Raw genomic sequence first — 72,089 nt, 5'->3', positions numbered from 1 at the left:
AAAAAGAAATTGGACAGAACTTTGAGGCAGATAGCAAATGTTAGATTTTCAGTTCTAGTGTTAAGCAGTTTCACAGCCTTGGAAGACACTTTGCTCTTTTGAGTTTCAGTGTGTTTATATCTAAAAAAGAGATTAAAAATAACCTCCAAGTTGTCAGAAGCATTATATGAGAAACATGAACAGTGCCTGGCACATCATAAATTCTCAATGAACATTACACAACTAAAATTTCAGAAATATATTGTTGAAACATTTTCTGAAAATTCCCTTCAAATGCAGAAATGAATTTAAAAATACTAGTTAGCATGATAAATTTTATCAATTAGTCATTGTTTCCTGGGACCTCCAGTTTCTTCTCAGCATCAGTAATGAACAGGAGAGAGGACTTAAAGAAGAAACAGTTTGGATTGATGAATTGGACACATTTTGTTAAAAGTTAACATTTATCTAGTGATACTGTATCATTATTTCAAGTAATGTTTTTTGTTTTTTTTTTTTTGCGGTACATGGGCCTCTCACTGTTGTGGCCTCTCCCATTGCAGAGCACAGGCTCCGGACGCGCAGGTTCAGCGGCCATGGCTCACGGGCCCAGCCGCTCCGCGGCATGTGGGATCTTCCCAGACCGGGGCACGAACCCGTGTCCCCTGCATCGGCAGGCGGACTCTCAACCACTGCGCCACCAGGGAAGCCCTCAAGTAATGTTTTAAAAAAGTTGCTGGAGTGGGCAAGGAGAAAAGGGGGAACTTCCTACACTGTTGGTAGGAATGTAGATTGGTGCAGCCACTATGGAGAACAGTATGGAGGTTCCTCAAAAAACTAAACATAGAGCTACCATATGATCCAGCAAACCCACTCCTGGGCATATATCCAGACAAAACTATAATTTGAAAAGATATATGCACCCCTATGTTCATAGCAGCACTAGTCACAATAGCAAAGATATGGAAACAACCTAAATGTCCCTTGACAGATGAATGGATAAAGAAGTGGTATATATAATATATGCAATGGAATATTACTCATCCATAACAAAGAATGAAATAACGCCATTTGCAGCAGCATGGCTGAACCTAGAGATCACCATACTAAATGACGTAAGTCAGATAGGAGAAAAACAAATATTATATATCACTTATATACGGAATCTAAAATACAAAGCAAATGAATATACCTATGAAACAGAAACAGACTCACAGACATACAGAACATACTGGTCATTGCCAAGGGGGAGGGGGACTGGGGGAGAGATAGATTAGGAGTTTGGGATCAGCAGATGCAAACTATTATATATAGAATGGGTAAACAACAAGGTCCTACTATATAGCACAGGGAACTATATTCAATATCCTGTGATAAACCATAGTGGAAAAGAATATGAAAAAGGATGTATATATATGTATAACTGAGTCACTTTGCAACGTGGCAGAAATTAAACACAGCATTGTAAGTCAAGTATACTTCCATAAAAGTAAAAAAATGAATTTCCAAAAAAACCTCTATTTATTGCTTCATTTAATTTTTATATCAATTCCAAAAGACTGTGTGATTACTCCTTCTTTATAAACGAAGAAACAGAAGCTCCAAGACAACTTAGTTTTCAGAAAAATTTTGTTTCCCTTCAAGATCTTGTATGCTTCTTGTTTATTTATGATAATGAAAAAAATTGAACTGACTGGAAGTTTTTTTTTCCTCTTAGGATTATCTTAAGAATTATACAGAGTGAGCACCTAAAGATGTACAAGACCTGGCTGACTGGATTCAGGTGGAAACTGACACTATGGATAGATGCCCTTCAAACCTGTACCTATCTTTTGCTGTGGACTGAAGACGTAATCAACTCCCTATGATGATTCTGGGCAGATAGTAAGGCTGGACATTCACGTCTAGAGATTTTATCTTTGCAGCAATAAGTTGCAGAAGAGTTTCATGTCTTTTTGACAACCTAATTATATAAGGTTAAATATTTACCCAAAGGTGTATATCACATTTAAAAAAATATTATTCTCTGTGAGATAAGCTGTTTTTTAATATATAGATAAGCTTCAAATTCCTATCTGAATAATGACAAATGTGTAAGTCAATTCCCTCAATCCACTGAAAGCAGAACTGGATTGAGGCATGCCAAGTAAAACTTGTCCAAATGGTCCCTTATCTCTCACCATCTCTAGAGTTGTGTTAGTGAATTTAAATCCGGGAAATCTCCAGTTCTCTGTTTTGTTATCACTCTACATGGAGAGTTCCTCTTTCCAGGTTGGAGGAGTCATTAAATCCTCCCTGATCACTTCATGCTGCTGTCTCTTTCTTCTCAAAGGAGAAGGATGGCCAGCTCTTCGATTGTGAGAGGCCACCAAGAAGGCTGGTCACAGGTGAAGTAGGACCCCATCTGCTGTCTTGTGCAGGAAAAGGCAATTGCTTCTAAAGATTCCTGTATGTAATGCAGAGGAAGAGAGGGAGGAAAGGAAGTAGGTTGATTTTTAAATTAACATTAATAGATATAAACCTGAACAGCTGCTGTGACACTGCTACACTTAAGCCCTGGCTCCAAGGAAAGGAGTGGAAAGGGGCAACATCTAATGTTCCCCGGGAAGACATTTAAAAACAGGTTATACAGGGGGCTTCCCTGGTGGCGCAATGGTTGAGAGTCCGCCTGCCGATGCGGGGGACACGGGTTCGTGCCCCGGTCCGGGAGGATCCCACATGCCGTGGAGCGGCTGGGCCCGTGAGCCATGGCCACTGAGTCTGCACGTCCGGAGCCTGTGCTCCGCAATGGGAGAGGCCACAGCAGTGAGAGGCCCGTGTACCGCAAACAAACAAACAAACAACAAAAAAAAAACCAAGTTATACATAGAGAACAGACTTGTGGTTGCCAAGGGGGAGGGGGTGGAGGAAGGATGGAGTGCGAGTTTGGGGTGCAGATGCAAACTATTATATATAGAATGTATAAACAACAAGGTCCTTCTGTATAGCACAGGGAACTATATTCAATACCCTGTGATAAACCATAATGGAAAAGAACCTGAAAAAATGAATGTATATATATGTATAACTGAATCACTTTGCTGTATGGCAGAAATTAACACAACATTGTAAACCAACTATACTTCAATAAAATAAATTAGAAAACAAACAAACAAATTCTATGGTCCTTAAAGGGGTGCTATCTCATCTGATTTGAAAAAAGAATGGATTGACATAATACCTCTTTGTCCAGTGCTTTTTGCTGGACTGTGGTTTCTTAATTATAATAATTGACACTTAAGCACATTTACATAATTGTGAGGTACAACATTTTAAAAAGGGACAGAAAGATGTTCTATGGAATACCAACAGAGAAAAAAGATAATAATAATGATCAAACCAGATAAAGAACAGTTGCAGCATTGCAGAACGGGGGAAGATCCCAGGAAACTAGGCTTGATTCCAACCTTGCCACTGCCTAACTGTGAGCACTTGAGCAAATCATTTAAGTTGTTTAACCTTCTAGACCAGTGCTGGCCAATCAATTAAAAGTCAGGCAACAAATACAAACCACATATGTATTCTTGAATGTTCTAGTAGCCACATTATACATTTTTTAAAAAGAATATGTGAAGTTAATTTTAAACTTACTTTACTTAACCAAATATACAAAATTTATCATGTAGACATGCAATTTCCAGATTATTAATGAGATATTTTACATTTCTTTTTCATTCTAAATCTGCAAATTTCAGTACGTATTTTACACTTCCAGCACGTTTCCATTCAGATCAACCTGATTTCAAGTGCTCACTAGCTACATGTGTCTCATAGCTGCTGGACAATGCAGTTTTAGACTCTCAGGGTCCTCATCTGTAAAATAAAGGAGGTGAATAGGTCATCTTATCCATGCCTAAGAACATTTAATTCTGTGGTGCTGCCTTTTGCATTAAATGACCTTATATACAATAACTTTGAGCATGGACTAGATGCTTCTTTCTTTCTAAAATCAAACACATTACTCAAAATGCTGAGAATAAGTTTTCCCATGAAAAATGGGAAAATTTAATACCTCCCTCCAAACTTTTCTGTAGGACTTAAATAAATTGTGTATATCAAAGGACCTAACATGATAAATGCTCTCTCTATATATATATATTTACATTTAGAATTAAAATATACTAAGTATGAAAGCCAAGAGAATGGAGAAGTCTTTGTCATGGAGCAAATCTGCAACCATGGAACATGGTATGTATTACACTTGCCAGTTCATGAAAATTGATATCTATTATTGGTTGTCCCACCCTCTTTTTCTGGAGTTTTCTTTCAGGACAGTTAATGATCCAACTCTCAGTCTAGGTACAGTACCTGACTTTCCCTGAACAGGGAATGCTATGGGATACAAACCAGCCCAATCTGACCACCTACACCTTGAGTTTGAATTTGGGGAAAAAATCTCCAGGAGGGAACATGGTGGAGGAGTGTCATCCCAATGGGACAGTCCAGAAGGGACTGTCCATTTTCTCCTCCTGCCCATTTCTCTGGACCATCACTGGATGCTTTCCTTCTTAGGTCTGGTTACTCAGCTTTCCTTTGATTCTATAAGATTCCCTATAGCTTTCATATAAATTCCCCCTCTTTGATGAATACAGATATTTTCCGCCAAACACCCTGATTAAGCTAGGTCAAAAAATTATACTTTTTAGCTCCACAACCCCTTCTCATTTGGACACACCTCCAGTCCTAATATCAATTTCAACCCTTTGGACAGCTTCTTTCAATCTAACTGTGAGATAAACAGTCACTCACACTTGCTAAATTTCTGCTGGCAAGTTTTCTGGTCTTCCAGGCTACAGCGTCCAAGATGGTAGCCACTCACTAGCCACGTGTGGTTATTTAAATTTAAATTAATTAAAATTAAACTTCAGGTTCTCATTTGTACCAGCCAAACTTCGAATGCTCAATAGCTACATATGACTAGTGGCTACTATATTGGGCAGCACAGAAATAGAAAGTTTCGCTCATCTCAGACAGTTCTACTGGACAGCATGGGTCTAAGGACTTCCAGAACATTTGTTCAAAAAAATTCATTAACTGTTGAGATACTTCCAACTGAAAGCTATTAAAGAAAAACAAAATGAAGTGTATAGTAGGAAAAAAGAATCATTAAAAAAAATGGAGACTAAATGCATCTTGCACAAGAATAAAACAGAGTTCAACAAATGTGGAGCTGCATAGCACAGGGAGATCAGCTCGGAGCTTTGTGACCACCTACAGGGGTGGGAAACGGAGGTGGGAGGGAGACACAAGAGGGAGAGGATATGGGGATATATGTATACATATGCTGATTCACTTTGTTATACAGCAGAAACTAACACAACATTGTAAAGCAATTGTACTCCAATAAAGATGTTAAAAACACAAACAAAAAAAGTGTGGAGGAATAGTTTTAAGGCTTTGAGAAAGAGTGCCCATGGAGATGAACAGACAATCCATATCTTAATTTTTCTTTTGGGGATTAGGAGATCCTTTTCAAAGACCTGCTCTTTTTAGGACATTGAATTATTAAATTATAGAGAGTTCATTTCCCATGTATCATTAGTGACTCACAAGTCATTCTTACTCATTTTCGAGCTAAGAGAGTTGTCCAGAAAGCATATGTCTCTTTCTGGGTCACACAGCTCAGTTACCTGCAGAAACAATGCACGTCCCCTCAAGTCCCAATCTAAACAGCTGTTATCTGTTGGGCAAGGTATATTCAGGACAACTAACTAAGAATCATTTCTGGAGCATTATTTTAACTAAAGATGGTCAAATCAGAGCCTTCCTGAACTCGGACTTCTTGGCCTCCTATGAAGCAGGAGGTTGTGCCATGGCCATATTACAGGTCAACATTATAGCCAGATGTATCTGGGTTTCTCTAAGGACCAGGAAAAAGGAAGTCAGCTCTCTGGAGTCATATAACCAAACCTGACCCTGAACTGCCTAAATTTTATCCCCTGAAATTTGCAAGTCTCCATCTACTTTCTCAAGCAACTTGGGAAATTAAGTCATCGTTTGCAGGGGCATTTTGTTTAAATAAGGGTCTTCATAGCTAAAATAATGTGTTGAATAAGAAGGAAAAAAGGGTTTGTAGAATTTTTGGTGAAGTATACTGCAAGCCAGAACCAGAGAGAGCATTTCCTATTATTAAATGAAAGGTTTTATGTGAGGAAGAGAAAACTGTCAAGCATATAAACCTGCATTAAATTAGGTCAGTTTCCAAAGAGACATATTCATGCATATGTAAGTAAAAAATATACTTTTGTCCTTGGGGCCTAAATCTACCAGCTCTTGAGTTCCGGGACTTATTCTGGACGTTCTGAAGTTTTACATTTCCTTAAGTGGTTTAGTGTTGGCTTGGCCAAAGTCTCCCTTCCTGCCTGCCAAGTCTTCCTGTCTGTTACACATCTGATGGCTTCCTTCTGGGGCTGCTAACTGTTGCTGTCTGACAAATGAATTAACAAATAGGACATCATCAGAGTGGTTCCTAGATAATTAATGTACATTTGACATTTCAGTGATTTCATGCATTGAAAGACATTTGCTTTTAATGGATACTCTTATTCTCAACTTTGGATTTTTTTCAGCTACTCTTTACAAGCTTTTTGCAATAATAACCATGTTTCCTCTCCCAGGCTAAATCAAATTCCATGTATTTCGCTTAACTTCTTTCATGACTTTCTGTCTCCTTTCCTGATGTTCTCATTGATTCTAAACTGGGTCATCACTTTAAGGTCCACTGGCCCATTCAATTTAATACATCTTTTTACTTTCCCCTGAGTAGATTAAGCTGGCACTCTGCACTGGGACTGGTCAGTAATGCCACACAGAGGGGGTCACCCCTTCGAGGAGGCTGGAGATCTGAACTCTAAGAGAAAAATCATATTAGAGGAATAATTTACTTTCTGAGGAATGGTAGAACCAAACTTAAAACTATTTTTTATTGAGGTCTTCTGATTCTGTTCACCACCTCTTTGGAGCAAAAGCCGAGTAAAAAGACCCTTAAAGTCAACCTAACACAAACAAAACCAAAAACTTATGTATTTCCATACCCATCCCCTTTAACTCACCGATAAACATGTTCTGTTAGTTTCAGGTGCACAGCAAAGGGATTCAGTTATACATATACATGTATTCATTCTTTTTCAGATTCTTGTCTCATATAGGTTATCAGAGAATATTGAGTAGAGTTCCCTGTGCTATACAGGAGGTCCTTATTGGTTATCTGTCTTATATATAGTAGTGTGTGTATGTTAAACCCAAGCTCCTGATTTATCTCTCCCCCATACAGATGAACTTATTTACAAAACAGAAATAGGTTGCTTGGATTCTAATCCCAGCTGTTACTAACCTCTCTACTTTAGTTTCCTTACCTGTAAAATAGGAATAATAATAGCACATACCTTATAGGATGTTATTAGGATTGAAAAAGAAAATATAAAGAAAGAGCTTAGAAACATTAATTAAATATTTTATCATTATGAAACTTATTACAGCCGTAGTTTATTATGGTATGTGGGAAATCTATCCCTGGTAGCCTCGTCCTGTAGCCTAAAGTAATTGATGCAAGTTTTTTGTTTTATCTTCCAAGGCTCAAAGAGGCTAGAAGGAAGCAGATTCCTGCTAGTATTGGGTCTGGGAAGCCTAGCGAACTGGAATTGCATTTGCAACTAATATTTCCCTGCTTAAAGACAAGAAGGTGAATCAGGTGTTACTACAAGTTCAAATTCATGAGTGCATGCAAACCTATTTTTATGCCTTAGGACACTAGCTAAGCAGCCAAATCAAAGGCCCAGATAAAAGCGGTTTAAGAAGGTAAATTCCTTTCTCTCTCTTGTAACATTCTGATCATAAGCCATCCAGATCTGACATGGTCATGCTATTCAGCTTTCATTATCACAAGCACGTTCTAGCTGCAAGAAGAAGAGAAAAGGACAAAGGAAGACATAGCCATTTTCCTTGAGGGCATAAACTGAAAGTCAAACACATTATTTCTATTTATAAACTTTTAGTCAGAACTTACATGGCCCCACCTATCTGCAAAGGGGGTTGGGAAATGTCTTTAGGTGAGAGGTGATGCTATACCCACAACCCATTTAAGTTGAGGGTTCTGTGACTAAAGGTAGAAGAATGAGAGAATGGAAAGAATAGATATTGATGGAGGACTAGTACCATCTTCCACAGCCCATCCTTCTATGCACTGAAGCTTCTTCAGGAATAGAATCCCCTTATCCTCCCCAAAGGAGTCAAAGGCCCATCGAGCTATTCCTTTCAACACAAGGTTTAAGATCTTGGGTTGTATGAAGTACTTTTTTTCAATTCTTAGTGTGTCCTTTCACTGCCCTGCAACCTAAAAACTAAACTGTAAGTATTTTACTTCGATCTTAATCCTTACTATGCCCAATTTAGAAGGATGGAGAATATCTATAATAAAAACTCTTCTTTGTAGAAGGTGTGGAGTGGGGAACACATCACAGTTGCTCTTCAGAAAAATTATATCTTGCTGGGCAGTGACTGTGAACATTCTCAGTCCTGCCCATAGATTAAGTTCCTGGTCTAGCACATTTAGTAGTTGTTTCTTTGGAGACAATTTTCTTCTACAGTTTGGGGTTTTTCCTCTGGGGAGTTTTTCTTGTATCTTGAACTCCACAGCCACCTCTGAAATAGGCATTGGAGAGAGCCCATTTGAAGCCCTAAGGTTTCTTTCGATGTCAAACAGCCACAGGCTTTGAAGGTCAGGATTGTAGTTTCTTAAATAGCAAAATACCTTCAATAACCTAGTAGGCTTCTAGTCTACTTGCCTTTGGTCAATCCTATGTGCCAGAAACATGGCCAAAGACATAATGTAAGTATATGTATTTGTTAAACTTGATAATTTTGCTCCTTTATTCCCTAGCCTCAATGGTCTGACCATCTCCAACATTTTCAACTTAATAAGGGATCAGTGAATTGCTACTGAAATAATGGATGACAGTTTTCATTGGATTCCCAAGAAGTAGAGCCTCAGACAAGTGTTCATGTGACAGTGATTGATTAGTAAGTGTGATCCAGGAGAACCAATAAAGGAGTAGGAAGGTGGACCAGGATGTGAAGGATGGCAGGCAATGCCAGTGGAGGGTGACATTACCTCAACTACCCAGATAAGCTCTGGAGATGTTACAGTGGTAGAAATCACACCTTTAAAGTTGTTCAAATCGGGTAACAAGGGAGCTGGAGTATTTATTCTTCTGCACCCATTGGTCATGATTTTGGGGCTGCCCCAGGTTAAATAAAGGAACTCCTGGCTCTCACAGTTTGAGCCAAAGTAGTTCCAGCAGCACAAGGGCAGCCTGCCAAAAAAGAGATGCTGGTTCCAGGGAGAGGAAGCAGTCTTGGAGCTGGTGTGTACCCAGATGGTACACCGTTATCACTGTGAACACTGGCAGAGTTCCAGCATGGTCTGCTTGGAATAGGAGGCAACTTCCTTAATCTGATAATTAATTCAATGGGAAATAATGGGTAGATGCACAGTCTCACATGCTACCTGCACTACCTCTGTGGAGGCACCTCTTATAAGTAGTATGCTGCGGATGGGATCCTGGAAAACTGGCAGAAGCCAGCAAAGAGTGAGAATTCTTACCAAAGTCAGCTCTCCTGGACTAGAGGGGCAGAGGGAAGATGTGTAGAGATAACCCTGAAAAGATGCTTACCGAAGTATTGTGTATAATAGCATCATATTGGTAATAACCGTGGGCTTCATTTCATTAGATAAATCTATCACCATATTATGCAAACATTCAGTTTTTTCAGAGAGTTATTTTTAATTTACATAATAAATATTCATATTTATATAGTCCCTCAGGCATAAAAATATAATACAGTTAAAAGTCTCCCACTTACCCTCATCGTCTATTAGCCCAAATCCCAAGTGCCCAACCCACAAAACACCACCGATATACTTGTTTATCTTCCAGCGTTTTTAAAATGCTCATTCAATCATAAAAGCAGAGATTTCTATTTTTCTTCTTTTCGTACACAATATGCGGTAGGCCATTTTCATGATCTTACACTGTGCTTTCATCACTTAATGATATGTCTTTAAGTTCTTTCCAGGTAAATCCATAGAAGGATTCCTCTTTCATTTTTTATTAATTTACAGGTCATAATTCTATTGTGTATTTAACCAGACTCCAGTTAATAAAACTTTGGGTTATTTTTATCTTTTGCTGTTACATAAAGTGCTGCATAAATCAACTTGTGTATACATTACATACGTAGTTTTGCACCTGGGTAAATATATCTGTAGAATAATTCTCTAGGAATGTGATTGTTGCGTTGAGGGGAAGAAGCTTTTGAAGTGTCAGTAGATGTTGCCAAATTGCCTTCTACAAGGGATTGGATCAATTTAATTTCCCGCCGACCGTGTATGAGGCTTTACTTTTCCCCATAGCTTACTACCAAAGTAAATTGTGAAACTTTTGTATTTCTCCCAATTCCATAAGTGAAAATGGTATCTCGGTGTATGAATTATCTATTTCTATGTGACAAGTGCCCCTCCCCACCAAAAAAAATCTGACTTAAAATAACCATGATAGATTATGGCACATGATTCTGTGGGTTGGCTGGGCTGTTCTGCTGGGTTTTCCTAAGTTTCTTCATTTGACTACATTCAGTTGGAGGTCTCCTGGGACTGGGCTTGCTGAGACAGCTCTGAAAGCTGGTCGTGTCTCTCCATGTGGTCTTTCATTCCCAAGAAGGCCATGCTGGGCATTTTCACAGGGTGAAAGCAACATTCCAGGAGGTAATCCCAAACAGGCATCACATTTTCTGATGTCCTCCTGGCAAGGCCATTCACATGACCCAGGCCAGGGTCCCTGTGGAGGGAACTTCACAAGAGCATTAGCATCTGGAGGCATGATTCATTGAGGGGGCAGCTGTGGTAAGTCTACCACATTTAATGTGGTTTAAATTTGCATTTCTCTTATTGTAAATGAATTTGAGGAATTTGAACATCTTTTCACATGTTTAGCAGCATTTTTTTTTTCCTTTTCTATTAAACGTCTAATATATCTTTAGCCAATCTCACTTCTCCATAGTTTTGTTGGTCTTTTTCTTCTGGACTTTCAGGAATTTCCTATAGAGTAGGGAGATTGGTCACTTTTCTATGGCGTGAACTAGAGATATTTTACCTTTTTCAAAAACACAATGGCTTAAAAAAAATGGCCTATGGTGACACTGTACTGGATCGTCTTCATTTTATGTAGGCATTACAATTTTTTTTACATTTTTGAGGAATTTTGTGTGATGCTACATCAGTACCTTTTATATCACCGATTATTGCATTAATTGGAATTTTCCAAACTAATTTTTTTAGACTTTCCTGTGGTATTTGGTTTTGATTTTTAATTGATCCATTATGATGTTTCTCTGGTTAATAGTCTTTATGTTAACATGGTTGTCTTTTCTACACTTTTATAAAGCATCTTTCTGCTATGCCAATTCTCTTTTAATTGCTAGTTGTTCAATTAAGTTGATTTTCGTGTAGTTAGCTCTTCGTTGGCATCTTCTGGAGTGTGGGGGAGATGGCAGGGAGGCTGACAGAACAGCCATCCTGACAATATCACTGATTCAGACTGTTTCCCGCATATATGGCTTTTCTATGTGATTCATTGAATCCTTTCGGCAAATAAAAAAATACGTCATGTGTATTTCAAAACAATCTTTCTCCAAAAGGAAATGTACTTTTTGGTACTTTCTGAGATATTGTTGCTTGGTCCTTTTACCACTACTTGGCTTTGTCTCTTCACCTATTCCTGTGTAACTGGCTGTTTTCTCAGCTGCCTTTTTTAGGCTTCACACACAGCATCTATGCTCCAAGTTCCACCACTGAAATGAAGTTTATGGGGATTTTTCTTTCATTTCCCCTTTTACATGTATTAAGTTTTGGTATGATGTTTATTGCCATAAGGAAATTTATAATAGAAGTTTTAGTCTTATGGAAAATAATTTTGGAAAAACTCTTATTATATAAGTAAGCGACAACTACATTTCTACAAGATGAAACAGGGAAGACTCCTGAAGATAGTTCTGAAAGGGCATGAACTGAGAAACTTCTGGAAAGAAAAGTGTTTTGGAATTCAACAGGCTTGGGTTCATATGGACCCTCATCTAATTACTAGCTGATTTTTATCAGAGGCAAATTACTAGAAAATTCCAAGCTTCAGTTTCCTCCTTTGTAACATGATACTAATAATGTTTCTTCAGCATGTTCTTAGGAGGATTGAACGCGATATATTTTTAAGTGATATAGCCATAGATTATTCTTAACAGGTGTTAGTTCTCTTTTCTATCACATATTAAAAATAATTACTTGATATAGGCAGAGTAATAGAACAAAGGCTGGGAATAAGCAGCTTTAAAATCACCAAATATGTAGAAAAATTTGACATATTGTAGCCAGTTCTCAAAAGTTGCAGAGTAGACAACTTTTATCTAAATATTTGGAAAATGCTCATTATTGCTGAAAAACGTTGAACCTTACCCCCCACTTAAAAGCAAAATATGTTATGTGTTGATTGTTTATTTTATGTGTCAACTTGGCTAGGCTAGGTGAATAGTTAATTGGTCCCACACCTGTCTAGATGTTCCTATGAAGGTATGTTTAGGTGTGATCAACATTTTGTTTTCTTCCCCCTCCCAAGTTTAATTGATAAATAATTGACATGTATCACTGTGAATTTAAGGTGTGCAGTATGATGGTTTGATTTAATATATTGTGAAACGATGATCACAATAGGTTTCGTTAACATTTATCATCTCATATAGACAAAATAAAGAAAAGAAAAAAAAATTCTCCTTGTGAGACACTTAGGATCTACTCACTTATCAACTTTCCAGTGTACCACACAGCAGTGTTAACTATCGTCACTGTGCTGTACATGACATCCCTGGTACTTTTTTATCTTATAACTGGAAGTTTGTAGCTTTTGACCAACTTTCTCCAATTTTCCCGCCTCTTCTCCCCTGTCTCTGGGGACCACAAATCTGATCTCTTTTTCAATAAGTTTCGTGTTCTTTGTTTTTGTTTTTTTAAGTCCATAAAAGTAAGATCATACAGTATTTGTCTTTATCTCTCTGACTTTTTTCACTTAGCATAATGTCCTCAAAGTCCATCCATGTTGTCACAAATGGTATAACTTCCTCATTTTTTACGGCTGAACAGTATTCCATTGTGTGTGTGTGTGTGTGTGTGTGTATGTATGTATGTGTATATATATCTCAAAACTTATTTATTCGTTCATCCATCCATAGACCCTTCGGTGACTTTCCTGTCTTGGCTATATAAATAATGCTGCTATGAACACGAGGGTGCAGATATCTTTTCAAGTTAGTGTTTTCATTTCCCTTGGATATATTCCCAGAAGTGGAATTGCTGGATCTTAAGATAGTTCTATTTTTAAGTTTTTGAGGAGCCTTCATATTGTTTTCCATAGTGGATACACCAATTTACATTCCCATGTGCTCTGCAAATGGAGAAAGCTGTGGACTGTGCTCTCTTTTCAATTGTCACTCTAAGCAGAGCTGTTGGATGGGCTAGCAGCTTTCCACGTGCTTTGGTTGGGTCCCCTATTTGAGTAGGTTGAAGGCGGCATTCATCACTGAGCAGGAATGTAAATTAATTTTCCTTTCCAGGCACAGCAGGACAAGCAGCTCGTAAGCCAGTAAAGCCCTTTGTTGTCTGAACTTAAGCTTCCTGTACCCTAAGTTCCCTGCCCAAATAGGGCTACTGGCTTTGCTCTGTAGACTCTCAGCCTTGGCTTGAGCACTGTCATCTTATACAGCTTCCTGGTCAGATGCTGCCAGGAGACACTCTCCACAGCCTGTGGGGCTATTTCTCGGTTCCCTCACCTGGATGGGATGAGGAAAGTCCACTCTAGGCCTCACGCAATATTAAAAATAGGCCTTTCAGTGGGAGGGGTCAGGAGCTACCCCCTTCCTCAGCTATGAATTTATACCCCTGCCTGAGTGTAGCAGTGGAACCCTCCATGCCTGGTACTGAGTTTGCTCTGGGGGCGATCAACACTGCCCACCTGGTTCTAGCCTTGCCAGAGAAACAGAACAGAATATATGTGTATATATATATTATATATATTATGTATATATAATATATATATTATATTATATATTATGTATATAATATATATTATGTATATATAATATATATCATATTATATTATATATATTATGTATATATTATATATATTATGTATATATAATATACATATTATATTATATATATTATGTACATAATATAATATATGTTTTATATATATATATATATATATATATGGAGAGAGAGAGATTTTAAGGACTTGGCTCTTGGCTCATGTTACTGTTGGTAAATCTGAAACTCTCAGTACATTAGGCAGGCTGGAAATTTTGGCAAGAGTCAATATTGAAAGGGTGCAGAATATATCACTTCAAAATACACTTCTCTGGCACAATAATTATTTTGAGCTGGTTATTTTTAAGAAACAGGCACAGGAAAAGCTCTGAAAACCAAGCAGAAGTTACCCTTCTGTAAGAGACATTAACGTTTATAAGGGAAATCTTTTTAAGGGTATCTCTCTCTCTGTACCACGAAGAAGAGGATGACCAAATTTCTAGAAACTCTTATCAACCAAAAGGCAGGGACTTGAATCTGCATGAACCACAGCCTTATTTACTGTGATTTGCCTGATAAATTCTTATAACTGGCCTTCTCCCCACCCCAACACTTTCTTTGTCTTTAGCTGAAGGTGATGTTTAAGGTGATGGAATGGGTCATTTGGGGGAGTTACTCAGTTTCCTAGATACCTTCCATGTATAAAGGATGCACACATGTGATTAAACTTTTGTTTGTTTTTCTCCGGTGAATCTATCTGCCTCTTATTACGGGGAGGATCTCAGCTAAGAAACTAGAATGATAGAAGGAAAATTACTTTTCCTCCCCTACAATTTGGCAACCCATTAGGGGACTTGCTAAGACACCATATTCACTCACAGCCTGCAGGGGGGGATCCTGGGAAACTGGCAGAAGCTGGCATAAGATAAGAGTTCTTACCAAAGTCAGCTCTCCTGGATCTCCCTCTGTAGTGCTCAGTTGAGAGAGAAAGGTAAAAATTTAATCTTGTCTTTTCCTTTCCAAATGCAGATTGGAAGGAGAAAATATTTGTGTCAACTAGTTCTGTGGGCATAGCTATTCTGGTAAGGATTTGTCATGACTATTCTTGATTTCTATTGATCTTTTTTCCTCCCAAAGATGGTCATTTTTTTTTTCTCTCTGTCTTTTGTGCTGTTCATTGTAAGGAGGAGAACTGCAGGCCAGATGAGGTTTTTCTTTTCTCTTATTGCATACCTTGAGAGCTTGGCTTTGTGACCAGTGAGAATATTCTCTCTGGTCTCTGCCAGCCAGAAGATGCATGTGTCGGCGTGCATCTGGTAGACAGCCAAGGAGACTGCGGATTTGGGAAGCAGCATTCTCTTTGCCCCACCGTGCCAGCTCTCAGGACAGTTTGTTGTAAGGGGTTTCAATCCATAGGGGGTTTTATTGTCTTATTAGTGCTGGAAAAGTTCCATTCCAGTAGCACCTGCCTGGTGCCACAGATTAGTGGTACTGTAACTGGAGGTGCCTCATGTTCTTGTGGGAAGCCAGAAACACTGTTTTCTCATGTTCTCATGGGAAACTGGGGGCACTATTTCCACGACACCATTCTTGTTGCCTGTGACAATGAAGGTCTTTGCTCTTACAGGCTAACTTTGTGAGTGAACTTTCTGGATCTTGTGTAAGCTGCATCTTTTGGGATACCTCTTGCATCCATGGTTAAGCCATAAAAAGGCTGTGTTTTGAATCAATACTGAGATTAATATAAGATCCTACTCATCAATGGCCAGATGTTGGAACCTTTGAATTGGAAATACATCTATATTTGAAAAAAAATTTAGAGAATTCTCATCCTAAACAACTGTCTTACTTGTACCTATGGAAAAATTAAATTGAAAAGAAGACACTAAGGAGTATGGTAGCTAACCTTAGAGATTCCCTTAACAAGATGAAATTAGAAAGCCCTTTTTGTCTCCACTATAGTCTCTAAATGTAGAGAAGAGCTCCTAAATCAATGGCCATTCACAACTCACAGGGATCCCCACTTACAGGGATATTTACTGCCTCTAAGGAATGTTCTTTCTGCCCATGTTTGTACTATAGTTATCAGACAAGCCAGACAGCCCCCTGGGGACCTCCCTTAAAGAGGAAACAGATGACTATAATTTCTCCCAGGCCTTCCTACAAATGATCAGAAAATGGATCACCTGAAAAAACAATGTTCAGGACTGACTGAAGGAATAGTAGAGACTTTTCCCCTAAGGTGAATTGGTCTGAGGTTGAATTGTACAGTCAGAAAGAGGAGAGCATTCAAAGGTCTCTGCTGCATGCTTTATACAGATGTTTTAAAGCCATACCTCATTAAACCCTGAAGCTCTAGAACATAGAAATCTTTTGATTTCCACTTTAGTTGAAAGCCTTCTCCTTGACATAAAGAAGCAAGTTGAAGATAATGTAGTTGGATGGGCAAGTCAGTCCCTTGATATCATTCAGGCTGCAATCCAATTACTTGAGGAATTAAAAGCATCTGTATTTTCTTACAAATCTTTACAAAATCATAAATGTAGCTGTAGAAGTAAAGCCCACCTATCCTTTTACCAATCCCAAACCCTTTCCTGTTCCTTTCAATGCTCGTAAAGTATCAGGACGTTGTAAACAGAATTGCCTTGCACTTAAGAAAGGGAAGGAAACATTTGAATAGTAATTACTCTAGACCTCTGATTATTTGCAAATATACCCTAAAAACTCCTAGGAGAAAACTTGGATACTATTTTTGTGCCTTTTTGATATAGATTTTCTATCCCATTTTCTCTGGGACCTAAGAGTCACTTCTTTCAAATGTAAACTTTAGGGAAATGATTCTCATGAGAAAAATAAAAGAGCTTTTTGGGAATTGGGCTAATGAAAAATCTTGTGTCTTCTCAACAATCATTAAGAAAAAAGTTTTGGCCATCTGTGTGGGTAAAATGCCAGAAACACAATTTGGACCCAACTGTTAACATATATAAACTAGTGAGTTTTGTATTATTGTACCTGATTCATGACTAAAATTTTGGAATGATACTTATAAGGTCTCTATTTGCATCTATCTGAATGACTGTCTGTGTCTATATTTGTATGTTATGTACATATGATATTTTTCTACTTTTGGATGGTATTGCCAACATTAACTTGCAAAAACCTCTATGTAATTGTCTTAAAAACAAGCACTTATTAAATTATTTCTAAGCTCAGAAATATAGAAGCTAACCCAAATATTTTTCAAGTTAATGTCATCTGAGATGATCTTTGATAAATAAAGCTTAAGTTTGTTGGTTTAATTTAAATAGGCATTTCATAGCTACTAGCACTAAATATAATGCAGATACACAACTTTTATTCTATCTGGGTTTACTAGTCAGATAAATTCATGTTATTGAAGCTGAATCCAGTCTCTGTACCTCAACACTGAATTAATTCTCAGAGACAGAGTTTTGGGTGAAGTGGAAAAGAATAGCTTTATTGCTTTGCCAGGCAAAAGGGGCCACAGGGGGCTAGTGCCCTCCAAACTTTGTGTCCCGACCTGGAGGAGGTAGTGAGGAGTTTCATAGTAATGGGTCATAGTGGGCGTGATAAGCTCATGGACATTCTTCTGATTGGTTAGTGGCGAGGTCACTGGGAGTCAGCATCATCAACCTGGTTCCAACTGGTCTGGGGTCTACATGCTTGTGGGCAGCAGACAGTTAACTTCTCTCACCTGGTGGGGGTTTCAGTGTCTGCAAAACAGCTCAAAGATATTGTTACGTGTACCCCTTGAGGGGGAACCAGGACCCTGCCCCAAGGCTGCACTATTGTGTCTGGCTGCTCCTCCTTTGTCTCTGCATCCCCTCCCTTCCCTGATTAACAACTGTTTGAACCTGCCCTTTAGAACTCAGGGAAGGTCGTGGAGGCTGAATGAAGGCTATTTCCTGTAATCAAGAAAGGGGGGACAGAGCTTCCCTGGTGGCACAGTGGTTGAGAGTCCGCCTGCCAATGCGGGGGACACGGGTTCATGCCCTCGTCTGGGAGGATCCCACATGCCACGGAGCGGCTGGGCCCGTGAGCCATGGCCGCTGAGCCTGTGCGTCCGGAGCCTGTGCTCTGCAATGGGAGAGGCCACAACAATGAGAGGCCCGCGTACTGCAAAAAAAAAAGAAAGAAAAATGAAATGGGGGACACAGAAATGCTTTTGTGCTTGGGAGCCCGCAGGATCCTGCTTGGTATCATTATCTCTGTTACAAAATTTGTCAGAGAGAAAGATAGCTTGGGATGATGGTTGACCTTGTCTAGTATCTGATAAAGTTTTCATGAGTATTCTAAGCATAATTTTTGGAAGCAAGTGATTTAGACAGATGTAAGTGGAATAAGGTTTTGTATGTAAACTTTTCAAAAAATGATTATGTTTTATGGTATATCTACTTAAAAAGTTTTCCAAATCTCTTTGATAACTTGAAACTTTAGAGTTTTGCTAAGTTAAGTTAAATTAAATGATGGAGAGTCATTGGATATCTAGGTCATTTCCAAATAAGATAAAATAATGAAACATTACTGAACATAGGTTTATCTACTTTTGGCTTTTTATTATAGAGGAACTAAGGATATGTGGGTTTGTTAGTAAACATGTCCTGGGCCACACTGAAAGGTTGTACTATGAAGAAACATAGGTTTCTAGAAATTATGAAATATATCTACAAATTTCAAATATAAAGAATGTTGGTGTAACAGTTCACAACTGCTTCTTAATTTCCACTAGAAATTAAAGGTTTTAGGGATTAATAATTCTTTTTTATATTATTCAGGTATAGTTACTTACAATATTATATTACTATAGGTGTACAACGTAGTGGTTTGATATTTTTATAGATTACATACCATAAAAATTATTGTATTATTATTGACTATATTCCCTTTGCTGTACATTACATGCCTGTTATTTATTTTATAACTGGTAGTTTGTACCTCTTAATTCCCTTCATCTATTTTGCTTAAGGGTTAGTAATTCTAATTAGTATATGTAATTAAAACTACTAGAAGTAATAAGTGAAGCAACTCTGCCTGCCAGGAAAGCAGAATATGTTTGGGGGTAAGAAAAGGTATGAGATTTGGAAATGTATTTTTGTTAAGTGAAATGAAAGTAATTTTGTCCTACAGTAAAACTAGTTATTTCAGAATGGAAAAGAGGACAATAAAAGACAAACTAAATATGCTGGGGTGGGGGGAGAGAGAAAGAAAGAGAGAGAGAGAGGGAGAGAGAATCTTTCCTGTGTGATCAAGTTGACAAAAAATGAATGAATTTATTATAAGTTTTTAAAAATAAGCTTTAATATCAATAGTGTACTTCTGTAAAACTAAAACTTGATTTTTAAAATATGCTACAATAACAAAGTTTTATTGGACTATTGCTCTGCTCTTGAAAAAGGATGATAAAAGGTTTTTCTTTACCTTTGAAGTAATCTGTCTAAAAAGCAAAACATTTTTGTTTTATCAAAGTAATTTCCTGTGCTTTGTGTTGTATTTATTATCAGATCTTTGACTATTTAAGAAAACTGAGTCAATATTAAGAGCTAAATTCCTCTCACAACTATGTAACCTTCTGTATTTTCCTTTGAAAACTTATTGTCATTAAATATTGTTTTATAATGATGTGTGATCATTTTTGGTGAAGTGCCCAAAACTGTTGATATTTTTGACAAACTTCCAAAATCAAATTTTAAATAAATTCTTGTTGATACAGAATTAACTTTGGGATTTTCCATAGGGCCCCTAGGACATCTCAAAAGATTTGTTCTCTCTTCTTATTAAAAAAGAGAGAGAGAGAGAGAGAGATTAACTAATTAGGTTTATTTGCTTTATTAAATTATATGGAAATCATTGTCAAGAAGTAATACTAAGCTTTCTTTACATTGTATTTTTATTGGTATATATTATGTGTTCCAGAAATTGGATGGAATACCTAAAATTCATATACATTCTGGAATAATGTTATCAGTCATAATTCTATTTATTATCTTGAAATGTATGTCACAGAAATAAGCAAATTTCTTTGTCAAATGCATTGTAATAAACTCTAATCATATTTTAACCATGGGCATTTTAAAGTGTTTTTGTTATTTACAGATGTTTTGTTTTAGTCAGATGTTTTTGCAAAAGTGATTCATGTTCAGAGAGATTCATAGAAAGGACCCTAGAATACAGGTTTCTGAAAATTTTAAGATCATAAAACTGGACTGGGTAAGAAACTTATAGCACTCTAAGGGAAAAACAAAGTCACTTTGTTGTACACCTGAAACTAATACAACGTTGTAAATCAATTATACCCCAATAAAATTTTTTTAAAAAGAGCCTATATGGTTGATAGCTATTCTTGCCGTGCTTATGTAAATAACCAGGTCAAGTTTATTGAAACTAGACATAATTTGCAAACAAATTTGGTAGAAATGGGGGTCATTGTAGAGAGAAAAATTGTGTTTGCCCATTTGTAGATATTAGATTCTTGTGCTGTCTTTGAAGTTTTGTTTTCTACCTGTAAACTGGACTGGATACTGAATTCTAGTTTCCTTGAACATCTGGCTATGAATCTCCAAACTAACATTTCCTATTTTCTCCCATCCTTTTGTCTTGGAATCACTAAGAACAAAAACTGCCCTTTTCCCTGAAGCCTTGCAAATTGAATGGGAGTGGCTTGATATAAACTTCAGAGATATCATCACATTAGCTCATTTTTGGACAATCCTCATGCCTGTTGCTATGTGGGCCACTCAGAAAGTTTACCTGAACACATGATAACATCATCAGAGACATCAAAAGATGGTCTGATCCTAACATCTAGAAATCTTCTGGACTGGCTGTCATCAGGACTCAGATTAGGTGTATATCCTGTCCCAACAATTAACTTTTCTCTTTCTTTTGTTTCCATGGAAATGCCTCTTATTCCTCATTGCTCACATCATAGAGGCCTAAACTGGAAAGATCACCTGCAAGACTACTTCCTGAAATGAGAGACACACTGCTTAACTGGAATGACCTACTCTCAGGACTGAGAGACTGGTTCAATGAGATATGGAGCATCTATCAACTTGGTTCTGGATTGTGAGTCTTTGAAAATTTCAAAGGTGGGAACTGAATAGGAGCTGAATATACCACCCTAGAATATGCTTTTTTGGCATAAGGCTTATTTTGAGCTGGTTACTTTTAAGAAACAGCAAGCATAGGAAATCTCTGAAAATTGAGAAGTTACTCTTCTGTAAGAGACATTTACATATATAATGAGAATCTCCCTTTTTAAGGGTGTCTCCTCTTCCAGTTCAGGAAGAGGAGGATGACCAAATCGCTAGAATTTTATCAATAGAGAAGGTACTGTGTTAAGTTTGCATAAAAACCATACCCTCATTTGCTGTGCTTTGCTGGATATCCTCCCATAAGTGGCTGCCCCCTCCCCAACATCTTTTGTCTTTAGCTGAAGATGGTATTTAAGGTGGTGGCTTGGGCCATTTTAGAGAGTTTTTCGGTTTTCTTAGGTACCTCTCATGTATGCAAGAGGAATACATGTTATTAAACTTCTGTTTGTTTTTCTCCTGTTAATCTGTCTTTTATTACTAGGGGCTCTCAGCCAAGAACCTAGAATGGTACAGGGAAAATTATTTTTCCTTCCCTACAATATTGCAGTTTTGAGTCTGAAAGCTGGAAAATTAGGCAGAATTTCTAGGTTACAGCCCGGAGGCATAATACCTTCCTTTTGGGGATCTAAGGCTTTGTTCTTAGGGCCTGATTGGATGAAGTCTGTGAACATCATGGAGGATAATCTGCTTTGCACAAAGTCTACAGATTTAAATGTTATTAGGAGGATGAAGTCACCAAGACAGCAACATAGATTGCTCATGATTCACTTCCCTTCACAAGAAGAACAACTAACAACTATTCCTGAACTGCTGAGAGAATCCTAGAACACAGAGGTGAGGATGAAGCAAACCCTTGCACCACAGAGACAAAACAAATTGCATTAAAAGAGTAAGAGAAGTGACTACACACTGACCGCATTGCCCCTCTCCAGGCCATGCAATACATGCTGAGCGGTCCCCCAGGAGGCTCTGGTTCTTCCAGTGGGTAAAGAGAGCCCAGGGGGACCACCAGCACCCCCAGCATTGTGTCACTCCATGGGAGCCCCTACTCTGGTCTTGCTTAACAGTAATGACAGGGGAATCTCTGGGCTCATCTACTGGAATCAGACTCTGATGCAGATGGGGAAAGGACTTGTAACAACCAGCACACAAATCTTGCCAGACCAAATTCATACCTGCAGTGCTCAAGTAGTGATAACAACCAGCGACTTCGTTCATCTAGAGAATCAAGTCGGTGGCACACTCTAACCAGGGAACTCACTGAGGTGCAGATCTGCCTGACACTGGTCCTCAAACAGGTTTGCTGGCCCTAGAGCCTGGCTTCCCCATGCCATAGCCCCACTCACTGTGGAGAGAGTATCTACTTCCCCGTGTGGATAGAGGGTCTGGCCAGAGCACCAGGAAGCTGTATAGCCCAGCAACACTCAACCTGAGAGCCTGGCAGGTGAAGCTGATCAACTCAGAAAGCAAAGCCAGTATTGGGTGTGGAGGGTTCCACTACTGCACTCAGGCAGGGGGAATAATTCATAGCCAAGGCAAAGGTTAGCTCCCAGCCCCTTCCAATGAGAAAACCTGATTGAAGACAATTGACCTCTCCCTATCTTGCCCAAGCACATGAACTGAAACATAACTCAACCCACTTTGATCAGGGGGACCCCATTGGACCAAAGGGCTGGTAAGATTGTCTGGAAGCTGTGTAACCAGCAATACTCCAACTGAGAGGTGGGTAGGCAGAGTTTGTCACCTCCAGAGCAAAACCAGTACTGGGTGTAGAGGGTTCCCTTGCTATGTCCAGGCAGGGGGACTGAGTCATAGCTCAAGCTGAGGGTAGCTGCAGCTCCTCCAACCAGAAGCCTGTTTGGGAAAAATCGGGAGAGACCTGGAGTGGCCCTTCCCCATCCAGCCAAGGTAAGGGAACTAAGATGCAGCCCAACCTGTTGTGGGGAGTGTCTCTGAGCCCCACCTGACAAGAATTCCTTGTCAGAAAGACAAGGAAAGAACAAGGAAAGACAAGGAAAGAACACTGGAAGCTGTATTAATCATCAACGCTCAAGGGAAGAGGGGAGAAGGTAGGGTTGATGGTCTGAAGAGCAAAGCCAGTGGTCCTACTCAGCCAAGAAACATGGGGTGCAAGGCGGCTTGAGTTATGACAACATCAAAAAGACTTTTATTAGCTTAGAGTTGCTTCCATCACTGCACACACACAGGGAAACCAATTTGTACCCCTGCTCATTGCTGAATGCAGCCTTCAGCCTGCTTGACCAGGATACTTAAGCAAACCATGTAGGAAGTGGTGCAGCCCATCCAACAGCCCTGCTTACAGTGACCCTTGAAAAGAGAGCACAGCCCATGGCTTTCCCCATTTGCAGAGTAAAACCAGTGACTTTGCCTGACCAGGAAATTCAGTGCACACCCTTGCCTGATATAGTTGGTCAAACACAAGCCATACAGGCCCAAGATCCCATTCTTCTGCCCTTCCAGGGCAGGGAAAATAATTCATAGTCCAATCTACTACTGAATAGGGTACACAGCCCCAACTGTCTAAAACAGTGACCAGAGAGTCAAGGTAATCACAGAGCCCATCCTACAGCATCACTTGTGTAGGAAACCAAGCCAGCAGTCTCATGCAGCTGTTCTCAGCCAGCACACACCCTCCATCCCAGACCTCAGAGCTCAAATATTTGCCTCACCCCAAAAGATACCATAATAGGAGTCTCTACCTGCCTAGAACCCAAACTGAACTGAACCTGAAAGTCTGGGAGAAGAGACCACTTACTCAGCTGTGCAGATACCATCATAAGGAATCAGGATCACAAAAAATCAGATAAATATGACACTACCAAAGAAAACTAATAAAGGGCCAATAACTGACTCTAAAGTTAAAAAGATCTATGACCTGTCAGACAAAGAATTCAGGATAATCCTTTTAAGAAAGTATAGCAAATTGCAAGAACACAGATATAGACAACTAAATGAAATTAGGAAAATAATGCATGAACAAAAATAAGTTCAACAAAGAAATGAACACCATCAAAATAACCCAAAGAGCAATTCTAAAGTTAAAAAACATAATAACTGAAATGAAGAATTCATTACACATTTTCAAAAGTAGGCTCGACCATGTAGAAGGAACAGTGACCTGGAGGATAGGACATTGTAAATTATGCAGTCAGAGGAGCAAAAATAAATTTAAAAGTGAAGAAGGCCTATAGGACTTACAGGACACAATGAAAAGAAACAATATTAGTATTATGGGAATTCCAAAAGAAGAGAAACAGAAAGAGACAGAAAGTATGTTTAAAGCAATAATGGCTGAAAACTTCCTGAACCTGGGGAGAGAAATGAACATCCAGATCCATGAGGCCCAAAGGACAGCACATAGGTTGAATCTGAATAGGTCTACACTAAGACACAACATAATCAAATTGTCAAAAGTCTAGAACAAAGTAAGAAATGTCTTTTTCCATCCCTTCACTCTCAGTCTATGTGTGCCTTTAAGCTTAAAGTGAGTCTCTTTTAGCATATCATTGAATCTTATTTGTTTTATCCATTCAGTCATCTGTGTCTTTTGATTGGAAAATTTTGTCCACTTATGTTTAAAGTAATTATTTATAGGTAAGAACTTACTATTGTCATTCACCTATATGTGGAATCTGAAAAAGAAACAAACAAAAACCCCACATCAAATTCACAACAAAAGAGATCAGATTTGAGGCAAGCTTTGGGGGAAGAGGGATTTGAAGCAAACTGGTTAAAAGGTACAAACTTTCAGTTATAAGATCAATAAGTACTAGGGTTATAATGTACAACATTGTATACAGTTAACGCTGCTGTATGATATATAGGAAAAACGTTAATATTGTATCTATATGAGATGATGAATGTTACCTAAACCTATTGTGGTAATCATTTTACAATATATGTAAATCGAATGTTTATATCTTATACCTTAAACTATACAATAATGTAAGGCAATTATTTCTTAATAACACTGCAAAAAATATGTTAAAAACATTAACCAAATGACATTTCCACCTGTGTATGCAACAGTCTGCCAACTGCAGTGTTTCTGGTGGAAGATGTTCCCTTCTAACTATGATCTAGGATGGGGTTCTGCTGTTTGTTGGCAAAGGGAGGACCATTCATCTAGGTCTAGCAGTTTTACTAAGAGTATTTGTTGTAACCAATGGTTCTTTCAAGAGGTGTGTGGCTGGATTACTGGCACTCTCAAGAAAATAAGAGAGGACTAACTTTCTCATTTGCTCTAGAATCTGCCAGGTATGCATACAGCAACAGAAAAGCATTTCCTTTTCCATGGCTCTACCCTTGAGTAGGTGACCCCTCCAGTTAAAGTCTCATCATCTCAGATTGTCAATGCAAAACTTGGATGATCATTAGAAATATGTGGGCAATATTTTTGAAACTGTAGGTTATTGATAACCTCCCTGAGAAATTCTTATTTACAAAATCTACAGTGGAGGTTGACAACACACACACATTTTAGGAAAAGTATTCCCCCAATGAATCTGATCATCAGACAGATTTTAATAGCAATAATGTAGGAGCTGCAAGAAGCAAGTGATAGGACAAATAATAACAGATACTTAAATTCGTAAGGCTCTCAGCCTTGAAAACAGTCCTCTCTACCCAAAAGCCCCTCTGTTGGCAGATCTCTCCTTGCGCTGCCACTGAATTTCCAGATTGTCAAAACTTGACAGGGAGAGATTCATGCCTAATTAGTCCTTGATTGTCTTCCAAAGTAGAAGATCACTACAACCCCAGCTCTAAACAGCAGACTATTTGTTCATTTCATTCATCCAGTATGTGACTAAGACGTAAGCGTTTCCATGGGGGCCCGGTGGGGAAGAAAAAAACTTGGCTGCAAACTATAAAGTTAATTCTCTTTGAGCCATGCAGCTCCCTGTCTGGGATATTTCACCCTTTGTCAGCCAGCTGAAATGATTTTGATATTCCCTTTTTGGCAATGATAATCCAGAAGGAAAGGAAGTTTTTTCTTTCCCTTTTTCATGATACTCTCCTTTGCGTGATTTTGTTCTCCCAGACAAGGGTAGACTGTCTTGAGCATGCACAGAAACTCCCAACATCCTGCCAGCTGCTTGTAATTTTAGGACCTCTTAATCTCTAAAAATGTAATGTTTACAAATTCTATTGGCAGAGACAGTACTCTGGAATGTTCAGGATGTATGTGTGCACCGTCTGCAGCTGGGTGTGAACCAGATGTAAAAAAGAATGTATTATCTCCTTTTGGTACAGTATGCAGACTCGGCCTGAGGTCAAACATGCAACTAGGAATAAATTTCTTTAGGTGTCACTTCTCTACTGCCCAAATACCCTGGGTTGATCTTGTAAGACCATATCCACCAATCCTGTAATCCCTTCCTGGCTAATCTCATTTTGGCAGGAGACCTTTATCAACTATTCATAAATCACACCTACAGACTTCAAGTCCTATTCTCTGAAGCCAATGCTCAACTGTGCACCTCTGTGATGGATGCGGTCCGGGGGAAAAACTAGGTGTTCAGCATTGTTAGTTGCCTGTAGGTTTGTGCTTTAGCCCCTCTGGCATAGTGCAAGGTTCAGAGAAACAGTCAATAAATGTTCACTGAATGGAGGAACATGTTTGCATTCAGACCAAAGTCCTCTGGAAACAGTGTTTTAATCATGGAGAATAACTGGTTATTCTTGAGGTTTTCATCTGGCTCTAATTCTTTTTTTTTAATGTTTTTTATTTTATTTATTTATTCTTTTGGCTGCGTCGGGTCTTCATTGCTGCGTGCAGGCTTTCTCTAGTTGCGGCAAGCGGGCGCTACTCTTCGTTGCATTGCGGTGGCTTATCTTGTTGCGGAGCACAAGCTCTAGTTACACGGGCTTCAGTAGTTGCAGCCCGTGGGCTCAGTAGTTGTGGCACATGGGTCCTAGAGTGCATGGGCTTCAGTAGTTGTGACACACAGGCTCAGTAGTTGTGGCTCATGGGCTCTAGAGCACAGGCTCAGTAGTTGTGGCACATGGGCTTAGCTGCTCCATGGCATGTGGGATCTTCCTGAACCAGGGATTGAACCCGTGTCCCCTGCATTGGCAGGTGAATTCTTAACCACTGCACCACCAAAGAAGTCCCCATCTGGCTCTAATTCAAATATGACTTCTCATCCTGCTTATGCTTTAGGTATCCTCAAGAACTGGAGCTCGAATAGAAACAGTGAATTTTCAGTAAAGTGGCAGAAGAGAGCCAAATTTTATCTGCATGGGCTACAGACTCCTTGAGAGGAAACCACCTCTGGAATGAAAGTAGGGGTTGAAAAAGGAGAGCAGAATAAGTCCAAGAAGATCAGAATTTGGGCAACTTTTCAATACAACTTTGGAGAACTCTCCACACATTTCAACCTCAAGAAGGCACTGAGAGTACCCAAGAGAAAAATATGTTCTAACGGGTTAAAAACAATTTCAAAGAAACTCTAGAGTTATTCTTCTCAAAATAATAGTGTTTGAGCCTCCGTTACGTAAGAACTCATTTTTGTCTCCCTGTGAACAGGCCCACATTACGTACCCAACTCTATCTGCACGACTGCCAACAAAGCAATATTCTCTGCCCTACTAGGCCCGTTTATTTGGCAAAACTCGCCTTCATCACTGAATCTCTCCCTCCCTTTCTTCACTTATTGAGACTTCATTCATTCTTCAAGATCTCAGCCCTAGTCTGGTTTTAAATCGAGTCCTTCTAACAGCTCTGGCCTTTTCTTTACTATTTTTTTCACCTCCTGACTTTGTGTACTTTCTGTTTTCACCACTTATGGCTATTTCCTATTGTTTTGTAACTAGTTCAAATGCATTTTAAATTATCAGGTAACTTGAGAAATGTTTGAGGGCAAGATTCCTGTCTTAAATATTATCATAGATAGCAGAGGAACATAATCAGTGCTTAATAAAGACTTCTTGAATTGGACAGTATCAAATGGATCATTTCAACTCCTAAATCTCATAGCCAATCAAAATCATTACAAAACTCATGGATTAACATCATTTAGGGAGCAGGGCAGAGGACCATCTTTGTTTTACCTGTCTCTGACTCTGGGCCTGGGCGAGCAGGTCTTTTTCTGAGATTCCACAGGCCCCAGGGGACAATCATGCACCCCAAAAAAAAAAAAAAAAGGAGAAAAGGTTTCCAGTTACAAGTCTGTGTAGTTTACAGCTAAGGTGACTGCTAAGCCAAAGCTGATTTATTCAGGTTTTGATTAGTGAGGGGAGATTTATATATTTTGACATTCAGAAATCCCCTGAGAGGTCTTGTATGAGCAAGTAAAAGTGTGTCTAATTATTCAATCAATGTCGCCAAATATTACATACTGGCCTCTTTTTCCTAGAAGATGTGATCTCTTTTTGAGAGAGAGATCGCACATCAACACACATCATTTTTACTATTATCTTCTATAATTACCCATTCTAATGTTGGCTAATAAAACCTATCTGATCTATAAACGATTTCTTTTTATCAGAAAATGAGGAGTGTTTGAGGTCTATCTCACACAAAGGTACTAACGTCTCTGCCAAGGATAAGCCCCACTACTTGTCCTTAGTGGGATTTACCTAAGTTTACTGTTTTCTGGAAATAGTGGTGACCATTGATGACCTCCAAATCTTTTCTGAAAAAGGGAGAGTGCTTTGAATCTTCTTCCAATCCATCATAATTAGAGTGGGGGAACTAAAAACATGGATTTGAGCTCCGTGTGGTTGCAGGCGTGGAAATGCTCAGGGCAGCTGCCTTGCTGCGTTAGCCCTATCAGCTGCCCTTCATTAGGGGAAGAATTCACCTTCTAGGGGAGTTCAGGCTGCCTGGCTCTGCCATGGAAGCCTGGCTTCCTGCACAGCATCCTTTAACCCTCCCCTGGAACTGAGATGTCCCTCCCCGGTGCCGGCATCGTCACTCAGAAAGCTGGTTGAATGGAGGGGCCTCAAAGGAAGTTTTCCGCTTGATCTTTGCCTTTGGCACCAGTGTGCAGTGTGCAGCAACACCAGGGTGGGCAGGGAATAAGGTGGGTGTTTTTTTGCAATTGTTTTGAATGGCAGTAAATGGAGATGCTAATAAGCGCATTTGATCTTGACTTCACTGCATATTTGTGGCTGCCTGACTGACAGGGGAGGGTTAAAGGATGAACAGTTTTAGCAGGGGAACATCCTGAGAGTCCACTACAGATATCACATGCTAGTCCTTACAGAAAAAATGGATAGAAATAAAAATAGCTGGAATACACATAACCACTTCATTGGGTATTGCTTTGTACTTACACCTCCCTCAAATTTACTATCCTAGGTTACTTTTTCACATTGTTTCAAGGTTCCCATGAATTCTGCTTCCCCCACCCACCCACCCACTTTGTTTCCCTTCAGCAGGCATTCAAGGAAAAGGCTAAATGGAATTATCTTGAAATGTGTCACTATATTTAGGGGTTCTAAGGATAAGGAGACAAAGTAGCTCTAGCAGTTTGTTTTACACACTAGTTTTAGTTTACCCTTTTCACTTCAATCTCACAGCTAAAACTTATGTTCATCATCTACCTGGTGTATGCCAATATATCTTGGCAGAAATTTAGGTTAAAGTCTGTCTTTGTCTGAATAATTACATTTGTTGAAAGGAGACCCAAATGCTACAATGCTTAGTTACTTCCAAATACAGGGTAAGTTATCAGTGTAGGGTAGTTATTGCTCTTATTTTATTCATGGAAACTTAAGTTGGAGTCCCAGTAGAGTCACAAGAACTGTGTTGCTTTGGGAAAGTTACCTGGCTTTTCTGGGCACCAATTTGCTTATCTATAAGTATAAAGTCATGAAGTTGGAGGGTGGATTGAACAAGAGAATTCTCAAGGCCCCTTCTCAATTTCACATTTTATACTTTCATGGGAAGAGAGACTTCTTAAGAAATGCCTATTGTGTCATAATTTTTTAAATCAAGTTTTAAAAAATGGAAGAAATATTAGAAATAGAACTCTTATAGAAAGGATATTTTCCTTGTTAATTTAATTGTTTGGTTTAAGCCTCCAAGATGCAAGAAGCAAATAGTTTGCAGTGTTCATCAACGTTTGCAAAGAGTCATTGGTTTTTCAGGGCAATTGCATAAGCCCAGCATTCTTGCTCTTTCACAGAGCAATTGCAACAACTTCCAAACCCAATGACCTGCTTTCTCAGGTTGAAATTGATCTTTCCTTTAAGAAAGTGATTCTTGCGTGAAATTTACAGTATTATTTCTTAGAGCACAAATTTTCATTCATTAGGCGTTAGCTTATTTTATTCACCAAACAGCTGTGGGACACCAACTAAGTCCCCAGGTGCTGGGAGAACTGCAAAAGTAAATAAAATCTCCTTCTAATCATCTTTAACATTAAGCCAAGAGCCACACATTGGGAGACATAATCATCCAGAAAGTTATAAATCCCCCATTGGCCTTTTATACTCTCTATTGTTTACTCAGAAGAAGAATACTGAGAATAACTTGAACTGAACATGCCTTTTTACAATTCATGTGTTATACCCAAGAAGATAGGATGGATAGAAATAAAATTCATGTGTTATACCCAAGAAGATAGGATGGACTAAAATATAATGAGCAATCTGTGTTGAAGCAATGTATAAAAGTGAAAAGAGCAAAGACATTAAAGGACGTTAGGGAAGTCATCCATGTCTCTAGCCACATGTCTCCATTCAATGGTTTATCCATTTATTTATTCAAAAATATTTATTGAACACGTATTATGTGTCAAATATTGTGCTAAGGAAGAAGCTGACAAGAGCTTACATTTTAGAGTAGGGTAATGAGAGCAGGTACTAAGCTAGAGAATGCTTTCTCTTATGATAGCCTGAGATGTGTGGGTACCAGGAGTCAAGGATGTCATCTTGGATGAAGGACCATATCTTCTGAGATCTGGAGTATGAGTAGAAGTATTCAGGTAAGGATCAGAGTGAGTAGTGAAGCAAAGGAGAGGAGGAGTGTGCCACTCGAAAGAAACAGCAAGCACCAAGGTCAAGAGAAAAGAGAAAGCAGGAAATGGAATTAATTTGGTTTTATCAAAGTGGTGACCTCCAAAGAGGGAAGGAAATGTTAGGAAATGGGGCTGTAACTGTAAGCAGAGAAAAGCTTACAGGGTCCATAGGGGTAGCAGGAAGAAGAAATGATGTGATTGGATCTGCATATTAAGGCAATCACTCAAGCTATAGCATAGAAGAGATATGGAACCCAATGAGACCAACTAGCACACTGATGCTAGAACCCAAACAAGAGATGATAAAAACTTGCACTAGGAAAACATCCTTACTCTAGGGATGGTTAAAGTTTGCTGGAGTTACTACCTATACTAACATGCCTCCTGTTCTTGGTCCCTTAGCCCTTCAGACACTCAAACTCCTAAACATAGCCTACAAGCCTCTGCATCATTTCTCTGAATATTTTTCTAGCTTCACCTTGTGCCATTCTAGTCCCCCTTTTAAAATTAATACTCCAAGCAGATTTGAGGTTATTTTAATTCTTCCATTTTTGCAATGGTTATCTTGTATTAAATCCCCTCCATTTGAAACACCTGGCATGGTTCTTGTGTTTCTGGTTGGACCTTTGATTCAGAGCTACTTCTGAAGGAAGGGGACTGGTATTGTATGTGGCAACAAGGAATTTGTTGGGGACTTCGGCAAGAATCATTTCAGTGTAAAAGTGGGGCAAAAGTCAGACTGCTAGGGTTGAAGATATTGAACAGTGATTAAGTCCAGAATGCAAGGATAGTTATTTTCTAGAAGTTTGGCCAAGGAAGAGAGGGGAGAGAGGGCAGGTGGAACAAGGAGTTCTAGCTTTGTGTTGTCAAATACAGTAGCCAATAGTCATGTGTAGTTATTGGCCACTTGAATTGTAGTTAGTTTGAATTGAGATGTGCTGTAAGTACGAAACAAACTTAATAGATTTCAGATACTTAGTATTAACAAAGGAAATATCTCATTAATATATTTGTGTTGGTTGTATGTTGAAAGAGAAGTATAATAGGTTCAATAAAAGCATTATTAAAATTAATTTAATCTATTTCTTTTAAATTTTGTTTAATGTAGTTACTAGGACATTTAAAATGACATATGTGGCTTGGACAGTGCTATACTAGACTAAGATTGAAATAGCCAATAGCATCATAAGCCCTCTTTATGTGTTACAGCTTACATGGTACCTGGTTTAAAGAGTTAGACAAGACTTAAAAAATGCAATATGTACATGAAGCAATCTTGCATCAAAAGGAGCATGGGTTAGTCGGAAAAATGCTGATTATTCTGGTACTCATAAGAAAAGTATATAATACTCTATGCTCAGAAGACTCTTAAGAACAAAAGGGATTTGTAGGAGATACGATCAGGTTTGCACTAATAAAATAACGATTGTGGCAGCATTCAAGGTAAAACTGAGAATGAAAGCAAGATCAATTCAAGGACTTTAGCAAGTCCTGGAGAGAGGTGATGGAGGTCTGAATTGGGGCAGTGCTCATGGGATTGAGAGGGTAGGAGGCTGTAATGGACATTATGAAAATAGAGTTGTCAGGATTTGAATGATGGTTAAATGTAGAGGTTTAGGGAGAAGTCATACCACCTATCAGATGGGAAGTACAGTGTGGAGTTAGATTGAGCACTCAGGTTTTGAAGAGGTAACGTTACCTCCTTTCAAAAAATGTTTGCTTATATTGCTGGTTTGCCAAGGACCAGAGACAACCCTGAGTGCTCTGATGGGGTAGCCGTATCTCCTTATACCAGACATTCTCCTGAAATCCACAAATGCCAGTTCCAGTGGTGATCAAGTCAGATGCAACTATCCCAGCTTTCACCCACAATCAAGCGTTTAATCTGAACATCGGCCAGATTCTAATACGATATCACTCTCAAACGATGCTGAACAGCTACAAGCAGTGGAAACTACCCTGGAGGCAGAGGCAGCATATAAGTGTTCAAGGCCTGGCTCCATCGAAACCAACCGTGAAAGTGACATTACCTAGTGGAACCTCAATTCCTTCACCCGTAAAATAAAGACGGAAATATCTGTCATCTGATTGCTTTAAAATTACACAAGGTCATATAAGTGAATGTACTTTATAAAAAGGGAGCCTTTACATAAATACATATATAGTGCATTTTTCAAGGCTTCTGTTTCAGATTTACACACAGGTTTTATTCGGTGGAAATATGAATATTTCCAGAAGTGAACTTTAAATGATTAACCCTCTGTACTGTGGAAAAAAGAGACTCTGAGTTAAAGGACCTATTAGTAGGCTTCCAACACTCTCTCCATCCCCATAGTAAATATGTGCTGCTATGTGTGCGCTTGTGTGGCGGGGCGAGTGCATGTGCGTTTCAAAGTGGAGGTATAGACAGAAAGCATCACAGCTCGAAAAAGATACCCTTGACTGTTTTGAAAAACCAGTTTCTATAATTAACCCTGCTGATCTGTTTATAAACCCCGAAAAGTATAAACATACAGTTGCTTTCATTAATTTTTGATAAGCAGTAAGACTTACAAATATTTTACTTCCAAGCATATGTTATCTGCATTTGTCTTCAGTGGCAGGCATATGCTTTGACATATGATATTCCATCTTGCACCAAATGCACATGACTCACATCTAAAACAATAGCTGAGTGGGCATCTCACTGGCTGAGTATTGGGCTCATTTGTATTTGGGGTTCTTCGAATAAGACTTTAAGCAGGGGAGACACACAAATACCTAAATCTGGGACAAGAATTTTATGAATGTTTTTTATCTTATCCATTCTTAAAACAGTAATGGAAATAGTGGGTTGGATGTCTACACAGTATAATTTGTTTGTGAATTTCTTTCCCCTGCAACACCTATTTGTCCTCAAATTATGCCACAGCAATCTGATATGCTGGGCCCTTTCCTGGAAACATAATTGATAAAGTCATTCTTTTGTTTTAAGCAACCCAACCAAGGTGAACACCTTCTACACATTTAGCGCAATGTTTTTTAAAAGGAGCAAAAGATCCAAATAGCAACCTGGCAGTTGGAGAGTCAAGATTTACACATAAAACAATGAACAAGCCGGTATCGTCCCTGTATACAAAGTTCTATGTTATTCGATGAAAACTAGTAGATTTACTGCCAATCACTGTCAGACTGTGAATCCTGGAATACTTGAGGAGTTAAAGGAGATGATAAGAGAGGATCCAATGAGGAGATGGTAACTGAACTGAGTATAAACCACAGGCAAGCTAAGAACTGCCAATGAGTGGGGTAAGGCATTCTGGTTGTAAATCACATCATGAACCAATATGCAAAGGCTGGAATCAGTGTTTGGGTCAATTGCAGGGGGAAGCTGGCATTACCAGGGCATAAGCCTTTGGGGAAGAATTTGTCTGAGTTAAAGTCATCTAGAGACCGGCTCCTAAGGAAGGGATATGAGAGATAAGTAGAAGTGATAAAAACTGATGGGTAAACATTGGAGAGCTGTGCTGGTTCTTCATCAGGGACTGGTGGGAATAGGACCAGATTAATCTGGGGCAGCGCTCAGTGAAGACTGAAGGCAGAGAATGATATCATCAAGACAGCACCAGAAGTTATTCCCAAGGTTATTGTAACAGAGGTTATTCCCGAGGTTATCATAACAGAGGTTATTCTTCGCACTCCCTTTACAAGGAGAACAACTAACAACTATTCATGTATAATTCTAGAGAATTGTCTATGGATAAGACATAAGAGAATTCTAGAACATGGATGTGAGGCTGAAGCACCCCCTGCACCACAGACACCAAGACAGACTGCATTAGAAAATAAGAGGAATGGCTACTTGTTGACTGCATTGCCCCTCCCCCAGGCTGCCCCAGCATCATACTTAAGAGGTCTTTCCCAAGCCTCCAGTTCCTCCAGTGGGAAAGGAGAACTGAGGGGTGACATCCAGTCCCCCCCAGCATTGTGGGATGCTTCTTGGGAGCCCCTACTCTGGTTTGCTTGCATGGGGATAGCAGAGGACTCTGGGGTCTGAATCACTAGGAAACTGACTATGACAGAGACGAGGGGCGGGACTTCCAACAACAGCGCTTGGATCATGGCAGGCGGAGTTCCTACCTGCAGAGCCCAAGTAGGAATCTCAACCAGCAGCTGCGCTCATCTGTAGAGCCAACTCAGTGGCATAGTCTGACCAGGGAACTCAGTGGGGTGTAGGTCTTCCTAATTTGGATCCTCAAATAAGGAGTTTTGCCCACCCTGGAGCCTGGTCTTTGCACACTTAGGCAGAGGAGCTGAGTCATAACCCACCTGCTATGGACTGTAGTTCCCAATCTCTCCAGACCAGAAATTCTGTTCAGGAAAATTGGGGAGTGGCCCGAAGGGGACCCTCTTAGTCCTGCCCAGGCAGGAGCCTGAGTCATAGCCCCATCTGCTGTGGAGCATGTCCCCCAGTCCCATCTGACAGGAAAGGCTGGCAAGAACATCTGGAAGTTGCATAACCCAGCAACTCTAGATCCAAGAGGTAGGCAGGCCGAGCTGATCACCATCAGAGCAGAGCCAGTGGCCCTATTCAGCCAGGAACTTGGGCCACAGGTTGACTTGAGTCAAGATCACAAACAGGGCATTAGTGGCCTTGGAGCTGCTTCTCCTTCTGCACCTAGATGGGAAACTAATTTGTAACCCACTTATTGATGAATACAGCCTTCAGCCCATCCAAACAGTGAACCTCAATAGAGAACACAGGAAGCTGCACGGTCCATCCAACGGCCCTGCTTGCAGTGGCACTTACACAGAGAACACAGCTTGTGGCTTTCCCCATCTCGAAACCAAGCAGGATCCTGTGGGGCTTCTGGGCACAGAAGCCTTTCAGACAGTTGTTAATCAGGGAAAGGAGGGGATGCACAGACAAGGGAGGAGCGGTCAAGACACAATAATGCAGCCTTGGGGCAGGTCCTGGTTCCCCCTCAAGGGATACACATAACAATATCTTTGGGCTCTTCTGCAGAGCTAAACCCCCAACAAATGGAAGATGTCAGCTACTTGATGAAGCATTCTTCAATCCAGAGAGAAGGTCACAGTTTGATAACCTTGAGAATGAGAGAAGCTCATCAGGAGACCACCTGAGGCCAGACTAAAGGAGCGCAGGCCCTGCACACACCCTGATCCTTGTCAGCAACTCCACCCTTGAACCATGGCTATAAAACCCCTCACCAGGGCTTCCCTGGTGGCGCAGTGGTTGGGAGCCCGCCTGCCAATGCAGGAGACGCGGGTTCGATCCCTGGTCCGGGAGGATCCCGCATGCCGTGGAGCGGCTGAGCCCGTGTGCCGCAGCTGCTGAGCCTGTGCCCTGGAGCCTTCGGACCACGGCTGCTGAGGCCCGCGCGCCTGGAGCCCGTGCTCCGCAACAACAGAAGCCACCGCAACGAGAACCCGCGCACAGCAACGAAGACCCAACGCAGCCATAAATAAATAAATAAATTTATATAAAAAAAAAAAAAAAAAAAACCCTCACCAAATCCTCCCCAGCTGGGACACACAATTTTGAGAGGCACAAGCTTACTGTGTCCCCCTTTGCCTGGCAAAGCAATAATGCTATTCTTTTCTACTTCACCTAAAACTCTGTCTCTGAGATTTGATTTGGTACCAGGGCACAGAGGCCGAGTTTTTGGCATCAACCTGCAGAGCAAAACTGGTGGCCTCACATGGCTAGTATATTCAGTGCACGCTCTTGCCTGATTTTGGTCCCCAGACAATGAGCTCTGCAGGCCCTGGGTCCTCTCCTGCTGCCCTGCCAGAACAGGGAAGCCAATTCATAGCCCCATCTACCGCTCAGTATATACCCAGTAGATACTTTTCTTACTTCACTCTAATAATTGAGCACTCAGCATATACTAGGCACTGTGTTAAACCCTTTACAAGTATTACCTCTTGATTTACACATCAATTTAGGAAGTTATTTTTATGCCTGCTGTTTGGATGAGTAAAATGAAACTTAGAGAGAAGGTCCTGGCCCAAGCCCCCAGGGAGGAGGCAGGATTCCAACCAAGGTCTGCTTGGCACTAAAGCCCAAATGTACCACTGATAAACATCATTAGATGCAACACCCTCTATTAACATGGGGTGTGCACTCACTCTTTGATTCTTTTTATATTCAGTGTTCCTGTATTTTTAAATGTTTTTGTAAATTTTAAAGTAAAATATGCTCATTAAATAAAAAAATCAAGTACAAAGGAAGTAAACCCAGCACAAGGCAAGCATTCTATTTAGTGCTGTGTTCCTCTCACAATTTCTATCCCCTCCCTAGAGGCAACTGACAATTGTAGATTCAAGTGTAGCTTTCCATATCTGTTTTCAATGCTGAGAGCAATCTTTGCTCCCTTAAGGATTCACCCTGCTTTGAATTTGTCTTGATAGGTCAGTCAGATCCTGTCTTCTAATTTTCTCGTTCCCTTTGGTGTAGGTCGACGAGCTGGGGGATACTCAAAAAATGATGGCCTGTGTAGTAGCTTAAATCTTTCAATAAAGTTTTCTTTCTCTTCTCACCTAGTTTTACAAGTATAAACAAAGAAATTCACCCTGTACATGAACTTAACTTTAATAAATACCTGTTGGGAGCCTATAACTCAAGCACTGTTGTTACAAACACCTATAACATGATCCGAATCATCAAGATGTTCATAGTCTAGTAAGGGAGACAAACATACAAAGAAATAAATACAATAAATGGAGTATACACATACAAGAATAAAGACCCTTTGAAATCAGGTAAATAGTATTCCAGTTATTTATTGCAACATAACAAACTACCTCAAAACTCAGTGGCTTTAAACAATTCACCATTGTCTCTCTCATAGCTTTGTGGTTTGAGTTCCAGTGGGGGGAGTTCTTGCCTGGAGTCTAAAATTTGGTTGCAGTCACCTCTGAGGCCACCTGATGACTCAACTAGACCAGATATCAAAGCTGGCTTTTTTCAGTCAATGTCTGGAACCTCAGTGCCCTTCTTGGCTGCATCTCTGTCTACCAGCATAGCCTGGACTTTACCTGGTGGTTCAAAGCTGTGAGAGGGAGGGAGTTGAGCTGTCAGGCTCCTTAGGGCTGTACCCATAGGAAATGGGCATCATTCCTGTTGTGGACTTAGTCAAAGTCACAGGGCCAGCCCAGGTTCAAGGCAGTGGAGAAGTGGATCCCACCTCCTGATGGGGGAGTAGCAATGGCAATGTCCAAACACAAAATTGCATATGGTGGTAGACATTGTTGCAGTCACCTTTAGAAACTGCCATCTGCCACAAGCAGTGCAAGGAATGGAATAATTAGTGTTTTGAGAAGAGACGGCATCATGAAAAAGGCGAAAACCAAGCTAAGTTTTAAAGAATAAATCAAAGTTTTAAAGGTAGAAGAGATGAGAAGCAGGTTAGGTGAAGCATATTCCAGATAGAGTAGAGATGTTGTCCAAATACATAAAGGACAACACTCAGCGGCAAAATTTCATGTTGAGTTTTGTAGAGATTATAAAGACATTTATTTGCTTGCACGGGATTACGATACACAAGGCCAGAGCTTTGGCGAATGCTAGTGGGTAGTTAGACATGGATGGACTAGTGAAGAATCTTGTCAACAATACCCAAGTGATGGAGAGTGTGTGGATACTTCCAAGCAAATGACCAATGAGGTCACGTTTTCTTTCAAGAAAGCTCAGGCCAATAGTAGGTTGAATTAAAAAAAAAACAACAACAATGAGGGCAAGAGTACAGGCAAGTAAACCAGCAGAGTGCTACTTGACCAAGAGGCGAAATGTCTTCAACTGAATTTGAAGTCAGCTTGCATAGGTTTGAGCCCTGGCACTCACGTATTTACTAACTGTGTGAGCTTGTGCAGTTTACTTGGCCTCTCCGTGCTTCTTTTTCTTCATTTGAAAAATAGACTAATATACACGGGGTTGTTAGAATGATTACATGAGTTAATCTCTATGAAGCGTGTAGAATAATGCCTGGCATATGGAAAGGTAACGTTTTCTGGATTTATTTTAAACTCATAAATCACCAGGCTTCTGTAATGGCAGCTTACCACATACCTGCCCCAGGAGCTCATTTAATTCCTTTAACAACCTAGCAAGGTAAATACATTATCAGCCCCTTTGACAAATGAGGACAGTGAGACATAGAGAACCATGTAACTTTCCCAAGGTCAACCGTATGCAATGGGGACCACATTTGGCAGAGAGAGAATGACATCAAAAAATTGTAGGAGTGGAATCAGTTTTCTATTCTAGACTCTGTATTTTCAAAACAGGGAATCCATCTATTTCTACTTAGAGAACCAAAACATTTCTTTATAGTGATGATGACTGTTATTTTTCAAAACATTATCTCTCAACCAAATTATTTTAATTTTTCTCTGAGTATAAGCCTCACAAGTTGCTAAAAATTAAACTTATTCAGAACCATGAACCACCATTTGCTTAGACAGAGAGACCAACTAGACTTATTTGTCCGATGGAAAATAGCTGACGGATCAACTTTGCAGGAAGCATCAGAGCTCGAGTTTGCCTTTTCTTTGTTAGTGACCCGGAAAAATACTTCTGTGATTTGGCCTAGTAGTTTCTCCTATTCAACTCTCTCTAATGGTCAGGCAACTAACATACCCCTCCCAGAAGACACAGCCTGGAATAAAAGAATCAGAATTTGCAGACCTGAGTATGGAAGTGATAGGCGGCTTGAGAGTGCAACTTCCTTCAAGGCAATGTGTTGTTAGTTTTCATTTCCCTCTTTCTTCAGCTATTATGTTGTATCCTGCCATGATGCAGAAGACGCTTGAGTGAGAGAAGGAATAAAGCTTCAGAAGACACCTCTACTAAAAGGAAAGAAAGAAGGAAAGTAGGAGGGAAGGAAGGAAAGAAAGAAAAGAGAAAAAAGGAAGAAAAACATTAAAAGAAAAAAGAAACAGATCTGTGCTGACAACAAGCCTTTATGAAGTAAACACTTCTCTTTTTCTCTCTTTGAGACGAGTTTTGTGGGGCACATTGAAATGACATGATCAGAAACCTTTCAGGCTCACAGGGGCAGCTGTGAAGTTGGGGCAGGACAGGCACGGTGAGTGTCTCCTTAACCGCCCTGCTGCTGCTTAAGGCTCTCACGCCCGTTATCCACTGGGGAAGAAATCTGTGGGAAACTCGTCGCCTTCCTTTCACTCGGCCTCCAACCAGCTGCTTCACTAGCTCTTTTATTTGATCAATATTGCACCCTTAAGACTTAGCTGGAAGGTCGGCTTTCATTCAAAACAGCTTGGAAACCATGGGAATCAAATTGGCTCAAAATTCTTCCCTTGACTGAAAGGAAAAAACAAGAAACAAAGAAAACCCACAAACCTTCCTTTTTCATTCTTTCCCTTTTCCTTTGGTTTTATTCTAACCAGATGGATTCAGTGACCGGAACCCCAAAAAAACTATAAAGTAAAATTGCACCTTTCTTTATGATGGGAAGTTTATTGCCAGAGCCACGGAGGAAGAGGAATTCCTCTGCTCTAATATTTAGGTTCCAACTGGCCCCTGGGGAGAAAGCATCCTTGTCATTAGCAGCAGCTACCTCTTGCAAGGTAGCTGAGGGCAAGATGCAGGATGAAATACCAAAGGCTTTTTCTGGCCATGTTCCCTTTCTTTAAAAAGCTTGGTTTTGATAAATGACTCATATAGGCCAAATAAAGGAAACAAAATCCTCCTCCTTCCCTGAAGTCAGGAAAATTGAACTACTTTAGGATAACTCAGAATTATTATCATCACTTCTGGGGACACTCACACCGGGAACCTGGGTTCTTGGCAATGGAATCGAATTCCCAGTTCTACTCTCTTTTACACCGTGTCCCAAGCCATGGAAAATGTTGGGATCTGTTTCTTAGAGGTTGGGGCAGAGCAGATGGAGGGGCCAGGAGCCAAAAGAGCCACAGAAGAGATGACGTAACTAACTTGAGTGCAATTCAGGGGCATGGCTTTAGCAATGCTGAATATATTGGTTATGGTGTTTCTCACAGGTTGAGTGTCAAGGCTTAATGAGAGAGGTAATTTTCTGTATTGATGCAGGAGACACCAAAGCATGGTCTAGGGCAGGAAAAAGAAACTGGGAGGAAAAAAAAAAAAAAGGCAGGGGAGAGGAGATCTCACATGACCGTGCTTGAGCTCAGATACGGTCCTGATGGGAAGCTGGAGAGGTCGTTGGAAACCAGAGGAGGAACTGGCTTACCCACACCAAGTGATGCTTAAATAAGGAGGCTGGGAACCTGGTGTTTAACTTACACTCAGGGCCAGGTTCACTCACTTGACACACACTTAACACACTCACAGACTTCCAAAATTCTAGTCCAGGGTAGGAAAATTCCACCAGAATTATCCCTGGGCCTAAAGTGGCTAAACATGTCAATAGCCAGTCCAGGCAAGAAGAGACAGACAGAGACACCTAGATTCATTTTTCCACAATTTTATAATGAAACCTCTGGCAAAGTACTAGATTAAGGGACTGTTATGAATCCCTAGTTTTAACCTCGTTAGATACTTTTGGAGAACGAGACCTGTTTCAGAGCCAAAAGCCTATCTGTATATGCTCTTCTGACAAACCCCAGTTTTACATTCTGTTGAGCAGAAACCGAAGGAGAAACGTGTTAATCCTTCTGCCTAGGTTTCTTGGTCAGTCAAGCACTGTCCATTTTTATAACTGGTTGTAAGAGGCCCACTCTCAAAACAAACTTTGACAACTTCGTCGGAGACCCTCACAGGGGATTCCAGAAAGTTAAGAGAAAGAAGGAGGAAACATGCTTCTGATGAATGGTGCTCTGTATGGAAAGAGCATCCTTTTCAGGAGAGCTGTCTGCTTCAGCCAGAGGACCTGAAAGCATCACATGGCCAGCTAGACACCTCACCGGGCCTGGCGGTCACTGGAGAGGCACTCAGGCACTCAGCCAGCTAATCTCACAGCCTCGGAGGTGACTAAGATTTCTTTCTGTGGCTGGTGAGCCTTGGAGACGAGGCCTCCTGTGGCTCGTGTGTGTGGGTGGAGCAGAGTGCCAGAGACACTTCATAAGAGAGATCTGGAAGGAAGACGCCACAGGCTCAAGGAGCAGAGGAAATGCTTTTTTCTTCAGTGGGAAACCTGCCATTGGGACTTTAAAAACAGCAGCTTCATTCTGAACAGGCTGGGGTGCAACTCCTGGAAGTGGGTAAGTTCTTTGGAAGCAGGGGCTTCAAAAAGAAGGTGAAGAGCCACACCACAGACGTGATCAGTCATGACAAATGGCCTCTGTCATGAGGGACTAAAAGACTTGGCAACTGTCCACACATATCTCTGAGGTGACATGAAGCTTACATGGCTCATTCCTGAACACACTTATTCACAAGATCTTTATTGGGCACTTATCGTGAGCCTGGTTAAAGTAAGGAAGGAAAATTATGAACGACACAGCATAGTCAAGGTCAGACACAAAAATCCTTTTCCTAATGTTTGATAGAGAATCCCGGCCTACACCTTAAATTTACTCTTTAAAGTGGATTGTGAATGAAATTTAAACTTGGCTAGAACAAATTTTAGGCTTTGAATTACATCTTTTTGAAGAAAAAGTCCTCACGACTTCAATTTCTCTAAGGAATGTTCAGATATCCTCCCCAAAGTTAGTTACAATCTGGACAATTTAAGTATGTGGATTAGTTTTTCAATAAAAAAGAAAAATTTCCTGAATTTCTCTGACCCTGGACATAATTTTTCACAAAAATTTTTGAGTACCCTATATATGCCGGTTAAAATAGTAAAGAGTATGTAAAATACAGAGTCATCTAAACTCTATGCCAGAAAGAAGACATTCTATTTTCAAGGACTTAATTCCTTCTCCTTTATATTTGTAAAGAATTCCACAGCTTAAGAAATGCTTTAATGCATCATTACCATCATATTATCATTTACGAGGATTTAGTATGCACCAGACCATGCCTTAATTCATTTATGTACATTACCTCTCTAAAGCCACACAACCGCTCCTTGAGTGGTTACTACTGTATCCCCAATTTTCAGATGAAAATAAAAATCTGAGATCCAGAAAAGGCTTAAAAGAGAATGAGATATAAAGATAGGGGAGCACAGCCAGTGCTCTTTTCCACATATTACGGTTTCCAGAAAATGACTGATGTACTTAGTCAGTAACGATAAATCATGAAATTGGTAGTTGCTCATTTGGGAACATTTCCAGCCCGAAAGGGCTAAAGGAAATCCCATCTGGCTAAGAGTAATCTTCTAGCAACATAAAACCAGGTATTGAAGAAGAAAACCACTGCTTAACTCTTGTGGTTGCCTACCATCAGTTTCCTGAACTCCCCCAGGACATACTATTTCAATCACCCATCTAATGCTTAGCAGAGGATCACCCATTTATTCATACAGCCCATATAATCACATACATTTAAGCCATAATCTTCATGAGGTTGGAGACTGTGTCAGCTTCTAGTCACACAAACGGCGGGGGCTCAAGTCATCCATTCATGTCTCTATATATTCACAACCACCACCAAAATCTGCCCATCCCTTTAATACATATTGATTTCTTGTTCTGCACCAGGAAACCTCCTATATGTTAGGGATTTCTAGAAAAAAACAAAGTTCTTATTCAAGAAGAAGAGAAATCCAAGCAAGGGAAACAGCAAAGCCAGAACCCCCGAGGTTGGAGATAAGCTATGTGTGGATCAAAACCGAACAGAAAGGAAGCGAGTGTGGAAGCAGGGAAATAAAGGAGGAGGTTGTTACAGTTATCACAGAGAGACATTTGCTGTCTTCCCCAATGGCAAGAGAGATGGCGAGATTTGGGCATAATTTTCAGATCTAAATCAAGGTAACTAGCTGATAGGGTGAGTGTAAAGGTAGCTTCTCAGGTTTTTAAGCAGCTAGCCAGAAGGTGTTGTCATTTGCTAAAAGGAGGAGCAGGCTTCTTGCGGAGTGGAGGAGACCAAGGGTTCTCTGTGGACCACGAGATGCTTATTGTATTAGCAATGACACACAGGCCGTTGGATGTATATGTCTGGTACCCAACACTCACGTCACAAAGATGAATAAGCATAGTCTCTGATCCCAATGACCTCACAATCTAATGTGCTTTGCTGGAAATAATTTTGGCTGCTGGAAACAGAGCTCTCGTTTCTTGACTAGTCAGTTATCTTCATGAGGGCAGGGATTTTATTTTATCCATCTCTGCAATTCCATTCTTTAACACGTAGTGGATGCCCATTATATTTTTGTTAATTTGGGCTGAACATAATCAGTTCAACCAGAGAACCACTGGGCCAGCACGTCAATAAATGCACGGACAGAGCAAAAATGATACAAGGTATATCTTCTGCTTTCCAGGGGCATAAACCTTACATGAGGCACATAGTACATTCTTGAAAACTAAAACTTGAGAAAGCATATGCTATGCTTTGCATAGATGAGAGACTTGTAGGGCATGAGATACTCCTCAGGTATCTGATGGTTGGGGGCATCAGGGAAGGTGTCAAGGAAGCATAAATCCAGGTCTGAGCATTGCCAGGTAAGTAGGATTCAGAGGATTGATGATAAGTTGCATGATAGCATGTACCATATCACATTTTTATAAATTTAGCCAGTATAGGATATCGCTTTGAACAAAAAGATTGACACTTTTCAAGCAAGGCTTTAAATATGGGATAAATACCTGGAACTTATGTACACAGACCACTGAAGTGGGGACTTTCTCCAGGGTTTATGCTACTAAAACTTAGAGTCTCTCAGCTTTTGTAGAACAAAAATTCTAATGATGCACTAGTGGAGTGGATGCCATGCTAACATGCAGGATTTAAGAGGCTGTGGGAAAATCCCCCTCTCATTCAAAGAGCTCATCTATCATTTCTATCACCTGCCTCATTACAAGAACTGCCACTATTAAAGGATCATTCCTTTAAGTCCAGACAGCTCATTTGTTTTCCATGTGGAGTCTATATTCTCATGCATTTGGATCTAATGCTTTAAGGGACATAGGTGAGTGGATTTAAAAACATAAAATGAATAAGTGGGACCCCCAAAGTTGAGAGGGATGTTGAAAGAGCTGGCAAAAGAAATTACCAGCCCCACTTTACGCTGGGATGAATTTTTTGTTCTTTCCTTTTTTAAAGAAAACATTTTTAATTTCACACTAACTTGAAAAGTACAGTGGTACAGTGCAACAGCTGGCATACAGGGGCACGGTCGTATCTTTGAAAGTTCGCAACTTGAAGGTTTGTATGTAGGGGACTTACTGTATTAGGAAAACATTAACATTAACAAAAATGTTAACATATTTTTTATTTATTTATTTTTAATTAGTTTTTATCGGAGTATAGTTGCTTTACAATGTTTTGTTAGTTTCTACTGTACAGCACAATGAATCAGCTATACATATATACATATATCCCCTCTTTTTTGGATTTCCTTCCCATTTAGGTCACCACAGTGCATTAAGTAGATAGAGTTCCCTGTGCTCTCGTTCTTTCTTGAGTTTTAGAAACACATTCTCTCACGGTCAGAGAAGAAATCACTTTTTAAACACTGTATGACTATCCAAATCATGTCCACATTAGATTTTAGGAAAAATATATTTCTATCATTTCATTTGTTTTTAAAGCATTTGGGAAAGACTGAGAAACAAAGAATATATTCCTTCCTGCGCTAGACAAAAGCCTAAGTGTCCCCAGACAGTGGATCTCCATATCAGAGTGCTGGGCTCTTCCCCTTCCCCTGCCTGAGACTTATCTATTTTCTTGTCACTACCTGCATTTTTCTTCTACATCTCCTCCCTCGATTCTGCTGGCATAATTTTTTAGATATTCACTAAGGGAACTTACTGACTCTGCTCTTTACATGGAAGCAAGAGATCTTTTGAATATGAAACTGGAGGTACATGACAAATCGAGTGCAAGCCACTTCTTGTCCCCTAAAGCCATCCATTGTAAATGTCCCAAGGTTGCCACACTATTGATCAAGCTCTCCTAGTTCTGCCCTGATGTCAAAGCATCTAGCTAGATAATGGAGAGCTCCACTCAAAAAGGATGAAAATTTGGGGAATTGGGCAGCTAAATAGAGAACTCGCTCTAATGAGGATATTGGAAGAAGTATTAATTTTTTGCTGGTTGCTTTTCTTGAGGCTTGGCACATATGTGGAATACTCGAGCTACACCAGGTTACTTTATATGACTGCTGACCACCTTTGGAAAATTAATATGAGTACCTCTGTCATTCTGTTCATCAAAGATTTCAAGCATTTGTTATGTGAGCTCACCTTATCTGGGATTGTATTGTAAGCACCCGACAGTTGGGTTTTTCAATTGTAGTGCAAGTGCCTGACTTGAGCTTTTGATTGCCAAGGCATGCACTTCAAGGATGATTGTCTCAAATAAATACATCACCAGCCACAGAACTAGATAAAGAACTGGGCCATGTTCCCACCGCCAAATTTTCTTTGTTTCAGAGGTCTCTTTGTTGAGTTAGATAACTGACCATTTGACTTCTTGTTTTTCCCTTCCCATGTTTTAATTCCTGTTCTTATGTTTTAAATTCACCAACAAAGAGAGAAACCATGAGACTCTAGGTTCCTACTGCTGATCCCAATAAAAGCAGAACCTCAGACCTGCATTCTGTCTACCTGCAACCTTGCTGTGTAGCCCCAGGTGTACTGTGTACCCTCCAGGACTTGTGAGCAATAAATCTTTTTTCAAAGTTTCCCAATGGTTATTGCTGAGGGTGTCTTGCGATTACAATAAGAACCCCAAGGCCAGCCTGACCACGATGCTGCTTCTGAAAGGGGAGATGTCTGAGGTGGGCTAGCCACAGACCCAGGTGAGTGGTCTCAGGCATTTCTAGCCAATAGCATCAGTACCAATAAGCTGAGGCCAGCACAAAACAGGAACACAAGTCCCTTGTCTTATCCTAGTACTCTGAAATTAACCCTATTTGGTTATTTATCATACTGGATTTTGGGTGTCTGTTTATATGTTTGTATCCTTCACTAGACTAGAGACTCCATGAGGACAGGGACTGGCTTTTGCTTGCTTGCCATTTATACCTAGCAACAAATATAGTAGCTAACATTCATTCAGTGAGAGTATTTATTACTAGAAGCATAAAAGGGTGAATGCCACCAAAACCACAAAGGTGAATAAGGCACTATGCCTGTTCCAAAAGAGCATATAGCCTAGAGGAACAGACAGCCATTCAAAAGACATCCTGACATTTTAATATAGGCATTTGCCCTCTTTCCATTTTGGGCACTTTGAATTTAACTAAGAGATCCTTGTGCAACTATATGTATCTCCTTAGACAGCAGCACTTCTTGGTTTTTAATTTCTGTTCTAGCTTAAAAATTACCTGCTTTGGAGTGACATCAGCAAGATGGAGGAATAGACCCTCATTTCCCCAAAGAAGCATCAAGGTAATCACAAAATACAGACCCTGTTCCAAGAAGAGTGGCATAAAAACAGGCAGGAAAATTCATTGCATTTTCCCACCCTAGCCCCTTCCCTTCCCTGGCACAACGTGGTGTGATTATATAAAGCTCCTAACTTCCAGCCTCTCTCTTGGAAGGGAAGGAAAAGCATGGAATATGCATCTAACATTCTGGCTTTTCAAGGAGCTGCCTGAGGGACTGGTTTCTATCTTGCTTAGTCTGGAGCACTGAAGGGAATGATGGTATACTCTGGGTGCCAGGTTGTGGACCTCTGAGAACAAACGCAGACACTGTGGCTTTTTAGAGCACCAGAGAATGCTTGTGCACTGTTGGTTAGAATGTGAAATGGTGCAGCCACCGTGGAAAACAGTACGGAGGTCACCCAAAAATTAAACAAATTATTACTATATAAATCTGGCAATCCTACTGCTAGATATATATTCAAAATAATTGAAAGTAGGATCTTGAAAAGACATTTACACACTCATGTTCATTGCAGTGTTATTCACAATAGTCAAGAGGTGGAAACAACCTAAATGTCCATCTATGGGTGAATGGATAAAGATAATGTAGCAGATACATACAGTGGAGTATGACTGAGCCTCAAAAAAGAATAAAATCCTGTCACATGCTACAGCATGGGTGAAACTTAATGACATTTTGCTAAGTGAAATAAGTCAATAAATAACAAAAGACAGACAATCTATGTGTATACTTTCATGGGGTATCTAAGTAAAACCCCAAGAAATAGAAATTTAGAAGGGTTATCAGGGCCTGGGGGAGGGGGAGGGGGAGGGTGAAATAGATTTTTTAAAGTAGGCGTAGAGTTTTAGCTGCGCAAGAAAAGTTCTAGAGATCCGTTGCACAACATGTGAGTATAGATAACACTAATGAACTGAACAGTAACAAATAGTTAAGACAGTAAGTCTTATGTGTCTTTTACCATAATTAAAAATAACAGAATTCCCTGGTGGTCCAGTGGTTAAGACTCCATGCTTTCATTGTCATGGGCATGGGTTTGATTCCTGGTTAGGGAACTAAGGTCTCACAAGGCTGCATGGTGTGGCCAAAAAAAAAAAATTAAATAATAATAAAAAAATAACAAACACACATTGCCTGCTATAAAGTCCTGCTAAGATGGAGCAGCTCCATTCCTCCCCCATCTGCCTTCTTACAACTAAAATTATGGGGTATAACACAACAAACAAGCATAAGAAGACGCTGAAAGTTAGAAAGAAACAGGTAGACAGACTACAGTTGGGGCGACTCGAGGACCAACATGATACTGAGGTGTGAGGTTTCCTTCCCTCACAAATATCTTGAACAGGGTTCTGCAGAAGCGTCCAGGTCAAAACTAGCACAGATAAAAAAAGTCTCCAAAGAAAGCCTCTTCTTTTTTATCAATACTTGCCCAACTCCAGCCAAAGCATGGATGGAAAAGACTCACCACTAGCCTGGCCCCTGTAGTTTCAGCAGACCAAGCTGAGATTTGAGTCTTTTTCTCCTCTACCTCTACATAGCACGGAAGCAGGTGGCATGCTCTGATTCTCCCACCTGGCGGTGTCAGCAGGCCTATGTGGCAGCTGATCTTCCATTCCCTGCCAGACAGAACTGGGAGGTGCTGGTTGCCCGACCTGGGTACCATCGACAGTGAACTGATTTTTCATTTCCTGCCTAGTTAAAACAGGGTGTATTCCAATTCCCCCCACCAGGATAGCATCTGTGCGGTCCAGCAGCTGGACCCGCCGACACTTTGCCCCGATTCAGCAGAATTAACAAGGTGGGGTAAGGCAGGGCTAATCACCAGGAGGTTTCACTGAGCACCCAGCATCAGTGGGGCCCAGTGGCAAGCAGAGCTTACATTCCCATCTAGCACCGAGACTGAACATGGTGATGAAATTCAGGACTAGTAATCACTCCACTTTCTCACTAGCCCTGCTAACAGCAAGGCCCAGTGGGTTGCTGAATCTCCACACTCACTCAGGAGCATGGAGGTTAGGGAAGCACTATTAAAAAGGGCTAGCCAGCACTTCTGCTCCCTTCTTGTGGTGTCTCTGAGCCCTGATGGGGAGCTGAGACACAACTCCCTCCAGTATCAATGAGGCAGAACAAGATAATATGAGATGCCCACTTTCACTGGGGAGGTAACAGTGGGGGCAATGAGAGAGGTAAAGTTGCACTCCACCCTTCTTCAATGAGACAGTAAGAGTATAGGCTCCACTTTTGCTGCAGTAGTATTAGCAGGACCCAGTAGAAAGCCAATCATGCACACCCACTCAGCTCTTGCACTGCATACAACAGGGTGGCCGCCTACCAAAAAAGAAGACTCAGTAGGCTCTAAGGCTCATAATATAGTATCCAAAATTGTCCAGGATACTTTCAAAACTCACTTGTCATACCAAGAGCCAGGAAAATCACTATATGAACAAGAAAAGGCAATCAATAGATGCTAACATTAAGGTGGATCAGGTGTTGGAATTATCTGAAAAGGATTTTAAAGAGGTCATAAATTGCTTCAACAATCAACTGCAGATTCTCTTGAAACAAATGGAAAATAGAAAAATCTCGAAAAAGAAGTAGAAGTTATAAAAAAGAACAAAATAGAAATTATAGGACTGACACATGTAATCACCAGAATAAAAACTCATTAGGTGAGGATGACAGAGGATAGAATCGGTGAACTTGAGGACGGATCGTGGAATTCACCCAATTTGAACAACAGAGTGACTAAAAATATATATAAATGAATAGAACCTCAAGGATCTTGAGACAACAAGAAGTGCATTAACTTGTTTTTTTTATTTTTTACCTTTGGATGTCTCAGAAGGAGAGGAGAGAGAGCATGTAACAAAGTTTTCAAAGAAATAATGGCAGTAAATCTCCTAAATTTGGCATAAGGCATAAACCTACAGGTTCAAGAAACTGAGTGGGCCCCAAACAGGGTAATCCAAAGAAATCCATGCCAGAATACATTATAATTTTTAGGAAAATTTATAGCAAACAAAAATTTTGAAAGCAGCCAGAGGAAAACAACACATTACTTATAGAGGAACACCAAATCTCATCTGAAACCATGGAGACCACAAAGAAGTAGCATAACACGTTTCAAAACTACCGAAAGGGGCTTTTCTGGTGGCGCAGTGGTTAAGAGTCTGCCTGCCGATGCAGGGGACACAGGTTCGTGCCCCGGTCCGGGAGGATCCCACATGCCGCGGAGCGGCTGGGCCCGTGAGCCATGGCCGCTGAGCCTGCACGTCCGGAGCCTGCGCTCCGCAACGGGAGATGCCACAGCAGTGAGAGGTCCGCGTACCGCAAAAAACAACCAAAAAACAAAACAGAAAAAAACTACCTAAAGAAAAGAATTGTCAACTGCAGATTCTATGTTTGGTGAAAACATACCTCAGGAACAAAGGAAAATAAAGGCATTCTCAGATAAAGTAAAACTAAAAAGAGGTATTGCTAGCAAACTTACTCCTAATGAATGGCTGAAGGAAGTTCTTAGAAAGAAAATGATACAGAAGAAGGCTTGGACTATAGAAAGAAAGAACATCAGGGTGGGTAAATATAGGGGATAACAGTAATAGACTACCTGGTTTATCATGAGTTTCTTAAATCATGTTTGATGGTTGAAGCAAAATTATAAAGAGACTTGAATGAAAATATTTTTACTTTACTTGGATTGGAAGTGACTATTATAATAAATTACATATGTACATCCTAATACCCAGAGCAATCAATAAGAAAATTATAAAAAGTGATATATTCAAAAATATAGATAATCTGAACAATGTAATCAAATAGTTGAATCTACTTGACATTGACATATATAGAATAATTCCTCCATCAACAGCAGAAGATATAGTTGTGGATATAGACATATTTAGTGACTATGTACTATTCAACAAGATAAACTATATTCTGAGGCATAAAGTTGTCCTTAAATTTAAATTAATTGAAGCCATAGAGAGTGTGTTCTCTGACTATAAGTTTAATACAACTAGAAATCAGTAAGAGAAAAACTAGAGGAAGATGTGTAATCATATGGAAATTAAAACAAAAACAAAAAAGTACATTTCCAAATAATTTATGGGGGAAGAAGGAAATCTCAAACCCTCATCTCAAGATTAAATTATGTCTAGTCCTTGGCATATGAACTTAGACACAGGGCAAGTGGCTTAACAGAAGGCCCTCACTTGTATAGGTGGGGAGAGGGAATCTTCTCCTGGGGATGAGCCAGCTGAGTTATATGCTGCCGAAGGGGAAAGGATGAACTCAGAGCCATGGTTTATCCAAAGGTCTGCTGTAACAGGCACAACACTAGATGGCTTCCATGCAGCATCTCATTTTCCCCTCACTATAGGTTATCTAAGTCCTAATTTGCCTTATTTCATAGATCTGGGAGACTTTATATGTTCTCTGATTAGTAACAAAGGTTTTATTGTAAAGACATGGAGGCAAGTAGCCAACAAATAGGACATTCCATGTCATCCCAAATGAGACTTTACAAAGTGGGGAGAGAGATAAATTAGGAGCTTGGGATTAACATATACACACTACTATATATAAAATAGATAACCAGCAAGGACCTACTGCATAGCACAGGGAACTATACTCAATATTCTCTAATAATCTATATGGGAAAACAATCTGAAAAAATATATATATACATGTATATGTATAACTGAATCACTTTGCTGTACACCTGAAACGAACACAACATTGTAAAGCAACTATACTCCAATATAAAATAAAAATTAAATTAAATTTTTAAAAAATGAGACTTTAGATCAGAACACATTTTAATGAATTCCCAGCTAAGTACATTTTTCTCAGACCTAAGTACTAGAGGAAACTTAAAGAGAGAAGTTCTCAAGGATCTTTAAAATTATATCCTAAAGGATCTGCCAACCACAGCTTGAGAAACTTTTAACTTGAACAGAGAAAACCTAATTCTATGAAAGTATCTTTCAATTGCAAATCATGACTGCAAAGAAAGTGTATCTTTACAACTGGTAAGATGTTTCTAAACAGCAGTATACTCCTATTAAGTTAAAATAATTTTATATTTTAATTAAATTAAAATATAAAATTTAAAGATTCTCATAGATCTCGCAAACATCCAAGTACTTTCCAGACCCTAGTTCTACATACTTCCCAGTTTAAAAAACAGTTTACTAGAAAACATTGTTAGACTCCCAAATAGCACCTACATTGTTATTTGTTTGTTTGTTTTTTTAAACATCTTTATTGGAGTATAATTGCTTTACAGTGGTGTGTTAGTTTCTGCTTTATAACAAAGTGAATCAGTTATACATATACATATGTTCCCATATCTCTTCCCTCTTGCGTCTTTCTCCCTCCCAGCCTCCTTATCCCACCCCTCTAGGTGGTCACAAAGCACCGAGCTGATCTCCCTGTGCCATGCGGCTGCTTCCCACTAGCTATCTATTTTACATTTGGTAGTGTATATATGTCCATGACAGGGATTATCATAGAGGATCAGAGACTCTACTCCTAAAAAGGCTACATAGCAAAAAGACCAGAGCACTTTAAGGCAACTGACTATCTTTCCCCTTTTGCCAGAACTGATGTTGGTACCCACACCAGTCTTTACACAGGTGAATCTGAAGTGTTTTGATTGCTTTCAGGTTATGAGGGATAGTTGCCACATTCTAGAACTGCTACTTATTTTCCTAATTAGTTCCTAATTGGGGATGCTATTATGTTTCTCCTTAAAATGCAAAGAAGCCTGCTGCAGCTGTATAGGTCTATGTTCACCATTCAAAACCTATCTGGTCTGAAAGGATGATAAACTCTTTAGTGCTTTCCCTGAACAGGGTGATTGGTTTTCTGTTTGTAGTCGATTGTGCTGTTGGTAAATCCTAGGTTTTTCTCTTACGCACATAAGTCAAAGAAGGAGGAATTTGCTTCTGGTTCAATCAGTATTTCTCCTGGAAGGTAGCAGGGGGCCCTGGAGAACTGTTAATCCAGTCTGCTGGGTTAGTATATGGCACAAATGGAGAGGCAGGCTACTGAAGCAATAGCCACAAGCAGTGGGACTCGATGATATACAGACTTCACCTGCTCTGGAACCAAAGCCTATAATAAAGTTTACAGTTTATAAAACACAGTCTTAAAATATTTATGTGGCTCTGTAGGTGAATTGGATCTGTTTTTCAACTCTGTATGCAATCATGCTGTACAAAAGGCACTGACATTTATAAAGGAAAATATAAAGCTTCCCCTAAACTGTTAGGTGAATTTAATGTTCTACTTGAACGGGAATTTTGTGTTTTGGGGAGAGGTAAAGGAAAGTAAGGGAATGGTAAAAAAAAAAAAGGGGGGGATTGGCTCCCTTAATGTAGAGAGAGTAATGCACCTTTTGCATTTCCTTCAAATGTTGACTATCCTCTAACGTAGCACTGTCTGATGGAAAATATTTTCATCATTACAGGAAGCTTTATCTGTATTGTCCAGTATGGTAGCCACATGTGGTTACTGAGCACCTGAAATGTGATTAGTGTAACTAAGAAACTGAATTTTAAATTAAATTAAACTTAATTTAAATTTAAGTAGTTCCATGTGGCCAGTGGAGAACATATTGAATAGCACAGTTTCAAGCATTAATTTTCATGTTTGAGGTTACAGAATTCTTTATAAATGTGTTGAAAACTACAGACTTCTTCCACCTAGAAAAATGTTTAATACAAACACACTTTCCAAGTGTTCACAGGTCATCTAAGACATATCTGTGGATCTGTAGATGTCTGTGTACTGTGAGGACTTACATTCTGGAGTGAGACACAGAGGGTTTGAATTATGGTCACAACAAGTTGTGTGAATCAAATTAGATAAAATTCTTAGAAGGTGTTCCTTCAACTGTAAAATGAGCCTATTAATAAAATCTACTTCATGGGCTTGTGAGGATTAAATGAAAACATTTATCATCACTCTTAGGTTAATGGTTGAGTCTGTGAAAGAAATTATAGAACCATTTCACATCCTAACTAGAAAGGACTTCATGAATTTTGGTCTGTATCCATCTGGACTTTGTTAGAAGAATGGGGCCACTTATAAGGATTATGGTGACAGGGTACATATGACAGGAATTAGATCTTACATAAATGTGGGAGGGCATGAAGAAAGGAAGGTCTAGAAGGGGGGAAGTGGGAAGATCTGAGAAATAGCTACTAACCATTTCGTTCTTGATGCCAAAAATTCGGCCTCTGCACACAGGTGCCGAATTGAATCTCAGAGACAGAGTTTTGGGTGAAGTAGAAAAGAAGAGCTTCATTGTTTTGCCAGGCAAATGGGGACACAGTGGGCTTGTGCCTTAAAAACTGTGTGTCCCCACCTGGGGGGATTTGGTGAGGAGTTTTATAGCCATGTTTCAAGGGTGGAGTTGTGATAAGGATCAGGGTGTATGCAGGGCCTGCATTCCTTTAATCTGGCTTCAGGTGGTCTCCTGATGACTTTCTCTCATTCTCAAGGTTATCAAACTGTGACCTTCTCTCTGGAATGAAGAATGCTTCATCAAGTAGTTAACATCTTCCATTTGTTGGGGGTTTAGTTCTGCAGAGGAGCTCAAAGATATTGTTATGTGTATCCCTTGAAGCAGAACCAGGACCCTGCCCCAAGGCTGCACTATTATTTCTTGACTGCTCCTCCCTTGTCTCTGCATTCCCTCCTTTACCTGATCAGCAACTGTTTGAACCTGCCCTTTGGACCACAGGGAGGGTCATGGAGGCTGAAGCCTATTTCCTACAAAAAAGAAATGAGAGACACAGAAAAGCTTCTGGGCCCAGAAGCCCCACAGGGTCCTGCTCAGTTTCAGTCTGAAACACTGGAGCACATGGACAAGTCAGAGCTTGTAGGAAAATTCTAGAAGCAAAGACCCTCTGGACATCTAACTGGGCCATGAAGGGAGAACTGGTTGAAGGCCTGTAGTAACTGCCTCTTCTGAGGAAGCTGGTGTCTCCCTGGGCTTGTGCCTGGTGGTGGGCATGGGGTCACTGTTGGTTGACAGGACCAGCAATTAGGAAGACAAGATGGGCTTAGATTTTGAGGAGAAGGAAGACAACTGGAATTCATGGACACTTCTGGTTTGCTGTCCCAATGTCTGAATGCCAAGTTCCTTCAAAGAGTAATGGCCCTGGCTTCATTTCTACCATCCAATCTTGTACAAGTTTCTTTCTTGGCCAACTCAATTCTGAAACCACACAGGGAAGTGTATTCTGGTGTGGACAAAAAAATATTGCCTGCCACATTAGTAAACAAAGAATGTTGCCTGCCTTCAAGACATCAGCCACTGTAGGCACTACCCCCACCCTAACTGAGGGGAATTCAGGATGGAGCAAAATAGGATACTGGTCCCAGATAATTAAGATGCTTATCAAAGAGATAACTTCATTGAGCCTAGACTCTTGCATCTTCCCATACATAGAAAAGCATTAAGATCATTAACTTGAGATGTGGGTTTTTTTGTGATGAGCAGTAATCTTTTGGTGTTTGACTGCATGTTTTTGTTTGTTTGTTTTTCAGCAAAAACTCCTATAGTGTTAGCCAATTTGATAAAACACATTCAAGCACATGGTCCATCACCTGATTTTAGAAATTATTTTGATTTTATTATTTATAAATGATAATGATTTTAAAATCATTTATACATGATTTTATAAATAGACATGTCCAATCTATCCTCCTTATTTTGTAAATGACTTTTAGAATGCTCTGTCAGTGATTGGCACAAGAATGTCAAATGGGGGTTGCGATTAGAACACATGTTTCCTGATCCTCAGTACATGGAGGGCTCTTTCTACCTGTACACAGACTGGAAAGCATGCCCCAAAGCAGTTCTACTGCTCTTACTCTTATGCTGATGAGAGAGGATAAAGGGCGGAATAACATCTAAGGACAGTTCACATTTCCATTCAAAGACAGTGACTCCGTGAACTAGCCAAATGATCACTGGGATACACAGAAAAATCTCAAAGCTAAATTACTCTTAGGGCTTTCAATGTCTCTGTGGATTATTAGCCTTTGGCTGAATTCAGGTATATCTTTTAAAACTAATAGATTAGTATTACCTTCCCAGCAAAAAAGACTGAAGCAATGTGCTGTGCTCACATTTACCCATTGTGCCACCTAAGACGATAAATCAATCTTCATTCTTTTTGCGACAAACTTGTAGAAATAATGGTGTATAAACAAATGAAATGCAAGGGAATTATTTATGTATTGGAGACATTTTTCTCATAAATTGTCAAATTATAAATAGTTGCTGACCTGTTGGATTTTCCTAAGGCTGTGCTCTTTGCTTTTATCAACTTTATATATGATTTATGAAGGCAGATGCATCAGATTGAAAACTGGTAAAGAAAATGTGACTTGCCTGAAAATGGAATCCAGAGATAAGCTTGTGAGCTTTAAAACGTTGAATCAGAATCCAAAATTTCATTGTAATGATGATACAAAATTTATCGATTTTCACCAAAAAAAATTGTCATGCAAAATACTGTATACTTAATCACCAAAACTTTGTGAGGCTGACATTACAGTGCCCATTTTGCATAAGAAATACTTGAGACTCAAGGAAATGCAGCAACTTGTTCACATTGTTATGCAAGCTAGCGGGGATGATGGATGTGTCTACCAAGAAATGCAGAAAGCTGCAAATAAGAAGAAGAGTTTAATTGGGATCTTAAGCATTGCAGTTCAGGAGGCACTGATTCAAGTAACAACTCAAATGTGCTCCAAGAGAAATAGAAAATCGCAGGGGGACATAAAGGCAAGAGACAAAGCCATTCCAGAGAAGTTATATAGGTTATCTCTATAGAACTACGATTGGTACCAGCAGGCATTCAGTCACTGGCCAGCAGCGGATTGGTTGTTTAGCTGTGGCCTCTAGGGAGTAAAGAAAACAAGTTCCAGGTGGTTTTCAGATGGCTGGGTCAAAAATTTATGTTACACTTGGGAATGAACATATATAGTAAATTCATGGTCCAAATTTCCCCACTTTGATGACTCTCTGCTTGGAAAGCATTGATGATAAATCATCTTGTGTATTAGTCATCATTTGTTAATATCATTAAACGAAAGTCCCTTGGAACCAAGAAGGTTCATTCCTTGTATGTCATACTGCATGGAGGAGGAAAGGGGACTAAGAGTCATGATCTTAAGAGGATAGTCACATTCAAGCAACAAGGAGATTTTCAGGAAGTACACCTAAGGCACCGTCCACACCTGAAATAATGACATACTTAGTTCATTTTTTATCTGTGGTATATAAATTGTGGGACACTTCTAGTTGAGTAATTCAAGACTTTGAGCAAAAATAATCTTATTATCCTGAGTAGCTGAGCAACAGCAAGAAATACAAAGCATCATTAATTTAACAAGGACAAAGAGAGAACAGATGAGATATCTGAATGGCATACAAGACCCTTTAACATCTGATGAAATTTACTTTTATTGACTATTTCATCCCAACTGAGAATCAGAACCATCTATACCCACACAGCTTATTGTCTATGTTAACATGACTTTAAAAGTTGCAAATAACTATCTTTCATTCCAGGAACTTCCTGAAAGATCCATCAACTCTTCAACTGAAAGTGTCAAATGATAGTTTGTACTCTAAGACTCTCTGAAGCTCTTGCTTCAAAATACTTGCCCTGCTGTTGTGCACAAATCCTAAATTATATTGTAATTACAGCTCTCACATTTAAAGACCTTAGACTTGATTTTAAAAGCTCAATAAATATTCCAAATTTGCCCTTCCCCCATCCATCACTACTAGTGTGGAAGTAGATCTCTTACTGAGGTAAGCAATAAACTCAACTTTGTCTTATTGGCCTGTTGTTTTGCTTCTGCTCTGGGAACTCTGCCTTTGGCTTAACCCAGTCAGTATTAGAGAATTCACAGCTCACTGAATGTCCCATTCTCAGTCACACCCTGTTTTTTCCACATATCTATTTCTTTCCACAAAAAAGACATGCTGATTCAGACTACACCCTTTTTCTTCATCTGACAAACTTCAAATTAAACTTTAAGATAAATTGGGTCTGTTATGTGAAGTCTCCTTCAGCAATTACAGTTGGAGATAATTATTTCTAACTTGGTGCTACCAAAGAAATTTTCCTACAACACAATTATTATAATTCCACACTATATTATAAGTATATGCATGCTTGTCATGTGTCAGGTAGTCTGTGAGCTCCCTGAAAGCAAACAGTGCTGTTTCTTTTACCTCAGTCTCCTAAACAACCAGCCTAATGACTGACACATTATAGCAATGCATTTGTTCTTTTTTGAGGAAATGAATGAATATATGTATAGTCAATTTGTACCCTTATGATATTAGGTACTCAAAATTTAAGTTATATTTTTGTTTTAAGATACTGAATAACTCAAATCAATAATTCAGCAAGGTAGTGATGAAAGAAAATACGGAAAATGGTACTCTACTGTTTTTATCCTACAAATACGTATGAGAAAGTTTGATTTATAAATTAGGCACAGTCAGAGATTAACAATAGATAAGAATGAGATGGAACAATTATAATAATATGCTGTAATAAAAGTTATGGGAATGCAGTCTCTTTTCCTCTCAAAATATCCTATTTTATTGTATTCGCCCTTTGTCTTCTTGTGATGATGTGCCTACCTGGTGAGATGAAGTGAAATGAATGATGCAGGTATTGTGACATTGTTAGGCTATTATTGACCGACTGACAATATGTCAGAAGGAGGATCATCTGCTTTGGGTGATCCTGGATCATCGATGAGCCCTGACAAAGCCGATGGTTGGATGTCAGGAGTGGATGGTGTTGATGGCTGGGGATCCCAGGTGGACAGAGCAGGATGGCGTGAGATTTCATCACACTACTCAGAACAGCATGCAATTTAAAACTTATTGTTTATTTCTGGAATTTTCCATTTAATATTTCTGGACCTAGGTTGACCTTGAGTAACTGAACAAGGGAAAGTGAAACCGTGGATGAGGGTGGTCTAAGCCTCATGGTCTTTGGCAAAGGTTCTTTCCCTCTCAATTTGTAGAACTACACTCTGTTTACTTTCTAATACATTGCTAGCTCACCACGTTTTTTTTTTGTTGTTGTTTTTTTAAGTTACGTCGGGTATTTCAGAGTTGATTCAGTAAATATACACTGTGGCAAAATGGGAATGGATTCTAAATAAAGCAGGAGTTGAACAACTTTGTTCACTACAGTAGGTATATTCTTCTACATTCCCTATTCATTATAATTTTTAGCTCTTATTTCTCTTCCATTCAGTGAGGAAAGTTTGTATGTAAGTTAAATATAGAATTTTCTCAGATGAGAAAGAATAAGATTTAAAGGCAGAAGACCTATATTTCAGCACACCATACCATTTTCTAAATATGAGTTCTGAATAATTTACTTTTGCTAACCTAAGATTTAAAATGGAGATAAAATTAATACCCAATTCAAAGCATTATGTAGAGAGTTTAATGTGGTAATGTAAACAACAAGTGTTCTATAAATGATTAGGATCAGGGCAAAAACTGGCCATTACTATTCCCTTCTGAATTTGTTGAAAAGGGGATTATTCTCTCTAAGCTAATATGCATGTGGTATCATGATGATTTCTGATACGATAACCTGAGACACGGTCCACCTGCAGAAGCTTCACTAGATACAGAGTAGACATAATATTCACCAAACAACTGTGTATAGTTTCACCTTGCCCATTGATTACTTCAAGGTCCCATAGTCCTTTTATGCATGATCTCAAACACAATTCTCTCTTTTGGAACTGATCTTCACTACAAGTATCAGTTTAATCACAAACAAGGAATCAGATGGCAAGTTGGCAAGCCAGATTAACTTTCAGCCAATTTGTGAAAATTGGGACTATTTGTTCCATATTTCTTCCTGGGCTTCTCCATCTTTTCAAAGACTAAGTTCTAGAATGTATCAAAGTGCCCATCTTGGACCTAGACAACAAGGGGAAGAGTGAAGTTGCAACCATGAAATTTTTCCAAAATGCCAAGCAATGGGAAAGGAGTGAAATTCAATAGAAATCAGAAAAGGACATTTGGATAGAGATAGAAGGATACATCTTCAGAGAGAATGGTCTCTTCTTCTAGTTCAAAACTGTATAATCCCAAGTGGAGTTGAAGGGTAATGATGGTACTGAGCAGGACCCTGTGGGCTCCAGGGCACAAAAGCCTTTCTGTGTTTCCCATTTCTTTGATTGTAGGAAATAAGCTTCATTCAGCCTCCATGACCTTCCCTGAGTTCCAACGGGCAAGTTCAAACAGTTGCTAATCAGGGAACGGAGGGGATGCAGAGACAAGGGAGGAGCAGTCAAGAAACTATAGTGCAGCCTTGGGGCAGGGTCCTGGTTCCCCCTCAAGGGATACACGTAACAATATCTTCAGATACTGAAACCCACACTAGGTGGAAGAAGTTAACAGTATGCTGCCCACAAAAGCGTAGACCCCAGACCAGTTAGAACGAGAAGGTTGATGATGCCGACTCCCAGTTACCTCACCACCAACCAATCAGAAGAATATCCATGAGCTGACCATACCCCCCTCTTTGAACCATTACTATAAAACTCCTCATTACCTCCTCCAGGTCGGGACATACAGTCTTGAGGACATTAGCCCATTGTGTCCCCCTTCGCCTGGCAAAGCAATAAAGCTATACTTTTCTACTTCACCCCAAACTCTCTCTGAGATTTAATTCTGTGTCAGGGTACAGAGGCCGGATTCGGCTTCAATTGCGTATGAGGGGAACAGTGAAATGATAAGATGAATAAAAAAGCAGAGGTTTTATGACTCAGAGTGTTGTATGGGGTTTGGGATGAGGACAGAAAGAGTGTTGACTCAGGTAGGCCTTTTGAACTTCCGGGGCTTTTGGCTGTCCTTTCAGCAATGTGCTCTCCCCTGCATAGATTTCCCCTGTTTTGTGTCTGTGGGTCTTTCAGGAACCTGCTGGGAACACTAAATGGGTTTCAAGAAAGTAAGAAACCCCAGCAAGGTTCGCCCCAACGTTGCTCTCATCATTGTTACCCTCCTGCGTGCTGCAAAGCTGCTCCTGAAGGCTTCCTGCCTTTCCCATCATTTAAGTTCCTGGGGTTTCTTCCTGAGAAAAGTGTGAGGGATTAATAAGAGCCCTGGGTCTTTCTGGATCTGAACCACAACACTTGCTTTTACTAGTTTCATGACATTAGGAGAAGTCATCACATTTGAGATTTGGAACAAGTCAGGAATAAATACGTTTTCCTGGTTTGTTGGAAAGAACACAATGATGAGGTATAGGAAGTTTTAATCTGTAAACTGATATATAATCTTAAAAAAATGAACACTTTCCCTTACCAATGTCTCAATAAATTCTTGACATTCCTAGTATAGGTCAGTGTTTATTTATAGAAGCTGCAAATGCATACATATATAAATATACCCTATTATACATACACAGACACACATTTGCTGCGGGTCAGAATTTGCAGGCTGTAGGGAAGAGCACACTTGTCCTGGGTTTTATCTCTACTTACACACTCACAATAGCTCTGAAACTAGATGTGTGGGTTTCTCACACATCAAGCAGTTCTCTGGACCAGCTGAGTATCCTACGATTTAACTCAATTCTGACACTATCTACCCAGAGACAGTATCAGACCCCACAAATTAAGGGCTCAGTCCCACGAGACCACCCCTGCACCACTTCAGATGCTGATCACAAAAATGATATTAGCAGCTGATTTTGACAACATCATGCAGAAATGATTTATAATATGGCTGAAAAAAAGAGTATTCAACTCTCACAGTTATAAACATGCTTCAAGATCACTATTTACTCTAATGTGTATAATGTATGTACTTTTTTTGTAAATATCAATTGTTTAAAAAAAATGTCAATTTGCAGTTTGAATTATAAGTGTGTCCAATTCAGCAAGCAAGTTCACTTATTTACTCAGTGGTTGCTATGATGCCAAAGACTGTTTCAGTTATTCAGGGTAAGAAAGACACAGGGAACTTAAGTTTATCTGATTCTTGCTCTGAGCCAGGTACTCTGCATTTGTTATCTCATTTAATTCATGAAATTATCTCTTGCACCATAGGTTTTATCATCCCTCTGTTATAGAGAAGGAACTTGAGGCTTCAATATATTAAGTACCTTGCCTAAGGTCTGGAATTCAGAACCAGGACTAGCTGACTTCAAGGCTTCTTTTCTTTCCACTTTTATCAAAGTAGGCTCTGCTCAAAGGGACCCGGTAGGCTAATGACTAAAGGAGAATAAATACACATAAGACAATCAATGAAAAAGTAATACACAGTAAGGTTCATTTGCGTGGCACCAACAATATACACAAGAAAACTGCTAAGGGAAAAACAAAAAATCCATGAATATCAGAAAAAGGGTTGGTATGCACAGACCTGGCACAAATGTGGGTGTACCTATTTAAATGAAAAAGTCAGCCTAATTCAGAGCTGTTTCCCTGGAAATCTGACTGCAGTGCTGCATTAGTTTTCTCTGGCTGCTGTAACAAGTTACTGCAAATTGAGTGGCTTTCAACAATAGAAATTTATTCTTTCATGGTTTTGGAGGCCAGAAATCAGGCCAGAATTACTAAAAGATAATTAATAAAAAAGTGTAAATTTGAAGCATAAATATATACTACAAAGACTCAACAGATACTGAAACAATTATCTAGATTTAGAACTCAGACTAACCAAAGGCTTTTGGGGTGAGAACTGCAAGTGTAGACAGATAATGACACAGATCTTTAGTTGAATTTCGTATTGCTTTTAAAATTATTTTCAGACGATGCATCCCCTTATTGCCTGCACCCAGGGCAGAACAATTCTTCCACCCAAGAGTTTTGCATGAATCGATGACTGATTCCGTTTAATGAAACATAAATTCTAATGGTTTTTAATTAAAACGCTATGGAAAATTCTCTGATCTCTGAGAAAATGGAGTAAAAAAAAAACTTTTTTTAACTGCAGGATTTCTCAGACCTTTAACATGCAAAAATGCATTATGTCTTTAATGATAATGTCAACCTTAACCAGAGCAAAGAGCAATTTTATTTAAGAAAAGAAATGAGTTTGGGAAAAGCAGAGGAATTTCAGTTTGGGACAAGCAAGTATGGTGAACCACAGGCAAATCATGAGAAAAAATGATAACATCGTTCTTTTACAGAGGAAAGGAGGAAGTTGGGAGGAAATGCTTTGAACAAAAGTTCATTGGAGGAAAGTGAGAGTTTGAAGTGGTGGTGGCTTCCATTAGTTGCAGGCATGGTTAGCTGTCGGCAGAGAGGAAATCATCCTTCTTCCTACTGGTCTACGCAAGCTGCCCTGAGCGTATGTGCGTGTGCATGAGACCGCCCACTTCATGGCTTCCCGACTCCAATTTTGGGTTATTTTCTTAACACATTTTTACAAGAGGTTTCACAGACTTTTTTTTTTTTTTTAACGTGGAATTCTTTCCTCCCAGAGCATGTAGAGAGACTGACTCAAAGGATAATACTTTGGAACACACAGCTGCGGTGGAATTCCATCCAGTTTTTAAATAATAGTAATAGTGTCATTACTATTTAACACTTTTCTGTCAGTTCTGGTCAAAGCCAGAAGAAAGAGAGAGAGAAGAAAAAGAAGAAATAACAAGAATTAAACCTATTGGAGGGAATGAAACAAGAGGATTGCAATGATGTCATCATATCCATTTTTAAAAAAGTATCTAGAGGATTAACTGGAATATATTAACTGGAATAATTTAATAACAAAATCCAATAAAGCAACTGAGTAAAAAAACAATAGACTGCCTATATATTTGTAAAGCCAGTTAGAACATATAATGTACTGAAGTTTTCTTTAATAAAACAATGGAAATAGATAAAATATGTATAAATAATCAGTTCTAATGAGAAATGGCTAAAATTCATATAAGGAAAGTTATAACACATTCTAGGAACTATGAAATTTTAAATAAAGAAAGAAACATAGCATTTCCCTGGATGGAAAGATTTAGTATTGAAAAGATATTACTTATGTTTAAAATACTTCTTACACTGGTTGAAATCTCATTAAAAATCTCAATGGAAAATTATTTGGAATTTGACAAAATAACTTTAAGTTATTTGGAAACATTTGGAAAAGCTATTTTGAAAAAGAGAAATAAGACACTTCCATCATCAGATATACATAAAATATATCTATTTTAAAAGTCCAACTATTAAATGAGTGATTTATTGGTATAACATGGGATACACAGCTCTGCGAGCTAACGTAAGTAATTCTGAAATAGGCCAAAGAATATGTAAGACTGAAATATATGGTAGGATATGTGATATTTGACATGATACAGCAGCATAACCCAGTGAAGGGATAGAGATAGTCCAATAAAGATTAGAATTTTCCTTTCCCTGTAAATTCTGACCAGCAGATAGATGTTTATATACTTGTGTAGCTATATTTATATACTTATGCATGTTTTAACTTCTACATATAAAAGAGGGTCCTCCCATCCAAGTACTAAGCAGGCCTAACTCTGCTCAGCTTCCCAGATCAGATGAGATTGGGTGCATTCAGGGTGGTACTATGCTTAGTGAAATAAGTCAGACAGAGAAAGACAAACACTCCATGTTATCACTTATATGTGGAATCTAAAAAATAAAACAAATAAGTGTATATAACAAAACAGAAATAGACTCACAGATACCGAGAACAAACTAGTGGCTATCAGTGGGGAGATGAAAGAGGGGAGGGGTGAGATAGGGGTGGAGGAGTAAGAGGTACAAACTGCTGTGTATAAAATAAATAAGCTACATGGATATATTGGACAGCACAGGGAATAGAGCCAACATTTTGGAATAACTTTAAATTCAGTATAGTCTATAAAAACATTGAATCACTATGTTGTATACCTGAAACTAATATAATATTAAATCAACCATACTTCAATAAAGAAAACAGGGCCCAAACCATAAGATATTGTAAGTATCTTATTGAGAAGGCAGTAAAAGAAAGTGTTAATTTATTATTTAATTTAGTAAAGCATGTATAATCAGTTTACACACTAAAAATTCTTTTATAAACTCTCTCTGCCCAACAACTTTGGAAAGTACAACATACACACACACACCTTGAACGTAGATCAAATAAAATACAACAAAATAAATTCAGAAATTACAGAATTAACTATAAAAAGTTTTAAAAAACTAGAAGAAAATGGAGGTAAACTTTTAAATGATTACATCATGGGTAAAGATTTTTAAGGATGTAGTAAGTTCAAGAATTTGTATTTGTCTACAGAATAATGAAAAGATATATAGACAAAAGTAAAAAAGGAGACTGATAAGAAAAGATGTTGGAATATTTATCTCTAAAAATATACTACTACAAATGAGTGTATTAAAAATGAGATGCAAAGGTTTAGAAAGTCAGTCACCAAAAGGAAGAATATACATGGCAAATTCACAAATGAACAAAAATTCATTCCCCTTTGTATATAGAGGAATGAAAATAACTTGATACACACAATAAGATCCCATTTTTCACCTCTCAAATTGACACAGGTTAGAAACAGTAACGATAATCAAAGCTGGCCAGGCCAAGATAACAATGGCCACTGAGAGGAGTATGAATTGCTACAGGTGATCGGGAGGGCAATTTAGGTACATGTATCAAGAGCCTTCCAAAAGGTTTGTACACTTTGGTGTAGACATTTCATTTCTAGGAATCTTTGGTAAGAAAATAACATATATATACACATATCTCCTAGAAATAAAAAATATATATTATAAGAAGACTTATCCGAGTGAAGGTTTTCATCGTGTGTGTGTGTGTGTGTGTGTGTGTGTGTGTGTGTGTTTTAGAATAGCAAAATTTTGGAAACATTTTATATGTTCAGAAAAAAAGAATTATTAAAAAAATATATGATATATCTATGTGATGGATCACTGTGCAGCTATTAAAATCATGTCATCAAAGAATGTTTTTGACATAGGACCATAAAATAAAACATTATAGGAAAAAGCACACCAAAGTTATCTCTGCATAGAAGGAAAAAAAAGAAGAAAAAAAAGACAACTAGATTTTAAAATATTTAAGTATTTTTATAATTTCCTAATATTTAAATTGCATAGACAGATCACATAATAGTTTCATAATCAAGCACTAATATTATTTTTAGAATAAATGTAAATTTTTCTGTAGTCATATAAAGGAATTTGAAAACTCAAATTTTGAAACAATTCTCTGAATGCTAAATTATATTTTTTATTACCAGCTTCACCATCAACAGTGGAATAACAGAAGACAATAATTACCCTCCCCGCAAAAGGCAACAACAAACAACTAATAGCCAACACGAAATCAAAAAATAAACAAAAAACTTTATTATATTAAGGTGTGGTCTGAAAAAATAGATTAATCAATTTATATACGAATCCTTTAAAGAAACAATATTCTAGTTTAGTGATTCAAACATCCCCCTCAGAGATCCAGTGTCACATTTGGGGATTATTTTACAAATAGAAGCTTCCAGTTTTGTCAATCTGAATTTAAAATGTCATGTTCGTTAGCATCACCAAAAAATATGTCATTTATCCCTGCCAAGGTTGGTAATGATATGCTAAATACTGATTGAGAAATATGACTGATGTCTTTTTTGTTGTTTTAATTCAAAACCAGTTCAAGGCAGCTCTAGGTGTAGGTATAAGCCTCTTTTCATATTTTAGCAATTACCTTTTTTTTCTATGTATCTTACAAGAGAAAGATACTATCTGACTAGAACATTAGGTTATAAGGAAACCAAAAAGGCAAGAAGTTGACAGATTCCAAGAGGCGCACTGTTTCCTTGCTTCAAACAGGTTTCTGATTTATTGGCATTGCAGTAACTAAACCCTTCTTTACCCATAACCTTAATTACCACTATCATTCATTCTATAATGGCTCTTATTTCCTGACTTCTTCTCTCCTTCCAGACTCCAATTTGTAACGTCTCCTCTGTAAGGATTCATTATCTGGCATTCTACACCCTGACAGAGGGAATTTCTCTCTTCAAGTTCCACTCTGCTTGCATTTGTAAGTCTCTGGGCACTCCTCCCTGAAATATATCAGAGCAGCCTTGCCTTTATGAGGTAGCTAGCATCCATGTGAAAAAAGAACCATTTTCTATGAAGAGCTAAACCAAAGATATTCCTTCTTCTGATGAGATGTAGATTTCCCATTAAAAATGAATCCTTTATTTCAAATGCTTTAATATTTGAAGTAGTAAATATTATTTACGGTCACTCCTAACCATCATATTTTTGATGCTTCAAGTCTAATATTCATGTTTACTATACCATAAATTTCATTACTAACTGGATATTTTTGCATTTTTTAAAACTCCACACTTGTTTTCAAACCTGGGAGCCATCTAGACTTGTCCCTTACTAAAGCTAGGAACAATTCTTGTAGGATGGAATATCCAAATGATGCCCAAACCTATCCTCTCTTTTTGCTATAAAAGTCCTGATACAGGTCCTAAACTTCCAGTAGCCTATTGCAACTTCCCAGTACATGACCTTCCTGCCCATACAATATATCTTCCTTTTCAAAAATATACATCTGATCATGTCACACCTATGTGAAAAAAAAAAAATCCTCTAATGGCCCCTTGCATTAATTAGGGTAAAACCAGCTGCAGTGACAAAATCGAAAATGTCGGTGGCATATTAGAGTAAAAGCTGATTTTTCACTTCTGTATCAGTCCAGTGTTAGTGTTCTTGATTAGAAGGTGGGGCTATGATTCGTCCAGTCATTCAAGAACCTAGGTTGCTGGCGACCGTACCATCTTCTACATGTAGCTTCCGAGGGTGCCCTGCATATCATTATTCAACCAAGAGATGAGAGGCAGTGAAGAAGACTAATAATCATTTTCTATCACCTCGACCTGGGAGTGACACATTCAATAAGTGTACACTAGTCACCACCTAGATTCACCAGAGACTGGAACATGTAGTTCCTGTTTGGGAAGCCATTATTTTTTGCAGTAATTCTGCCTTGCAGGAGGGGCTCCCAAATCTTTGGTGGTCAGTTTGCTTTCTCTGACATAATTACCATCTCAGGCTTCTGAGTAAGAAATGCAAGGTGATGAGCTGATCTAGCCCTTTGTTAATGTGCCAGCCTCTTTGTCCATGTTTCCCCTTTGCAGACACACATGTCATTGCCTCCTAATCGTGCTGTTCCAGAATCTCACCATTAAGCCTCCAGGTCACTGCACAAGCTGTTTCCTTGCCTGAATTTCTCTTTCTCTTGTTGATGTTTCCTGAATTCCAAAAGTATAACAGGGAAGTTCTCAAACTCATTTTTGTGTAGCAACTAATACATATAACACATTCAAGGCGTGTCTCCTCCAGAGTGAACTCTTTGACAGCAGACATCACTTTATGTTACTGAAGGGGTTTAGAACTTGTCACCCCCAAATATGCTATTTTGGCGTATTGATTATTTTGAGCTGAAGGCTCTTGAGAAACAGAAGATATGGGAAGGTCTCTCTGAGTTTCCCTTTTCTACCTAAAAGCAGGTCATAAAATTTCCCAGGAGAAAAGGGACCTCCTTGTACTGAGAAAAACATTTTACCACCTGATGGGGAGTCAATGCTGAAATAGATCGGTACAAACCAACCTCTTAAAATAACCCTATCTTCCATTAGTTCCCTGCATGTATTTCCTAGTCACTGTTCCACAGTTAACTAGCCCTGGCCCAAGCCAAATTATCTTGTCACAGCCCTACAATTTATCATTCTTTATTTTTAAAAGTATGTAAGATTTGGAGCCGTACAGCTTCTTGGGGTCTTTGTTTTCCTTTGGAAGACTTGTGTACATGTAAAAAATATTAACTAAAATGTGTGTGCTTTTCTTTTGTTAATGTCTTATGTCAGTTTAATTCTTAGGCTCAGCCATAGAGCCTAAAAAGGTAGAAGGAAGATTTTTCTCTCTTTTAGGTTCCTATAGGGAAAGGAAATGCCTGCTTGGCTAAAAATGTATCCCAAATTTCTAACATATATCGAGGCACATAATAGATGTTCAAAAATATTTGTTGAATAAGTGAATGCACACAACTTTGTATTATGGGTATCTATCAGTGTTGATGAAGACATGCAAAGAAGAAAGTAGAAAGTAGGAAAGAAAGGAGAAGAAGGAGGGGAGCGAAACTTGCTGGATTCTACACCCTAGCATCCCTTATTTCAAAGCTCATCTTCAATAAGTTTAGGTTTGAAGTCATAATTAATACTATCACTGAAGTAAGGTAAGTGAATAAGCAAATAAGTTTGCATCTTGGTGGGAGACTTCTCCATGAACAGAGAGGGCAATAACTCTCTTTAATGCAGGTTATTAAAGAGACTTCTAATTTACCTACAACCCTAGTGAATCTCCAATTTCTAAATCTCAGTAAATACTATCTGGCAAGAGGGGGATCAGGAAATTCTATGATTTAATGGCACCAGGAAGATATGACCAAGAAAAGTTGAAACATACAAACGTTCTGAATCTCAGACTAAAAATACTCAGAGGAAACAGGAAATTTTATAGCTAAAGTTTAAAAAACGTTGGTATCATCTTGACTGAGGCTATGGAAATTCACTGGGGAGAGTGAAGAGCTCAAAGAGAGCTCGTGATTACAGAATTTTCCAGGAAGCATCTGAATGCTAAAATAAAACTGCTTATAAAAAATCTATTAAGAGGTGTTTTTTTCCCCCAAATATTTAGAAGGGTTCCATGAAATATCTCCAAAATTGTTATTAATATGAAAAAAAATTGTTTTCTTCTTGGCTCCATGCTGGTTGTCCTGGGATGTGTTCAGTGAAGGGTACTTAAGTCCAGTGAGTGACTTCATTATGTATAAAGGGTAATGGGCTGAAGTGTTCTACACCAGTAACATCTACAGGAGAAATTCCCTCATTTGCTCAAACCCCTTTCACTGTAGAAAACGTGGTGTCTTTTCTCTAATAGTCATCCAATGATTGAAGCTGCAAAAAGCAAAACATACTTTCCTCTGGGAACTTTATCTAATTTTTTTTTTTTTTTTTTTTTTGCGGTACACAGGCCTCTCACTGTTGTGGCCTCTCCCGTTGTGGAGCACAGGCTCCGGACATGCAGGCTTAGCGGCCATGGTGCATGGGCCCAGCCGCTCCGCAGCATATGGGATCTTCCCGGACCAGGGCACGAACCCATGTCCCCTGCATTGGCAGGTGGACTCTCAACCACTGTGCCACCAGGGAAGCCCCCTTTATCTAATTTTTAAACACAGAAGACTGCAAAGGCAAATGTTCCTTCGTTTTTTTTTTGAGACGATCAATTAAATTTATATCTCTGATTTCTAATGATGTATTCAAGATCTCAATCTAATTATCTTTCATTGTAAGATTTCCTCATTTTATCTAATGTCCTCCAAGATTAGGGCCCTTTTGAATCCTATAAACTCAATCCCTTTCGTTAGCCCTTTCATCTAAATTCAACTTCTCATTTATTTAAGGTATTCTTTTTCTTTTTTAATATCTTTATTGGAGTATAATTGCTTTACAATGGTGTGTTAGTTTCTGCTTTTTAACAAAGTGAATCAGTTATACATATACATATGTCCCCATATCTCTCCCTTCTTGTGTCTCCCTCCCTACCACCCTCCCTATCCCACCCCTCTAGGTGGTCACAAATCACCAAGCTCAAGCTGATCTCCCTGTGAGATGCGGCTGCTTCCCACAAGCTATCTATTTTATGTTTGGTAGTGTATATATGTCCACGCCACACTCTCACTTTGTCCCAGCTTACCCTTCCCCCTCCCCATATCCTCAAGTCCATTCTCTAGTAGGTCTGTGTCTTTATTCCCGTCTTGCCCCTAGGTTCTTCATGAACATATTTTTTTTTAGATTCCATACATATGTGTTAGCATATGGTATTTGCTTTTCTCTTTCTGACTTACTTTACTCTGTATGACAGACTCTAGGTCCATCCACCTCTACAAATAACTCAATTTCATTTCTTTTTATAGCTGAGTAATATTCCATTGTATATATGTGCCACATCTTCTTAATCCATTCATCGGTTGATGGACACTTAGGTTGCTTCCATGTCCTGGCTATTGTAAATAGAGCTGAAATGAACATTTTGGTACATGACTCTTTTTGAATTATGGTTTTCTCAGGGTATATGCCCAGTAGTGGGATTGTTGTGTCATATGGTAATTATATGTTTAGTTTTTTAAGGAACCTCCATACTGTTCTCCATAGTGGCTGTATACATTTACATTCCCACCAACAGTGCAAGAGGGTTCCCTTTTCTCCACCCCATCTCCAGCATTTATTGTTTCTAGATTTTTTGATGATGGCCATTCTGACTCGTGTG

This window comes from Monodon monoceros, unplaced genomic scaffold (assembly GCF_005190385.1).
Source record: "Monodon monoceros isolate NGI ecotype Baffin Bay Population unplaced genomic scaffold, NGI_Narwhal_1 Super_Scaffold_11, whole genome shotgun sequence".
Classification (NCBI taxonomy): domain Eukaryota; kingdom Metazoa; phylum Chordata; class Mammalia; order Artiodactyla; family Monodontidae; genus Monodon; species Monodon monoceros.
This window is presented reverse-complemented; position numbering follows the sequence as displayed.